Raw genomic sequence first — 72,089 nt, forward strand, 5'->3', positions numbered from 1 at the left:
AAGAGGCCCGGGGGTTGGGGGGGGGGGAGCTTCCACGGGACAGAAGCTTGCAAAGGAAGCCTGGATCCTGCTGACCTGGAACTTAGAGCAGGAGAGAAAGCAAGCCTATGTTGTAGGGAGGAAAAATGACTTGAAATAAGATGAGTGGCTGTGGTCCTCTTTTCTCTCTGAGTTCACAGGCCATATTGTCTGCAGATAAGGGTGGGCAGCGTTTGTAATCCCAGCCTGGAGAGGCAGAGGTAGGCAAATATGCAGGGCTCACTGGCCAGATTTCCCAAGCCAGGAGAGTCCCTGTCTCAAAAAGCAAGGTGGTCATCATTCTAAGGATGTCTGAGACTGCCCTCTGGCCTCTGCATGTTTATGCACACATGCATATGCCCACATGTGTGTGCCACACATACACCCATGCACACACGATCCACTGAGGACTAGCATTTGTAATTGATACATCATGCAAAGGTTAAAACCAAACTACTCTCCATCCATCGTCCTTCTCCCAGACACTCGAGTTTCCTCTTAATGGCTTTGGGGATAGAACAGTCAACTAGATTGCTGCTCTGGCACAAGAACAAGGCATCTAGGTCATGCCCAGGCCACCTTCCAGATTTGGTGTGTGATTGATGATGTCCAACCCCCATTTTATCGCCACTCATGGTTCCAAGGCGTCAACCAGTTCTTATTGTACACATAATGAGAAGTTGGATAGCAGAGCTGAGGGTAGAGGGCAGATGGAGAGTGAACCCCAGCTTTTATGTCTCTCAGCTATGGATACTCTAGGATATCTCTTCTATGTTGTCTCCCATAGCTTTCTATGAGACTGAACCCCAGCTGTTCCTGGTGAGTACCTTTCAGCTGCTTGCATGTCTCCACTCCCCAGTCATATTTCAGGGGACCACCATAGGCGTGTGCTGGAACTGTGAGATCAAAGAGACTGGGGGGGATGTGTGTGTTGGAATTGTCAGATTAAAGTATCAGAGACTGGGGGGTCTAAACAATGTGTTTACTGTCTCACAATCTTGGAAGTTGTAGGGTCGGGGGCATACTGGTGTTGGGATTTTGGTTCTCTTATCTTAATCTTTTAAGATTTATTTATCTTTATTTTATGTGCATGACTATTTTGCCTGCTTGTGTGAATGCACACTGTGTAGGTGCCTGGTGCCCGTGGAGACCAGAAGAGGATGCTAGATACCCTGGAACTAGAAGTACAGATGGCCTACTGAGACATCCCCTTCCCCCATACTTGACCACACTCCCATAGAACATCTCCTCCCTTCTCTCTTTATCTTTTTATAAACACATCACATGCACATATAAATGTTTTAGACTCTTACTTGACAGTGATATTCTTAGTGTTGAAAGACCCTTGACTTTGGCACCCTGAAGGGATCTTACCCCCTCCGTGGGAGATTGACAGGCATGTAAGCTTGTATCTGCCGAAGAATCTCAGCTTGCCCCCCCACCCCCAAATCAGGGTGACCTGGCAGAGCATGAGCAAGCAGAATCAAGAACCAGGGAAGATTTTAGGATTGTAAGTAGTAAGGGGTTTTAGCTCTTTTAAATGTTAATTTGATTAAAGAGATGAATCACACATTCAAAATTTCTCCAGAGATTGCACATGGGAGAGGGTTTACATTTAGACATTTAGTGTCTCCGTCTAATTGCCCTGGCATTGTTGGGTTGTCTCTATATAATCAGTTGGTTGTATCTGCATCTAAATGTAAGCTTGTGGAGGTAGGTCTTTAATCACGTTCAGATGGGTCATTAATGGGAGGCCTGGGCGGATGAAGCTAGCATCCTTGTAAAAGGAATAATGGACTCTCTCTCTCTCTCTCTCTCTCTCTCTCTCTCTCTCTCTCACACACACACACACACACACACACACACACACTGATGGTGAACATGTGTGTGCCTGGGTACAACTGGAAACTGGAAACAGAATAAGAAGTGGATTTGCATCTTGGAGCGAAGCAGAACTTGGGGGCTCATGGATGTTGCTTTTCCCATGGGAGCAATGGAAAGCTTGCCTACCACAGTCACCAAGGGGACCAGGGATGGAGCTGGCACTGAGGTGATGATGTCATGGTCATTTAGATCGCCTTCATGGAGGTATCAATGACGTTTATGTTCAAATCCTATACATTAAGAGAGGCACAAGGCAGATGGCCTTTTATCTCTCCTGTGGTGACTGGGGAGGGAACTACTCACATTTTGGCTTCTCTAGCCATTCTCATCCAAGGGACTTGCTTGCTTTCTGGAATGCTCTCTCCCCGTCAGAATCCCACACCCATGCTTGGCCGACTGTCCATTGGTTCTCCCTGCAGCTTTAATTCCCACTGTGATGGCTTCCCAGCTAAGTCCTCCATCACCCACTAAGTTCCTTGGTACCAAAGCAGATGGGCGTCCCAACCTAACAAGCTCATGAGCTCTTGTTTTCCCCAAATTCCCCTAGAGTGAGTCCCACAAGATAGTGGAACCCAACTAACCTTCTCTCTCTTCCTCCCCCCTTTCTCCCTCTCCCCCTCTCCCTCCTTCCAGCTCATGCTGTGATTTTCTGCTCTGACACAGCCCCGTGCTGCTGCCATCTGACACACCTACTAGGGATTCAAAAGCAAGAAACTGCCCAGTCTTGTCCTGGAGACCCCAGGATGGTGAGCGGACTAATCCTTTCTCTTTGTGAGTTTATGGCTTTGGGTATTTCACAATAGGAAGAGCTGATTCGTGGGTCCTGGCAAGTCAGCTCAGTTGGTAAAGTGCTTGCTTGCTTTGCAAATGTGAAGACTGGAGTTCAACAGCCAGAACTAATGGTGCACACTTGTGATCCTGGAGTTAGGGAGGCAGAGACAGGTGGATCCCTGAGGCTTGCTAGCCCATCAGCCTAGGATAATTGGGGACTTTCAGGTGAGAGAGCCTGTCTGAAAAATGAGGTAGAAAACCCATGAGGGATGACACTCAAGGAAGCTGTCTCGTCTGACCTGCACACACGCACACACGGGCACACACACACAAAGGCAGGAATACACAGCGGTGAGTGCATGAGGTGGGGGTGGGGGTAGAGAGAGAGGATGGACTCAGACTCTTGGATCTCCAGGGATAAGCTGTTGGATTGACTGATCACCATGTCACTTGCCATTGGGCTCTAGACATGAAGAGAAGTTTAAGGAATGAGCAGGTGTCACACAGGAAGCTTCAAGCCTCTGGCATCAAGGTCAGAGGTCAGCATAGAAGTCAGATCCTATTTTTCAGATCTGAAGATTAGAATTAAAACAACAGCAGAGCTGCTTAAGTGAGCTGGGAGGCATGGCCACGGCACAGCGACGCATGGTGGTCCATTTTTACTGGAGGCTCCACTACCTTGTGAGATCAAGGGACTTAGGAAAAGTATATTCTCCTCTCCCCTGACAATCAACTCAGGGGTTGTCACAAAATTCCCAAGAGCAACAATCAGCTCAGGGGGTGTCACACAATTCTCAAGAGTGAATCTTACTTTAATTAAGATCAGAGTGCTGAGGCTGAGGAGGTAGCTCAGCGGGCATAGTGTTTGCTTTGCAAGCAGGCAGACCCGAGTTCAATTCCCAGAACCTGTGTAAAAAAAACAAAACAAAACCCAAAAAACCAAAAAACTGGATGTGGTATCATAAGCTAGTAACCCCAATGCTGGAGAAGTGGAGGCAGGAAGATGTCTGGGGCTCCCTAGTCAGCCAGCCTGGCCTAAGGGTGAGTTCCAGGCCCAAGGAGAGATCTTATCTCAAAAAACAAAAAAACAAACAAAACAAAACAAAACAAAACAAAACAAATACCACAAAAGCATGAATAGCTCGAAAGGAATACCAGGTTTGTCCTCTCTGGCCTCCATGTGCATGTTCATACACATGTGCACACATGAACAAATTGTGGATGTTATTGATTTTAAAGATGGGAAAGGAGTGGTTCCTCAGTTTGGGCACACTGGCTCCTCCAGGGTGTTGCTTCCTATAAAACTATTACCAAAGCCAGGCCCACCGCAGGCATCAGAGTGCCTCTGGGTCTCTACCATGTACTTTGAAGTTTTGCCAAGAAGTTCTGCTACTACGAGATCTGGGAAGATTCAAGAAAGGAAAGAATGCAAAGTTCTGCACTGTCGTTAATAAAGGAGTCACGCTGGCTGCTTCCTCCTGCTTTAGAACTTTCCATTTATGGGGTGTGGGTTGAGCAAGGTTTTGTGATCTCTTAGGTGAGGGCCTCTGCTGAACATGAAAACAACAGAAATTCAAAGGACTCTGGGAACTGGGGATTCAAGTTCTCAGTGCAAAGCATGGGAGACATCCTGTTCTAAAAGGAGCCAGAGAAAGGCACCGCTGTCATCAGAAGTCTGCTGATGGGAGCAAAACAGACAGCTCACGTGGATGACGGAGAAGCACCTTCCTAATGCCCCCGCCTCCCGTGGGAGGCTCGGGAGGGATGAGTCACTGGGGATCCGCTTATGGGATGGAGAAACACACTGTCCCTATGAATAGCATCTTACCTGCTTTTCACTCCAGCCAACGATACCAGTTACCCCCAACGTGTACCCTGCATGGTGAGCAGAAGGTCCAGGAGTCACCAATCTCACACCACCCTTTTTTGCTCTTGTTTCAAAGGACCCCGGAGCCTCTGGTTAGAACAACTTCCATTGGCAAATGGGATGGGATGCTCGGAATTGAGTTTATCACTAGAGCCAAGGTCCTTTCTCCATCTCTCCGTAAGTCTTGTGTCTTATCTTCCAAGAGAGCCCCCTGGCCCTCAGAGGTAGCCCGCTGGCTTGAACTTAATTAGGCAGCGTTTGAAGATGCTGTCTCCTCTCTGGCAGTCAGCCACCTTATCTCCTGGTACAGAAATCCCAGGGGAGAGCTGTTCCCGCCAAGCAAGGCCCCCTTCTTGGGAGGGGCGAGATTTACTCTTGATTTGCAAAATGAGGCGATGCAAAATAAACACTTCCTTTCTGTCTATGACCTAGGAAGCTTAAGCCACCAGTGAGAAACCCAAGAAAAGCCAAACATCAAGAAATAGAAAAGGTTTTGTATTTGAGTGGGAGAGAGGGGCCCAGAGGGACAACCGGTTCCCTGGGCAGTTGAATGTTTACATGTGCATCAGTGAGGCAGGCTACACAGGGCCTTGCATCTTTCGTTGGGAAATGGCTGGAAAGAAAAAGACTTTTAAGGAAGGGCCTTTGACAGGTATGATGTGTGCCCTAGGTGGTTGGTCTCAGGGCATCTGGATGGGCTCTACAGTCCGTAGTTGCCAGCAGGTCTTTATTAGCAACACAGCCATTGCTGTGTCTATAAGAAGTGCTCCCCCTGGGCTGGGGACTCGGTAGATAAAGTAAGTGTGAGAACCTGAGTGACATCTCTAGAATCCACATGAAAAGGTAGGTGTGGGAGGGAACTCCTGCTAATAATTCCTGTGATGCTGACATGAGTGTCAGAGGCAGGTGAACTACCATAGCTCGCTGGCCAGTAGGGCTAGCCTACTTGGTGAAGTTACAGGCCATCGACAGGCCATGTCTAGAACAAAAAGTGAAAAGGATATGAGGAAAGGCACTTGAAATTGTGCATGCACACAGACACCCACACACACACATGCATGTGTACACAGACAGAGAAACACAGACAGAGACACAGGCATACAGATGAAGATACACAGGCATACACAGACACATACAGAAACACACATATACACACACATACACACAGATATACACATAGACACAAACATAGACATATACACACATGCACACACATACATACACATAGACAAAGAGGCACACAGAGACATATACAGACACACACACACAGACTCAGACATATACAGACACACATACACACATAGGCACACACAGAGACATATATACACATGCACACACATGCATACACAGAAACATACACACAGAGACACACATAGATACACACAGATACAGACATATACAAACACACACATATACACAGGCAGACAGAGACGTATACATACAGACAGGTACACAGACACAGACAGACAGACAGACAGACAGACACAGAAACACACAGACAGACAGACATAGACACACACAGACACACACAGACACACAGACACAGACACACACACACACACACACAGACACACACACACACACACACACACACACACACACACACAGTGCACCCCCCTGCTCCATGTTCAGTGCTGATACTTAAGAAGCCAGATCAACAGGGAGCTATGTTTGTCTTAGCAAGAAAGTTTGGGCCCCAAGAACAATGGTCAGGCAGGGTCTTCTTTCCGCTGAGGTACAAAACAGATGTTACCTTCAAGTGACTTGAGTTCACTTGACTGTGTGAGAGGAGAGCCCACGGGTCCTCAAGCACTTCTGTCCCTATTCGATGTGACTCACTTTATCCAGCAATTCACCACATGGAGTGGAGGCCCCAGGCTGCGGCTGGGCACTCAGCCCAGCTGGCTGGGGAGGTCAGCTGCAGCACCTCCCTGGCCCTCAGGATGCCCAAGTGTCCCCACCAAGAGAGTAACCTCCAGGACATGGTGAGCTCTTCTGCAGTCCCAGCTTCCACGACCAAAAAGTCCTTCCTCCTGTTTGATCCTTTCAACTGGGTGAACTGAACTGAGCAGGGGCAGGTAGTGCCAGAACCTCAGCCCAACTCCTGCTGCCTCTGAATCAATTACATAAAGATGTCCCTTCTGGGGGACAAAACCTGGCCTGGCTGGACTTCAGCTCCTACCTGTCCATCACCTGGGCTCTCTTTAGCAGGGTACAACCTGCCCGGCCTTACCCCACAACCCTGGATGCTAGCTCCATTTCTTTTAGGTAAAGAAAATAAAACTCGGGGCTGACGGACTTGTGCGAGGCCACCTAGGTCTTGGCTATGGGTCCAACATTTCCTACCAAGTGTCTGTGGGTCTGATTTTCTGCTTTCATATTAATAGCTATTAGGGGCGGGGAGATGGTGCAGTGGATGAAAGTTTGCTGCTTAAGCATGGGGACTGAGTTTAGATCCCTAGTACCCATCTTAATCACTGGCCCAGCAGTGCTTGTTCAGAGCCCCGGTGCTGGAGCCTGGTGGATTGCCAGTCAGTCTAGCCAATGGGTAATGCCAAGTTTGTGAAGGGAACTTGTCTCAAAAGTAAGATGGAGGGCTGGGAAGATGGCTCCATGTCTTAAAGCATCCACACCACAAGAGTGAGCACCAGAGCTCAAATACCCAGAACCATGTAAATACCAGGTGGATGTAGCATCCCACATGTAAGGCTAGCACAGAAGGAAGCAAAAGGGGCTACTGGGACAAGCTGGCTAGATTGACTAGCCATACACTTGAGCTCAGGACCAATTGAGAGACCCTGCCTCAGTACATAAAGTGGGCTGTATTGGAGGGAGAGTTCTGATGTCAATCTCAGGTCCACAGGCACACAAACATGTGTGCATGCACCAGCGCACATGCGCCCAGACGCATGTCTACATGTGCATGGTGTCTACTTCATACACATAAGAACAGAATAAATAAAAATAAAAATCTTAAAAGGCATAACAAATAATGTGGAGAGTGACAGAGGAAGACACTGGGTATTGTCCTCTGGCCACCACATGTATGCGCACATGCTACATACATACCCAGGCATTACCCCCACCACCACCACACACACACAACTGCACTCCACAGGAACATATGATTTTCTCCTCTTATTCATGCCCTCTGAAAAATGAAGGCAGTGTTCACATGTGAACCAGCCTAGGGGTATCAGGATCAGGACTCACTATGTGAAATCCCTTAACATAGAATCCTAATCCCCAGGCTGGAGAGATGGCTCAGTGGTTAAGAGCACTGACTGCTCTCCCAGAGGATCCGGGTTCAATTCCCAGCACCCACATGGCAGTACACAACTGTTTGTAACTCCAGTTCCAGGGGACCTGATACCCTCATACAGACATACAAGCAGTCAAAACAGCAATGCATATAAAATAAAAATAAATTATTAAAAAAAATAGCAAGGCCTGCCTTTCCAAACCATGTCCTTGGGTCGACTACTCTTATACTTGAGGGACAGGGAGAATGCTCCAGAAACACCTGGGAGACACCTCTGGTGGTGCCAATGAGAGTGTTCCCAGACTGAGGTGGGAGGACTCACCGTAACTGTGGGGAGCACTATCCTCATTCTCTTGAGTCTCCAGACTAAACAAGTCAGAGGGATCAAGCTGCGCTGCAGCTTTCAGCCCTCTTGCTACATACCCGACCTGCTCAGCACATTCCTGATTATGCTTGCAAGGCGACCAGTTAGCTGTCTCATGCTGCCGCTGCTACCATATAGACTGATGATGCCCTGCCATAATAGACTGGACTGTCAAAAGGTGAGCCAAAGAAACCTTTCCTCCAGTAAGCTGTTTCTGATGGTTATTTTGTTACAAGAAGGATAGATAGTAACTAATCCAGGTAACATGGAGTGGAGGGACAGAGCCCCCTTCAGGAGACAGCATCACATTACAGTCTAACAGACTTCGTGCCCCAGGGACTTTGCACTGGATTTTCTTCTACCTAGAATATTTTGCTCAGGTACCACATGGCCACTCAAACATGTTCCTGGTCAGCCCACCTTTCTTATCCTCTGACTATAGTTGTCTTTTTCATGATTCCTGTCTCCAGGTGTGCATCTCGTGGGTTCCTTTAATGGCTGTCTCCTGTCCCTAGAGAGAAGTGGCTGTCATCCATCAAAGCCTGCGGGGCTTGGGGAGCAATGGTGCTCAACCCACAGGAAACCCCAGGGCCAACATCTGTGTTGAGCACCCCCACAAGTATCTGTGTGCAGCTTGCAGGCCACTGAGAGCACTCAGCACAGAGAAGTGGGGTACACTGTGGGCTCCCTATCTTCCCACCCCAAGGAAACAAAGAGATACTCCCAATGGTTTCCCTAGGAATGTAAAGAGAGAGTCAGACAAGCAAAGCTGCTGACTTGTTCAGGGGAGCCCCAATCAGGCTGCCTCCTTTCAGGGGACATGAGAAAATAGGAACATGTCATCCCATCTCTGGAGCTGACAGCAGCTCCTCCTCCTCCCCCTCCTCCTCTTCCCTCTTCCTCCTTCTCTTTCCTACCATCACTTCAAAGGCTGCCCCCTTTGACTCTTTTTAAATAGCCAGGGTGGAAACTCGCAGGGGGAAGGTGCCACACTTCTCTTTGAAACCTGGCTGGGCAACCTGCCACCCACCCGGAACCTCTCAGCACATGATGTGATATCTCCTCCCAGCTTCTCATGTCCTGACCTGCCGGCCACAGGGACTGACTGCAGCTCCAGCAGGGGACAGATTCAGAGAGGTGGAGGCAGGGACAGAAGAGGGATGTGGCTGACGGGGCTCCCACCTTCTCTTTCTTTTAAGGAAATTACAGCAAATTGATCTTGTTGGAAAAATTGCGCAATTATCCCCGCCACACGCTGCCTCTGACTGCCAGGGGTGAGGCTGGGAAGAACGAGACAAAGATGCAGGCCTCGCTTCTAATTCTCCCGGCCCGTGCATAAAGCGCCATTCTTTGTGATCCTTGGAAATTGCTCGCCGGCCCCCACAAGGACTTTAAAGGGAAGCCCGGAGTCTCCCATATGCACAGTTCCCTGGCTTTGTTCTGAAAATGAGCCTCATCAGCTTCAATACCCTCAAGTTTGTGAGTTAAGGGGTAGCGAGAGTCCTGCCGCAAGCTGGAACCCAGATATAGGTTGCATGGGCTGCAGACGGTGTGGGAGTCTGGTCTCCTCCGCACACTACGGGTAGCTCTCTGTTCATCCACTGGCAGGTTATATCTGGAGCTTGCAGTTCCACGCAAGATCTCTTCAGGGGACCCGTAGGTATTGGTAGAGCAGCCTTCCAGGGGAATAGAGAGAGGCAGATGGAATGAGCTTATCAAATTCCCCCAGGGGACCAAGGTCTTCACTGGGGATCATTGGAAATGGAAGATAGTGTGCAGAGAGACAGGACACAAGGATCATGGTTCTAAACTTAATGGTAATTGGTAGAAGGAGTTCGTGGAGCTACTGGAGACTAGTGACGTCAGGCACCTTGGTGGGAAAGACTCTGGAATCAGATCTGAGCTTTATCCCTGCATCCCACTATCCAACTGCCTCCTAGCCTTGGCAAGTGATTTAGTGGGCTTGGGTTTTCCTTGCTGTAAAATGGGTATATCCGAGAACCCACCTCTCCAAGAGTTAGGAGTTAAGCAAGAAAACACACAGGGGTGCCTGTCACAAATATCCACTTAGAGGCTAAGGCCACTGTCACTGTCATCCTCATCATTGTAACCATCATTGTTTAATTAACCCCTACAACTTGGATGCTTGTGTGACTCCAGATGGAGTATCCATTCTTCTCTCTCTCTCTCTCTCTCTCTCTCTCTCTCTCTCTCTCTCTCTCTCTCTCTGTGTGTGTGTGTGTGTGTGTGTGAGTATGACTGAGAGAGCATAAACAGACACACACAGACACACACCCCTTAGGTTCCTTATTCACCAAGGAGGTTGTGATAGTATTTGGTTCAGACCAAATGAGAGAATCCACATTAAGAACAGGACTTTGTATGCAGCACACAGTCACGTGTAGATGTATCTACACATCTACATACACACAGCACGAAGATGAGTCACTGTGGCAACAAGGCTCTGTCCCTATCCCTGTCTCACCCTGAAACAGACACTGCAGACTTGACAGGCTAAGAAAGGCGTTTAGGCAGGTGGGAGCATCTGGTTCTATACATCCTCCAAAGACGCAGCCTTAGCATCAGCCCCATGCAGAAAGCAGGGTATCCCGGCTGGAGTTCTGAACCCACAGTGCAGTGGCCGTGAGCAAAGTGGCAAAGAACAGAGGACGGCACGGGGTGGTCCGTAATTGCCTTTCCACAATCTTAGGAATCCTTCCACCACTTGGCGACAGGATTCCTGCATCCATCTAGCACAGCCCGGCAGTAGAGCAGGGTGATGAGTCAGAGGATGGAGGCGCCTGGGGTACGACCTTGATACAATGTTCTACGCAGGACAGCCTAAATCACGACAATGATGCTAGGAGGTGCCTTAACAGGTAGACAGCTTGTCACATAAGCATGGCACCCTGATGTTGGATCCCCAGAACCACAAAGCAGGAAACAATGGCATTCACCCGTAATCCCAGCCCTGAGGTGAAGGGGCAGAGACAGAAGAATTACAGAGGCACACTGTCCAGCCAGTCTAGCCAGCAGGTGAGTTCCAGGTTCTATCTCCCAAAATAATGAGAAAGACCGAGAAAGATACTCAATGTTGACCTCTGACTTCTATTCACATACACATGCACACGCACACACACACACACACACACACACACACACACACACCCATAACAAGTTTGGCTTCCCACAGTTCTAGAGATTGGGAAACTGAGACAGGCTGAAGCATGGGGAGGCTATAGGGAGGACACGCCTCCTTCCACACAGGGTCACGCCTCCTTCCACACAGGGCTACACTTCCTCCCACACAGAACCACGCCTCCTCCCACACAGGGCCACGCCTCCTTCCACACAGGGCCACACCTCCTCCCACACAGAACCACGCCTCCTCCCACACAGAGACACGCCTCCTCCCACACAGGGCCGCCATCATCCCACACAGGGCCGCCTCCACTGTGTCCTGATGCATCTTGGGAAAGCACGAGCAAGCTGCCTGGTGTCTCATTCCATCATAACCTGTAACATCATAACCCAGCCAGTTCAGGCTAGGTTCTGGTGGAGACACTGAGGCCATAACTCCCTTCCCCATCCCCAACCCCCGAACTCCAACCCCCAACACCCGGTCCATGACTGAGCCCCTACCTCACTCCTGAACTGGTGCTTGCAAACATGAGCCTCTCCCACCTGACCAGAGGGTTTCAGATTCTGTTCTGTGAAATTAACTAGGAGTTTTTCCACAGTGTGGTTTTGCACAGAGTTTTCCTCAGCTTCAGGGAAAAGTGAAGGGGAATTCATCTTTCATGTCAGAACAGCTGGCGTCACAGATACAAGGCACAGGGCGGGCAGTGATGACCTGGGAGCCCCTCTGGCCTTTCTTTCTTTTGACGATGAGTGAAGAACTTTTAACAGGACAAGCTGGAGGCTTCGGACAAAGAGAAAGGATCTAGGAGAGGCTCGGGGAAGGGGCCAAAGAGACCAGCCCAGTCGATGGGTTCTCTACAGGCATGAACATCCGGGATCCCTGCCTGGTATCTGTCCTCATGAGTTCTGCTATGTGTCTGTGGCTCTCGGGATATAATGACACACTGGCCAGGCTGTGCACTTAACAGCCATGGACAGGGGTGTTTATATCAGAATCTGTGTAAGTAAACAATTGTATGTTGTGGTGGGCCAATTTGGCCTTGCAGGGACAGGATGAGCTGGGGAAAAGAGTGTTTGGTGCAGAGTATCTGGAGGAAGCATCAGACCGGGGCCTGATACTTGCTGTGGACTTTAGATGAAGGCGCCTAATTTCTCTCCGACACAGTATTCTTACCGGGCAAGGAAGCCGATTTTTCTGTGCTCAGCAGGGAGACGGATCAAAAACAAGGAAGTGTGTAGAGGACAGTGATGAAGGGAGTATCACGTGATCCTTGGCTCAGCACCCCCTTTCATCTTCCCCCAAACCTACGCGTGTCTGCTCAGTCTCACTCTCTGGAATTGAAAGGCAAGGCCAACAGGGCTAAGCACCTCTCCATAGGTTACTGTGATACAGGGGACTCTCAGTTATACCAGACTCAACTAGGGCCAGCTAAAGCATATAAAACCTGTCACTTCAGGTGACAGGAGGTCCAGGATTGGCTTCAGGAACAGCTGTATCCAGGAGCTCCACTTGTGTGCCCCTAGGTTCCTTTGACTTTCCTCTCTATGTCTGGCTGTTCGTTTTGCTGAATGGCTTAGACTCAGTTAGGGTTTTTCTGTGTCGACCAGGCACCTGTGGTCTTTAGCATTGGCCTCTCAGAAGTAGAGTGTGCCCCTCCCTAGCTGTGATGTCTGTCCCAGCCTCCGTCACACTCCACTCCTGGAGTTGAGTCGCTGAGGAAGTTCTGTCCAAACCATACAGATCCCAAATGACAGAAAATTGGGATTCTAGCCTTATCAGACCACTGAATGTGGCTACAGAGAGAATACGTGTGACAAAGAGAATTAGGACCCAGTCAAACCTGGCACACAGTAGGTGCTAAATACAATACCCCAGAGACCTGGCACACAGAAGGTACTAAATACAATACCCCAGAGACCTGGCACACAGTAGGTACTAAATACAATACCCCAGAGACCTGGCACACAGTACGTACTCAGTAAATAGCACCTTAGAGACATTTTCTGAGGCATCTTGTATAACTAAAGCCTCCAAATCTGATTTCCCTAAAGAATTTTTGTTTTGTTTTTTGTTTTTTTAAACAGGCAGTGGTGGCACACACCTTTAATCCCAGCACTCAGAGGCAAAGGCAGGCAGATCTCTGTGAGTTCAAGGCCAGCCTGTTCTACAGAGTGAGTTCCTGAACAGCCGGGGCTACACAGAGAAACCCTGCCTAGAAACAAACAAACCAACCAACATACAAACAAAACAACAGCAACAACAAAAAAGAGTAGTTTTCCCCAAATAGCTTTTATATTTGGGTGGAGTTGGCCAAGTCCTTGCTTTGCAAGACTTTGCCCCAGGCTGGCCTAACGTATGAAGCCTATCTCGCTGAGCTGTAAAAGGAAGGGAGGTGCTCAAATACACTCCCAACACGAGCTGGATCTCTGTCCTCGCTGTGGTGGAGCTTTGACGCTGTGGTAATGGATACAGTTGCTCGTGGAGAGTCTTGGAAGCACATTCCGAGCAGGACACGGACTACGAAGCTCACTCGCCAGAGCTCAAACACAAAATGAGTTATTTAAAAATGACAGGTGTTGATTTGTGATGGGGTGGGGGCAGGGAAGGGATTGATTCTCATGTCAAAATATCTCAGAGCCATTACTAAGCTGATGGACCCTGGGAGGATCAAGGACAGATCTTCCAGAAATTGCTTTGGAAAATATTGGCCTGTGTTTTCACAGACCATTTGACAGCCCATGTCCAAGGCACGCATCTGTTATTCTACCATACACACCATCCCGTGGACAATCAGTTACTCCACCATACACACCATCCCGTGGACTGAGACATGGCCGTGGCCTGCATGATAAAACTTTCCTGGCCCAGACTGAGGATGCAGGTTCAGTTTTGGTTGGTTATGTGGATATTAGAGAGTGCTGTATGTCCGTGGTGTGGGAGGTGGGACACTATCATGTCCATGTCAGCATTTTGAAAAGTGAACTTTACCAAATTTGATCCCAAGAATCAGGGATTTGGTTTCTTGCCCAGAGGCATGATGAACATTTTGTGTAATTTGTTTGTTTGTTTGTTTGTTTTGAGACAGGGTCTCTCTGTATAGCCCTGGCTGTCCTGGAACTCACTTTGTAGACAAGGCTGGCCTCAAACTCAGAAATTTACCTGCTCTGCCCTCCAAGTGCTGGGATTAAAGGTGGGCGCCACCACAGCCTGGCCTGTGTAGTTCTGAGTACAAACATTATTCAATTATTAGCTCAATGGTATGTAACAAGGATTTTTGAGACTGATTGAAGTCATTGAGGGAAGGCTGGGGACCTTGCCTTCCTCAACTGGTGGCACCATGGAATCAGTTTGACATGGCCCTGATCTGGTAACTGCCACAGAGGACAGTTACCTAATGCTGGGGGAGGAGGGTTCATGAGAGCCAAGAATGCTGCTTGTATTCTCCCAGAGTGTCTTTCTCATGTCCCTCTTGGATTGAGACCTCACAGACACAGTTGGCAAGGTAGATTGCAGCATCCTACTCCCACCGTGAAAAAAACCACATCTGGCAGGCCATCAATAACCCTGTGTGGATGGGGATCACATCCACGTGATCTGAGAGCATCCACAGAAGCGCTCACAGAAGCTCTGCTCTCCATGGCACAGGGCAACAGTGATTTATAACCCATGGAAGTTGGTTATAAGCTATTTATGTCCTTTTAATTGATGTGGTTACTCTAGGCACAACCTAAGACACATTGTCAAGGATCAAGGACATGTCCCTTCCCAGAGAGTCTTTGCCTTTATTCTGCTAAGACCAGGGAGACTCAAGCACTCGGCGTGGGGGTGGTGGTAGGGGCTTGGGTTGAACTCAGGCCTTAGGCTTTTAGGATCTGGAGCGAGGGGAGTGGATCTGAGAGGATCCAGTGACATCACCAGCAGTGGGTAGGGCAGAAGATGGAGAGAACACGACTTCAGAGGGACAACACCAAAAGCCTCCTGTGACTTCTGCCTTTGAGATGTCACCTGGCCTCAGTGTGCTTGTCTTTAAACTAGAAATTGAGGGAGTGGAGATGTAGCTCAGCTGATATTTTGCGTAGAGCCTCAGTATCACACGAACCAGGTATGGCGGTGCATGACAGTCACCCCCATTACTGTGGGGTTGGGGCTGATGGAGAACTTCCAACTCTCCTCCCACCAAATCATCCTGTAGGGCTCCTGCAGGAGGGAAAACTCCAGCATCAGCTGCATTCACTGAGTACCTGTTGGCCATTCCAGGTCAGGTGGTAGTGGGAGTGGGAGACTTGATTCAGACGTCATGGGGATGGGGCTGAGACTATGGTTCATTTTCTAGAGAGCTGTTACTGCGTGGAAGACTAGGCATTGGATCTCCTTCATGGTATAAAAGTGGATGTGGTGGTGCATGCTTATAATTCCAGGAATCAGGAGGTGAAGTTCAAAGTCTTTCTCTGTCTGATATATTGAGAGTTCAAGAACAGCTTGGGCTACATGAGACTCTGAAAAAAAAAGTAAAAAGTAAATTTTAAAAAATATATATATATGTCTTGGGTTGGAGAGATGGCTCAGTGGTTAAGAGCACTGATTGCTCTTCCAAAGGTCCTGAGTTCAAATCCCAGCAACCACATGGTGGCTCACAACCATCTGTAATGGGATCTGACGCCCTCTTCTGGTGTGTCTGAAGATAGCTACAGTGTGCTTATACATAAAAATCACAATAAAATAAAAAATTATGTCTTAGGAAGGCAGTTCCTGGTGTGGATGTGGTCTCTCTCTCTCTCTCTCTCTCTCTCTCTCTCTCTCTCACACACACACACACACACACACACACACACACACACACACACATACACACACACACACACTTCCATCTGCTTAGCACGTCTGTGCATGCCTGCTCCTCATGTGCTGGCTAACTCATGATAACCAAACCCAAACCAAAATCTTAGGGATGACCGTACAGCAGACTCCATGATTCATATCAGGAGAAAGGCCTGCCTTTGGAACCTGGAGAAGCATTTGGCCTGTCCCACTTAACATCTCAGATGAGAAGCTGCTGGGGGAGCATCCAATTAGAGGACAGGAGCTGGATCTGATGACACCGTTTTTCCTCTAGCCAGGAGCATCCAAGAACCTCAGAGTGAACTCAGAACTTTGCTGTCTAGAGGAAAATTCCTCATCTGATGCTCATATGGGCTGACAGGTTTCCTGATCTCCAAAGAGATCCTTCTCCTTGCACCCAGGGCAGAATTCCCTCCCACCAGAACAATGTGCCAAAGGCGGAGGCAGTTCATGGTTGCCTCCTGATGTAATAATGTAATAATGTAATAATGTAATGATGTAATAATGGCTGCAGCAGTCACCGTCCCCCAGGTGCTCAGTCTGGACCAGGTACGGTCTGCTGTGCACTTTACATGGTCACTCCTTGATGTGGACCCACATCGCTCTATGTCTTGCTGCAGAAACCCCAAGGCTCCAAGAAGATACAAACTAGCCAGTCTTAAGAACTGGACATTGTAGACGCCAAATCTGAGCTCAGATCTACCTGACTTTGAGCTCTTAGCATCACATTGATGCTGGTTTCAGAAAGACCTTCACAAAGTTTTGTTATACATCTACTCATTTCCATTGGTCCTACAGTTTCCTTGGGCAGGTAGTCTATAGACAGAGCCTGGTTCTATTGGTTAATGTGCACCTGTCATGTCCTGGGATGGGTGGAGCCTAGAGAATGAATCATCCATGGTGTTTTGCAACTTCCATGAGGATCATGAGATTTTTCAATGGTCTGGGAGACAGTACCACTTTCCTTATCGCTGTGATTCACCTCAGGGAGAAATGGCTTTTTCTGACTCCCTGTTTGAGCAGGAAATGCATGGAGGCAGGAGCATGAGGTAGCCAGTCATATTGCACCCATAGTAAAGAGGGAAGACCGCTGGTCCTGAGCTAACTTCCCCCTGTTTTATAGTTGAGGCCCCCAGCCAATGGGCTGCTGCTGCCTATGTTCAGGGTAAATCTTTTTTACTCTGATTAGTCCAATCTAGAAACTCCCTAAAAGTCATGCTCAGAGGTCTGTCTCCTCAGTGATTTTAAATACTGTGAGGTTGATAATGGTTTTAGCCATCACAAGGACTGGGGTTGCTCCCCACTGGGGCTCTCTGTCTCATTTGTGCCCAGAGTATCCATGCGACTCTTGGTTCTACATCAGCCAGCTGGAGGGGGTCACTAGATCAGGCTCTTATCCATTTAAACCAACTGGTTCCATTGATTGCATGGTATAAGATAGGCACAACTGTGGACGGAGCCACAGCTGGTTTCCTTGAGGATGTCTTATTCACCTTGGTAAGGAGGCAGAATCAAGGCAAGCCTTTCTCTCCCCAGTTAACAGCCAAGACAATACCAAGAATGACGATGCCTTTGCCTCTGATAACAGTGAGATTCACGAGGTGGCCAAGTGCTATGGATTCAGGCTTTAAAGGTTGTAAATAGCCTAATTAATGCCGAGTGCTGACACCTCAATGCAATGACCATACCTGGGCTGTCTAGAATCCCTGGGATTTTGTATGTGTGTATTTACATAAGGTACAATTAAATTTTCAAGCAATCATTATTTTACCTTCTTGCCAAGGCAAATGTGTTTTAATTCTCTCCTGAAATCTCGCTTTGGGAGAAACCAGGCTGTTATTTCACGCTGTATCAAGAAATCACTCTCTAGTGACACTCAATAATATTTCATGTCACAGCAGCATCCATCTGTGCCAAGCCCCCACTCTGTGGACATGTCTGGAATGAGAATACAGAACGGTGACATTCCTGTGGGACCTGACCCAGGATGGCACAGGATCTGGAGGAGGGCGGAGATGCTAAGTCCTAATGCCACACTGCTGCAGAGTGACACTTGCCAGACCCAGGGCTGAGGGGGATCCACAGTTGGGCTCTGCTCCTTAGGATGTCTCATGCTTCCATGACACTATGTCTCCTCTGTATACTCTTAACTTGTCCCTTTCCTATTCTGTCCCTTAGCTCTTCTTTCTGTCACTTGCTTGCGGTGTTTCCTCTTTCACCTGTCCACAGCCCTGGGCATCTGTTCTTTTTCCTTCTCAGTTGTATTCAGACAAAGCCACATGGCAGTGCTGTATTGAGGACTCTTGGAAGCAGACCTAAGGCATAGTATAAACATTCCCTAGCAAAATAAGAAGGGAAGGGAAGTTCCTGGAAGGTACTCTGGTCTATGCCCTCACTTGCTGAGCTCTGTGAGGGAAACTGAAGACCAAGAAAAAGCATAATCCTGGAGTTGTCCGGCTAAGAGGCAAGAAAATTAGGATATTGCCTGCTGACTTCTGAGTGCCAGGATAGTTCCAGTCCTAAGTACATCTGGTCTACCTTCTCGCATTGAGCCCCAGCCCTACCCTAACAGCGGTACAACCTGAGCATTGTGTGTATGCTACAAATTATCTACTTAGTTTTGTAGATTCTTTCCTCTCCCAAGCATAAGAAGAATGTTCTTGTCCAGTCACAACTAGTGCCTCAGCAACTACTCCTCTGGCCGCCAGCAACTCAATAGGCACCAGGAGTGTCCTCTGATATATTTGGGGGTCATAGAAGTGATAAGAACAAGAGGCACCTGGGGGCTGGCAAGACAATGCAATAGGTAAAGGTGCTTGCTAGCAAGCCTGGTGGACTGAGTTCAATCCCCAGTACTCTCTAGGAAAAAAGAGGAAACAGACTCACTTGAGTTGCTCTCTGATCTCCACGATAGACAAACAAACGCACACACAAACAAACATGATTTTAAAAGGAAACACAGGCAACTTGTAGGTGTTGCTAAACTTTTCCACAGCCCTAATACCAGATTATTTGTACTGTAGATAGGATAGATCTCCTGTTTGCCTTCATTCTCTCCAGTCCTCCATGTTGTCATTGTCACCCTTTGTTATTTTAGTCCCGAGCACTGTCTTCAGCTTTGCACATTCTTCTGTTAGACTGGCTTCCCATCCTCCATCTAACATCTGGCTTGAAGGTCCCAGCTAGGGCCCAGGGGGTGAAAGATCCTTGTCTTACTACACATCTCCCCTATTACTAATGAGGCTAAACATTTTAAATAGAGTTGTAGGTGATGAATGTCCTATTTCTGCATCTTACCTTGTCTTGCTCTGGTTGCTTGTCTTTTCTCTCGGGGTGTTTTAAATATTTTGGATATTGTCTGCTCACTTCCAAGTGCCAGAATAGCTCCAGTCCTAGGTACATCTGGTCTACCTTCTCCCATTGAACCCCAGGAGGGTGTGTCTGTATGTACATGTGTATGAGGGTGCGTGCAATGGTGCATTTGTATGTTATTGTGAGACTCGTGTGTAAGAGAGCATGAGTGTGCTTGCTATAGAGGCCAGAGGATAAGCTGGGGTATCATCCTGAACATTCCACCTGTCTGGTTTTGAGACAGGGCTACCCGCTGGCCTGGAGCTCACCAAGTAGTCTAGACTGGCTGCCTGGTGATGGGGTTACAAGCATGCACCACCATTGCCAGGCTTTTCATATGTATTCTGTGGATCCAGCTCAGCCTTCTTACTTACACAGCCAGCCCCTTCTGGAGCCCGTGAACTGGTTTCACCCTTCACGTTTCTCCTGGTGACTTTCATTTGCTAGACGACTCAAATCGTAATGCAATCCGACTTACCATATTTCCTTTCACATTTAAGTTTTAAAGAAATTCTCTTCCAAGGAGATAAGAAGGTATTCTCCTTCCTGAAAGATTGTAACTTCTTTATATTTAGTTGTTTTTTATTAAAAAAAAAACTTGGGATGGAGCCTATGTTTTGAAGGTGAAAAGGAAATGAACATAGATTCTGAATAGAAAAATGTCAGGCTAGGCTAGGACTAATTGTAAATATATCACATTTCTCAGCAGTTTAAAAAAATCAAAGCCTTTAGAGTATGTGTGTGTATATGTGAATATGTGTGTATATGTGTGCATATATGTATGCATATATGTATGTATATGTGTGTATGTGTGTATATATGTGTTTGTATGTCTATTTTTTGATATGCATGGTGGGTATGTGTGCTTGTATATATGTGTATATTTGTGTGTATGAGTATAGGTGTGTGTATGTGTGCATGTGCACACATATGTGTGTTAAAACCTGAGTACCCTGTCTTAGCTAACTGAGCTATTTGTGTGTTTCTGACTCCATATCACAGCACTTTATTTCTGCACCTAGGCTGATCTTAAGCTGGTTGTTTAGGAGAGGACGACTTTAAACTTGCCTCCTTCTCGCAAGTACTGGAACAACAGATGTGCATCACCATGTCAGCGAACACCAAGCTTATGATACAGCTTCCTGGTAAGGAAGGAGAGCCCCCTCCCACATGTTTCTTTCAGTGCTGTTATTTTGTTTTAGTTTTTTGAGACAAGGTCTCTCAGGATAGCCCAGGCTGGCCTTAAACTTGTAGAGATTCACCTGCCTCTGCCATCTTAGTGCTGAGGTTAAAGTTGTGCACCCCCACTTCCAGCCTGTATTTTTCTTTTCATTTCGCCTCTCACTTTTGCACATAAGATTTCCATAAAAAAAAATCAGTTGCAATCACGATTGGAATTAAGTGAAGATTTTTGCCAGATTTGGCATCATTTTCTTTTTATAATATTGACTTTGCAGTAATGAGCAGGCCACGTGAGCTGTACACTCCTTTCTCTGGATCTTTCTTTCTTCTTTATGTCTCTCAATAAAGTTTCTGAAATTTCTCCATAAACGTTTTATTCCCAGGTACCTTTAACGTTTTACTGCGAGTCTCCACTGCATGGTATCTTTTCAAAACTGCATTTTCTAATTGCATTGGCTGATATGTGCAATTGATTTTTGTAGATTTGAGCTTATGCTCAGCAAAATGGCTAACCTCACAATTCAGTGTTACGATGTTGCATGCAGATTCCTGACTTTTCCAAATCAATGACTTGCTTTTTTCCCCCTTCCAAATATATCAATATTTAGGTGATTTATTTTGGGGTGTTTTCCCTTGGGGCTGGAGAGATGGCTCAGCAGTTAAGAGCACTTGCTGTCCTTGCTGAGGGTCCAAATTCAGCTCCCATCATCCATGTGGCAGCTCACAACCATCCATAACTGCAGTTCCAGAGGATCAGATGCCCTCTTCTGATCCTTGTGGGCACCAGGCTCATATATGATGCACAGACATACGGGCAGGCTCAATGCTCATGCACAAATAAATCCCCCCAAAAGAATTCTGCCTTTTAAATGGTGAGATTGTTTTAGATTGTTTTTGCAATTTTCTTTACATACTAATATTGATTTACAGATACACTGAGATTTTGTTAATCTAATTTTTCAACTCAAGGTTTGGTATAAAATTTCTTTCTACCCTTTCTCTTTCAGATGACTTACTATAGATAGGTTTCTTTATTACATGCCTGTTGTTTCAATTTACTAAGTCAAATTACTACAAATGGGGGGTAAAAAACGTCGGAGCAGTTGGAGCAAGAGAGATGATTCAGCCAATCAAGAGGACCAGGGTTTAATTTCAGAATCCATGTCAAAAAAAAAAAATCCAGGCTTGACAGTGTGGGTTTGTGATCCCATTGTTGGGGAAGAAAAGACATGTGGATTCCTGGGGCTTTCTGGACTGTCAGCTTTGCCTACTTGGTAGTTCCAAGCCAATAAGAGATCCCATCTTCAAAAGAAAAGTCAATAGTGCCTAAGGAATGATAACTGAGATTGCACACACACACACACACACACACACACACACACACACACACAGAGAGAGAGAGAGAGAGAGAGAGAGAGAGGGAGAGAGAGAGAGAAACAGAGACAGAGAGACAGATGGGGAGAGACAGACATACACAGAGAAACACACAGACACACGGTGACACACACACAGAGGCACACACAGACAGATACACAAACACAACACACAGATGCACAGACACTCAAAGATACACGTACAAACACACACACACACACACACACACACACACACACACACACACACACACACACGAGAAATATACTTTGCCTCCATTCTGAGAATCTAAAATCAGAAATCAAGTTCCTTGGCCAGAATGCAGCATCAGCAGAACTGTTTGGAAGCCTGGGAGAGAACCTGACCCTTCTGAGTCTGGGTTTCCGGCTGCCAGCATCCCTTCGTTAGTTCTGCATCACTCCACCCTCTACAGCCAGATCTTTCCAGCCTCTCTGGGTTCAATGTTTACATCCTGTCCTTTGTGCATTGTTGTACGAAAGTGCTGTCCCCTCCTTCTCACAGGGACACCACCTGCATAAAGCAGGCCTGTCCTCCCATCATGTCTAGAACTTTAAATTCATCTTGCCAATGAACATCGGAGCTTGAGATCTCTGAGTGGCCATGACTCAGCCTCCTGTACATACTTGTCACCCCAAACTGATGGCTGGAAGGGTCCCTCCATCAAAACTCCCTCTGTCCTCTAGTTCATTCTTATTAAAAATAAATCGAGCCCTCTTATTTCATTTCTAATGTCACATCTTTCATTTTTATACCTGGCTGATCTGCTGTCCAAATTATCAAATTATCATCACAACTTGGACTTAATTCCTATTTTATAGGGAAATTCTGTCGCATTATTTTTAGAGTCTTCTCTGTTTTGCCTCATAAAACATTGGTTGTAGTCTGTCTTGTAATGACCTATTTTATGACTTTAATTATTTTAAATAAATCATGCCATCTTTGAGCTAGTTCTTGGGGGAGAAGGGTCAGATTATTTTTTTCTCTTAACTCTTGACTCATAGAATAATCAACATTTTCCTTGTGTATTTATAGTTGGGGAGCAGGGCTCACTCCTAGCAGAGCCTGTGCATTCTGTATGACCTGGGCTGAGAATGAATGTCTCTAGCAATCTGGTATTTCTTCTTGATTCTCCATAGATAGCATTGCTTGGTTTCCTTCTCAACATATGGAACGTGGGTGGTATAGATTTGAACCCTCAACCACTGTAAGAGTGAGTTCTTGTCATTGCCCTTCATAGGTTCATTTTCTCTATTTAAAAAAAGTCTTATTTTTATTTTATGTGTATGAGTGTTTTATCTGCCTGTATGTGTACATGTCATGTATACGCAGTACTCATGGAGCCAGAAGGGGGCATCGGATCTCTTGGCCCTGGCATTACAAGTGGTTGTGAGTTGACACATGGGAGCTGGGAACTGAACCTGAGTCCTCTACAAGAACATCATGTGCTCTTAACTACTGAGCTGTCTGTCTCTCCTTTCAATCTTCTTCCTTTTGAGAGGACCTAGATCAAGCAACTCAATATCTCATTTTTCTAAATGACCTAGTATTGTATGCTGACAAAAAGTGCCTTGGGGTGGGGGGGTGGGGGAACATTGGTTGGTGTGGCTTAGAATTTCAGGTTACTGCTTCTCATAGCAGAAAACTTCAGAAACTTGAAGCAGATCGGCACATCACATCTTCATCAAGGGCAGAGAAAAGTGAATACATGCTTGCTTGCTTGCTATGTTCAGCTCAGTTTCTCTATTCTCATACAGTTCAGGACTACCGTGCCTAAGGAATTGTGCTGCCCACAGTGGGCTTGGGGGTCTTCCCACAACAATAAACTTAATAATCCCCCCACAGGCATGCTATAAGCCAATCTAGATAATCCTCCATTGAGTCTCTCTTAATGGTGATTCTAGAGTCTGTGTGACAGTTGTAGCTAACCTGAATGTGTATGTAGTTTCCTCTCCATCTTTTATGGTGGTGGGTAGTGTTAGCATTTCCAGCATCCTGACATCACATGGAACTTTTATTTCTTATCCCTTTCTCTAGAACCCAAGACCTTAATTACTCTAACCTTTCGTGTGATAAAATCACTAGCCACTGGGTCACCAAGAAAGCTTCTTGCCTCTTCCTTGGTATTCAGCTCTTAGCATCACTTTCATGTTCTCAGACTCTGGTGTGGGCACTAAAGACAATGCTTGCTATGTTTTCAAACATTCATTTTCACTGTTTGAGGAATCATACACAAACATGTGTTTTGACCAGCCTTTCCCCTCGAACTCCCATTTCCCTACCACTCTTCCATCTTAACTCCATGGGGCTTTTTAAGTCAAGCCCACGAGTCTGAGTCTGCTTAGGGCTGTCTGCACATGCCTGAACAAGTCTGGAGATGTGGGTTATAGGGAAGTGGGTCATTCTGTAGAAGGTCAGAGGCCATGATGCAAATAGAAACGAAGACATTAAAGAGGCTGCTCATGGAGACTGTGAGAGGAAGTGTTCTATTAGGACCTTAGACTCAGAAACAAGATGGTGTTAGATGCCAATAAAAAAATAATAAATCTGCCTACATTAGAGATCTCGGTAGACCAAAACATTGACCCTTCTCCAAGTAAAGGGTAGCTAACTACTTTATCTGATAGCTTTCAGATTAAAACCATAGCCTCTTCTGGGGTTTTCTTGAACTGTCCAGCTTGGACTAGAATACTTCCATCTGCTATCCCATATATATGTGATAATATTATGAGCTGAAGAGGTGGAGATGGGAGGATTCCCAGGGGCCAGTCTGGCAACACTGGAAAGTTTATGGCTAATGAGAGAAACTGTCTCAAAAACAACAACAATAACAACAACAACAACAACAACAACAAGAATGGATGGTGTCCTGAGAAATGACAACAGATGTTGACTCTGGTTCATGCATTCATGCACACGTACACATCTCCAATCTCTCTCCTTGGTGCTTGGGAGGCTGAGGCAAGATGATTGCTGATATTTTCAAGTCTGCCTATAGTGAGAGCCTAAGGCTTTGCTCAAGAAACCAACCAATAGGCCAATCAATCAAAAGAAAAAGAACAAGTAATTTTCTATGTTCTCTCTCTCTCTCTCTCTCTCTCTCTCTCTCTCTCTCTCTCTCTCTCCTACCTCCCTACACATACACATGCTTAGTTATTTCAACATACACACACCTTATTGCTTCTGTACTGTACAAACAACAGACACCTTAGGGAGCGGAGAACCCTGCCTCTGAACTAGCCAGCCTATGCTGCCCAGATTGCCTCTAGACCACCACTTTCCCAGCACAACAGGAAGGCTTACAGGGCCACTGGACTCAGAGAGAATTTTAAGTATGAAAACTTCATAACCAGAACAGACAAGCTTTCCTAAAATCTTCCTGTGACTCTCAGCTTGGAGGCTTCATACATCATCCATTTTCTCTCCTGCTAGGCACAAAACTGATGTCTAATATCACATCCGAACTTTAACAGGCTCGTGCCTAATGCAAAGTGCTCCCATGGCCCTCCAGGGTTTCAATCAGGGGAAAGGCAGAATCTACATTTCACATCACCATTTGTTGTTATGACAACACCCGGCCTGGGGCTCTGATGAGATGTCTATGCAAAGTTCTGAGCATTTTGTCCTCTCTGTATTCAGGAGGTGGGTTTATGCACACAACCAGCAAATTCCACATCTACCACACACACAGTGTTTCTTAGCTGTCTTAATGCAGCAGAAAAGCACAAAGCATTTGGCTCTTGGTGAGGTTTTACCATATCCGTTTCACAGAGATCTGACTTTTGGGTGGTGTCTTAGTTAGGGTTTTATTGCTGTGAGCAGATACAATGACCAAGGCAACTTTTGTAAGGATATTTAATTGTTTCTGGCTTACAGGTTCAGAGGTTCAGTCCATTATCATCAAGGTGGGAGCATGGCAGCATCCAAGCAGGCACAGTGCAGGAGGAACTGAGAATTCTACATCTTCATGTGAAGGCTGCTAGCAGAATACTGACTTCCAGGCAGCTAGGATGAGGGTTTTAAAGCTCACACCCACAGTGACACACCTACTCCAACAAGAACACATCTACTCCAACAGGACCACACCTTCTAATAGTGCCACTCCCTTGGGGGAGTACATACAAACCATCACAAGAAGGATGTACCAACTATCCATCAACTCAGCATTCTTTATTATTCTATCAGTGGACACACCGATGGCAGTCCATGCTTTTGTTCATCTGTATCTTTTGATGGCTGTTTGGGTGGTTGTCATTTCCTGTCATGGTTTTGAGAACTTTCAGTTTCTTTTTCCCTTCATGAAACAACATAGCTCATAAATAGGGCATCTTCTCCTTTCTCTTTTTCATAGACACTGAAATTGTTTTCCTTCCCAGATTAAACCACAGCACTGGGAACATCTCCATACACGCTACATTTCCCTATAAGCACGGGGCAGAAGTCTGGAGTCTGAGATCCACAGTGGAGTTACTAGCTCTTAGCACATGAGCCCCTTCTTTGGGTTTGCATAGAGTTGAACATTCTTTTATTTTTTAAAAAGATTTATTTATTTTATTTATACGAATATGCTGTGGCTGTCTTCAGACACACCAGAAGAGGTTGTGAGCCACCATGTGGTTGCTGGGATTTGAACTCAGGACCTCTGGAAGAACAGAGGGTGCTCTTAACCGCTGAGCCATCTCTCCAGCTCCGAGTTGGACATTCTAAATGGAGACACACTCCAAGCATTTCCACTAAGGTCAGGAACAAGGCAAGAATGTCCACTCTCTCCATACCTGTTCAACTCACTGTTTGAAGTCTTTAGCCATCACAAAAAGGCAAGAGAGAAAGATAAAGGGATTTGAACGGAGGAGGGAGACGTCAAAGATTCCGTGTTTTCATGTGAAGTGATTCTGTTCACCCCAGACTCCAGCAGAGAAATCCTGCAGCCAATGAACACAGGCAGCAAGGTTCTAGCACAGACAATTCATACACACAAAATCAGCAGCTTTTAAAAAATTTTTTCCTGCTTTTTAAAATATATTTTCTGTCCTATAGAAGGCTATAGATTTTTTTTTTAACTTTCCATCTTGTACCCACATACTGTTTTGAATTCTCTTTTAAATTCTGAGAGTTTACATATATCTCTCCTTGGGTTTTAATATAGAGGGTTCTAGTTTTCACAGTGTCATTTCCTCCTCTCCCTCTCAGGCCTGCTTTCGTCTTGTTTACTGTATTGACTATGACAGCAAGCATCGTGCTAAATAATAGATGGGCTGGCAGGAGCCCCGTTTTGATTGTCTCTGGAATGCAACCGTATTTACCATCAAGCATCTTTCTTATGTTCAGTTCTGGGAGCATTTTGATCTGTCTCCAGTTAATAAGAGGCATTCTTTCTCCCCCCGCACCTCCACTCTGTCTTAAGTTATGAATGATTATCGAAGTGTACTGACTACTCTCTCAGGAGCGCTGGAAGGAATCATGCCCATTTTCTTTTGATCAGTTGGCATGTTGAGTCCTGGCCTTTACAGGATGAAGCTCATTAGTCACAAGGCATTGACATCAGCATGCTGCTGGATTCCCCTTATGGAAGCACTGATTTAAGATTTCTCCATGTCCCAGAAGTGAAAATGGCTTGTAATGATAAGGTCCTGCCAGGAACCTTCAAAATTGCTTCCCATTTTTTTGTGTTTCTCTTGGAAAAAAAATTGCATAAGAAAAATAAAGGACCTGCCTATTGGAGCTTTGATAAAAGCCATGCTTGGGGGGCCAGCAAGAGGGCTAAATGGGTAAAAGTGCCTGCCGCCAAGCCTGATGGCATGTGTTCGATTCCCTAGACCCATGTGGTGAAGGGAGAGAACCAACACCTACATGCTTCCCTCTGATCTACAACAGAGAACCTTGTAAGTGTGCACACATGCACACGTGCGCGCGCGCACGCGCACACACACACACACACACACACACACACACACACACACACACACACATGAGCCAGTGAGCACACACACAAAGAAAATTAAAAAAAAAAAACAAAAACAAGTAAGACATGGAGGATGTCTTTGACAATAATTTGGGCTCAATCTTCTCTACCTCAAAACTCCTTTCCATTTCTGCTTTGAAAATGTCCCAGGAACTCAAGTCTCACTCAAACGCTCTAGTCACTTTGAACTTACAATGATCCCCTTTTCCTGGACCCGCCGCCACCTTGGGACCTTTCATTACACTTACTCTCCCAGGTAGCCTAGGACCGATGCACTTGGACAAGACTACAGCATCTGTGTTTGACTGTTCAAGGTGCAAACAGACACCTCTGGGTTCCAGCACTAGGCCGGCCTATCTTTTATAGATATCTAGTATTCACTCACCACGCGAATGCCTCACCAACAGGAGAGCTGCACTCATCAAATTCCAAATACACACACACCCAAGGCAGACAGAAATAGCATGGAGGAGGAAAAAATAGCCTCTTATTTTTAACCGGTTTCTGATGTTAATTCTTGGGAGATAGCCACATCTGGCAGGAGCTGCAAGAGATGCTGTTACATGTGTTCCAATCAGGGGAGGCAGGGCAGTGCGGCAGAGGCCCAGTCTGGGAGACAGCAGCTAGGCAAAATTTATGGGGGACTAAATGGACCAAATAAGCCACCTCCATGATTACAGCAGAGGTTCATTGTTCTGAGCGGAAACAATTAGCAAACAGGTTTCAGTAAAGGGTGTAGCTTTGTGTCCACTGCTCAGTGGAGAGTAGTGGGTAAGTGACATATGGGAGTCTGAGAGCAAGGTGCTGAGCCCAGCCCTGCACCTGCCTCTGTGACCTCAGGCTAACACAGCTATAGAATACAGACAGTGTGACACAAAGCTTCCTTGACTAGATTAAGCTGGATAAAGGATTCTTTAAGAATGGGTCCAGCCCCTTGCCTCAATGATCTGCGGGAACTCTTAAGGACAAGCAGGACCTGTCAATAAGGTGTGTCACCTAAGTAACTTTAGATCCTATGGGGTGGACAATAGGAGTCATCACGATGTTCTTTTAAGAGGAAGAGACAGTGTGTTCTGATCCAATCCCTGATTCCAGCCACCTTCCTTCCTCTCTCCTCCCACCACCTTGCAAGTGAAAACATAGAAAGAAGGTAGCTGTGCTGAGCTAGTTATAATACAAGCTTGACACGAGCCAGAGCCATCAGAGAGGAGGGAAGTTCAGATGAGAGAATGTCTTCATAACGCAGGGCTGTAGGTCAGCCCATAGGTCATCTTCTTAATTGGTGACTGATATAGGAGGACCCAGCCCACTGTGGGTGGGGCCACACCTAGGCTGGTGGCCCTGGGTTCTATACGGAAGAAGGCAGAGCAAGCTATGAGGAGCAAGCTAGCAAACAGCACGCCTCCATGGCCTCTGCATGAGCACCTGCCTCAGGTTCCTGCCCTCTTTGGGTTTCTTTGACAAAGAACAATGATGTAAAGTATAAGCCAAATAAACACTCCTCACCAAGTTGTTTGTTCGTGGTGTCTCTGCACAGAAACAGTTACCCTGTCACTAGGACAGCAGCTGTGCACAAGGCAGGCTGTGGGTCCCTCTACAAATCCTATCATGACCAGTCTGTTCTCAGACTCCCAACAGCCTCCAGAACGGTGGAGACAGAATGTCTGTTGCTGCTGGTGAGATGGCTCAGCGAGTAAAGGTCCTTGTTGCCAGGCCTCACAACTTGAGTTTGATCCCCAGAAGCCCCATGGTAGAATGAGATTATCCCACGCATTATCTTCCAGCCCCCAACATGCCCACCCAAAATAATAAAGTTCGGTTTAAAATGGAGAAGTGTTTGGTGCAGAAGCTTCCCTGTGTGTGGTATTTGTGACAGGAGCTGGGATGACTAGGACACATGAGGAGGGAAAAATACCTTGACCTTCACAGGGGGAACATTGTCAAAGGATACAGGGACCCATCATGGGAAAGGGTGATGGGAACCCATGACAGCTGTCACTCTGCTCTGATATTAACAGGTAGGCTTCCCAAGTCCCTCAACCTGGAAGTCACTGGCATAGAAGTAGACAGGGCTGTCCACAGACCCTTCATTGATAACTTCAGATGCTGATCTGGTTTGGAGTCAAAGGGAATTCACAGAGCTGAGAAAATGCAATCTGTCTGCAACAGAGGCCATGAACGATCTCAGATGGGGCTTCAAGAAGGATGCTGAGATGGGCCATTTCCGGTAGTGAGTTAGTTCCTCAGAAGAGTTATTAACAAGACAGGCTAACAGTCAGCCAGCCAGTCAGACAGACAGACAGCTTGTCTAACAGCTTGATGGGGATTGGGCTCTAGCACCAGATAGCATCGCAGGGGCTCTGGGGGGCGGGGGAGAGAGAGATCAGGGCCCACTAGGCAGACACAGGGTTTGTTTGCATAGCTTTTTGGTGATAGGGAAAGCTTTGCAGCACAGAACAGTATCGGATCCTCTGATCCCCACTTAGGAAGTACCTCACGTGGGAAGCAAGGAAGCAGCAGATGAAGAGCTGGGTACATGACCACCAGTATCTGCTTTGGTGCAAACTCAATTCCCAGGTAAGGGCCCCTGGCACAGCCTGTGAGCTGGGACTCTGTCTGTGTCTGTGTCTGTGTCTGTGTCTGTGTCTGTGTCTGTGTCTGTGTCTGTGTCTGTGTCTGTGTCTGTGTCCGTGTCTGTCTGCAGGAGGGGTTTGCAGGTGTGGCCTTGGCAGCAGCTGGATTCTCACATCACGCTCTTACAGGCTTATGCCGAGGCACTTAAGCCAGGATAATTTTCAATCTTACTCCCTTGAGCAGATCCAGGCTGCATAGCTTTAATGGAAGGGCATAGTTCCCCTGCCTTTATCATGGGCGTTTATGACCAGAGTTTTCTTCCACACTTGTAAGGGTATGTTGGAAGGGTGAGATGAGGATAATGCTGGCCTGTTTCTCAATTTTAGATTATTTTTCAGAAACTCAAGTACACAGACACAGAAATCATCCTCAGTAATTTCAAGTTGGCAGCGCCAAGCTAATTATCTGCAATTTCATCTGTCAAAATAGTTTGGAAAACTCTCATGTGCTAATGGGATGAGGCTGCTAGGAGGACCCTGCCAACACCACGGGATTCTCACACAGTGGAAGTGGGGTTAGACGTTGGCCTTGGGGAAAGGGCATCTCATTGGCTCCTGGAGATGTTCATTGTCTAAGCCATAAGGGCATGGCAGAGACTTTGCCCTATCTGAGCCCCAGCTGGCTAGAAACCATTAGGTGAATCTCTGGAAGCATCGTGGTATGTTTAGCAAGGACCCAAATTAGGTGGAGACAGGCCTAACACTGTTTAAATAGAGCTGTTAACAAGTATCCCCATCAACCTTTTTCCAGGAGGGCTGTGAGGATCCTACAAGATAATATTAATATGCCTCCAGATTATAAAAATAATAGGAGTACCAACCAAACAGCAGCATTTATTATAAGACAGTGCGGACTTGTATTTTGACAGGCTCTCCTGTTTCTTTCCATAGCTGGGCAGGTGGCTGCTCCTACCCCATCCCAGATTCCTCTGTTGCTTATTTATTATAATCTTGAAATAGTCTTGGCCAGATGAATACTGACAAGCAAATTGTCTTCCAAAGTTGCAGATAAAAGAGGGTTTCCACGATGTAAGAGCATGTGCCCTTTGGGATGTGTGTGTGTGTGTGTGTGTGTGTGTGTGTGTGTGTGTGTGTGTATTCATATGGGTGTGTGCATGAATGTGTGAAAAGTGAAAGCCATAGGTCTTCCTTGACCATTCTCTTTTGAGACAGCCTTCCATCATTTTGCCTTCATCAGCTGGTGAGTGAGCCTCAAGGATCCTCTTGTCTCTACATCGTCAACGTTAAGCTTACAGACTTGAGACATCACAACTGTCATTTGACGTGGGGTTCTCAACTCAGGTCTTCAGGACAGCAGGGCAAGCACATTACAGACTGAGCCATCTCCCCAGCCCAGGGTACCTGTTCTTAACATCCCTCCAGGCTCTCACATCTTGTAAACATGAAGTCAGCAACATCTTTGCATTGATGTGATCTCTGAGCTCATTCCTGTCCTATGCCCCTGCATAGGGAGGGCCTTACCATATGAAACCAGCATCTCTTGTACCCCACCCATCTGGTGTATGCATGTATGTGGTGGGTGCATCAAAAATTTGAAGCAGTTGCTTAGTAATGATAAATGCCAGCTGGGGTTGCCTTGAATCAGGGTGAACCACTGCTTATAAGGTTCACCCTGATTCAGACACCAAATGGAAGCTGTAGGATCTTGGAAAGCTTTGGAAAAACATCTGCCCATTGATGCTAGAACTCAGAGAGTGGGGAGGGTGTCACGTGTCACTCCTGCATCTGCATGGCTAGCCCTATGTCACCTGTAAAAGGTCACATTGCTACATCATTTTGAAACTGAGTTTTCCCATAATTCAGCTGTGCTAGACTAGTAATTCTCAGTGGGCCAACCTTGGACCCCAGAGGCTTTCAGCAATATCTATAGACATCATTTAAGGAAAAGCTGCAGAGAAGATGTCATCACGTCTTTCATGATCCTAAAGGAACCTGTCCAGTCCTCACACACTGCTCTAACAGATGGCCACAGAGTGTATGGTTTATAAAGAGCAGAAAGGTACTGCTTACACATCCCAAGGGTAAAAGAACCAAAGTTGAGAGGCTGGCAAGTTCCTTTGTCTAGTGAGGATCCAGTGTGGAACATACAACCCCACATCTCTAGAGGGGAAAAACATAACGTCTTCATGGCATGGCATGGCAAGCTTGCCAGAGCCTTCATGAAATGGTCTTTTATAGGGGCCTGACTCCTAGGCACCAGAAAGGAGCCTACACCCCCTCTCAAAGGCCAGCTAATTTGGTAGCACCTGAGGTTTGGATGGGACACATGCAGATGAATAGAATCATGGCCACTGGGGGATGGGCTCCACAGTGTGCTGGAGCAATAGAAAAGTGTATGGCAATATTGTCTCTACCCCTGCTAATGAATGTCTGGAGTTGATGTGAGGCAGGGCTGGAGCCTCGAAGTCCAGGAGAGGTGACTCCTTGGGTCTTGCCTCTACTCTCTCTCTCTCTCTCTCTCTCTCTCTCTCTCTCTCTCTCTCTCTCTCTTCTCAAGTGATAGGAAGACAAATGAGGATCTGACTGAATAGCGCACCAGGACAAAGAAAAGAGCAAATGGCCTGGCTCAGCCATCTGAGCGTATTTCCATTGATGATTTGGAGGATAGAATTCTGAGGGTTCCTCCTTTTCAAATTTTAAGGTTATCACTGTGAAGGGGACCAGTATATTCACTGACATATCAGAGGTGGATAGGAGAGGAGGGGCAGGCTGCCATGACAAAGGGACTGTTAGCTGAGAGAGCAGGCTGGGGACAGTCCCAGGAGTTGAGGTGAGATATCTGTGTCTCAGGGGTTCTACTGCCATGAAGAGACACCATGACCATGGCAGTTCTTACAAGGAAAACAGTTCATTGGGGCTGGCTGATAGTTCACAGGTTTAGTTCATTTATGTCAGGCAGGGAACCATGGTGGCAAACAGGCAGACATGTCACTGAAGAAGTAGCTGAGAGTTCTACAGGAAGATAGGCAGACAGCAGGAAGAGCCTGGCTTGAGCATGTGAGATCCTAAAGCCCACCCCCAGTGACATGTTTCCTCCATCAGGCCACACCCACTCCAACAAGCCCACACCTCTTAATAGTACAATTCCTATGGGCCTGTGGAAGCCATTTTCATTCAAACTACCACATCTGTGAGTGACATAAATCAGAACTTACTAACATTTATTTATCTATAGCAGACACTATTCTGGCAACTGGATAAAATAAATTTAAATTTATTTGGCATATTTTAGAATACATCTATTTTTTAAAAACAATGTTCCTTAGGTCTGTTTCCTTTTTCTTTCAAGGAAAAAAAATCATTTGATTATAGGTGCCTTCAAATTAATGTTGTTAGTGAGAATTAAGTAATAGAAGTTTATTTGCATTAGCGATAATTCTGTACACGAAACACGTGGTCTTGATGAGGAGAAATTGCATAACTGTCTCCATCGTTGGTTTGTTCAGTTATTATTTTATTATTATATATTATTATTATTAGCTATTATTCAGTGTTATCATCAGAACCCCCAAACAGGGTGCAATGGCTAATTTTTCTGTTGCTGTGAGAATATGTCCTAACAAGGGCAATTCAGAGGAGAAAGGTTTTATTTGGGCTCACAGTTCTAGGGTGCAGTCCACCATAGTGGGGGAAGCATGTTGGCAGCAGTGTAAGGCAGCTGGTCACACAGCACCCACAGCCTAGAAACAGGGAGGCCAATGCTTTTCTCCTTTAAAGTGGTCCAGGACTCCAGTCCATGGAACAGGTGCTACCTTCCCACCTCAATTAGCCAATCCAGATAATCACTCAGAGGCATTCTATGAGGCTTGTCTCCCAGGTGAGCCATCACAGTGCCCCTATCCTGTCCATTGCTGAAGCACCAGTGGCTATCATCTGTAAGAGACTCATTGGATATTCACTAAATGGATGGATGGATGCATGAGGCAGTGACAGGGGACATTTGATAGCATCTGAAGACATTCTTAGTCTTCTCATTCTGGAAAGGGGAAGCTGCTAGCACCAGGATGGTAGAGGCCAGGGATACCACTGAAGAACCTGATATGTACGGCATTCCCCCTTGCCACAGAGATCAACCCAGCCCCACAGGTGAGTATCACTGTGGAAGGGGTCTGCAAGGGCTGGTCTCCACTATGGGGAGTTACTGCTTAGCTTTGAGTTAGTCACTGTTGCCATGGGGAGCATCTCTCTTGAGCTAGAGGGCAATAGGTCGATTGCTCTCATCCTTCATGGTCTTTCAAGATGGCTCCTTGTGCCTGCCCCCCTCTGATTGCTTCAAGGCACTCCCCCAACACCTTTTAGTTCTTGAACAGACAGTGCTCAAATGACACAGATGGCAGGTTCCAAGGACATATATAGTAGGTCTCTTCCTGCCTGTGCTATTTCTTGAGGCCACACAGCTTCCTGCAATCTCAGGATGCACTCTATTTAAACTCCTCCACAAAATGCTCTGGCTTCTCTCATTGGGAAGGAACTCGAGAGTGGGACTTGCTACTTCTCTTCAGTGGTTATGCAAGAAGCCATTCCTTTCTAGCACAACAGATGACAGGCACGTCTGGTTCCCAGGAAGGCCCCTCACACTCGATGAGTGCTGTTTGGGGCTATGCAAACAAATCCTGAAGCCTGGGGGAATCTGCTCTGCATTGTAGTGGTGACATCACACCAGGCTTAAACGTTGCATCCTGCATGTTTTTGTTCACCTAGCACTTTGTAGGTGTCTCGTCTGTGCTGGGTCGTTGAACCAGTTCATGTGGTTTTGAATGGTCATGGGGTTTACCCAAGACTACACAGCTAGATGCCCAACGGACATCACTTTAGCTTTTGGGTCTGAGCAGGGAATCCAGATTCCCCCCCCCCCCCCCGCTATAGTGGATATAGATATCAACATTCAGGTGCTAACTGCATGCAGTGTCTTTTATTGTGTTTTGATGAAACAGGGTCTCCTATATTTCTGGCTGGCCACAAATTTCCTATATAGCCAATGATGACATTAAACTGCTAATCCCCCTGCCTCCACCTCTCCAAGGCTGGGATTATAACTGTGTGCCACTATGACCAGTCTTTAAGGTGCTGGGGATTGAACCCAGGACTTTGCACATGATAGACAAACATTGTACTAACTGAGCCACATCCCCAGACTGAGTTATATACTTTAAATATATACAGTGGTGTGTGTGTGTGTGTGTGTGTGTGTGTGTGTGTGTGTGCGCGCGCGCATGCGCACAGGTGACAGCCAGAGGACAGCTGACCGCTCTTCAGGGGCTGTCCCTCTTATATTTAAGATAAGGTCTCTCAATGAATCTGGAGCTCATCTGTTAAGCTATGCTTGTTGGACACCAGCCCCAGTGTTCTACCTTCCTAGTGCTGGGATTATAATATGTGCCACCATGCCTGGCTCTTTTTTATTTTGGGTTTGAGGATTGGCCCTATGAGACCACCTCCCCCACCCTAACTGCACACTTTTGATGATGGTGAAGACAGGGAAACTCCCATAGGACACAAGAACCCCTGTGTCCTCACTCCCAGGATTCATGTTGCTGCCCTGCTTTCTGCTCCATCTCCTGTTCACATCTAGCTCTCTGCGTGAATGCATGCCCCAGAGTGTCACCTGACCAGGGTGCCATGTAGCATTTCCAAGGGGCTCTTGCTTTTGCATACAATCCAAAGGCCGTGTGTAGAACACTTATGACCAGAGTCACCTCTCCATGTTGCTTACTGTGTCATGGTGAAGACCAGCCCATGACCAGTTCTGAGTTATTCCTCATTGTGCAAAGCAGATACTCTCAGCCTAGTCCTTGCTCTGAATGAAAATCCACTCTGTAAAGTAACAGTGTCCTCCATTCCAAAGCAGGGTGGATCTGCATCTTGTTTGTGCAAATAAGCCATGGCCATCTGTCTAGTGCAAACCAGGAGGCACAGATTAATTTTTCTTCAAAATGGGGAAAGAATGAAGCAACAATAATATAACCAAGCCTGCTTGTGCAAATAAAACACTGCCACCTACGACTTCTCAGATTAAAGTGAGAACACGGGACTGGTGAGATGGCTCAGCGGTTAAGAGCACTGACTGATCTTCTGGAGGTCCTGAGTTCAAATTCCAGTAACCACATGGTGACTCACAACCACCCATAATGAGATCTGAATATAGCTACAGTGTACTTACATATAATAAATAAATAAATCTTTAAATAAATAAAGTGGGAACACACAGACAACAGGTGGATGTATCCAACCTACCATAAAAACCAGACTTGACTAAGCACAGGAACAGCCAACGATACACTGCCCCCTACACACACACACACACACACACACACACACACACACACACACAGAACATCCAGAAAGCAGGATGTTGCTTAGCTCATCCTGGGAAGCAGGCAAGTTCAAGCCATTGGCTAGACCCAGAAGCATTTGGAGAGGAGGTAGGGCTCAAGTCTCAGACACCACCACTGTTAGGGAAACAGGGCTTAGATTTGTTAGCCAAGCCACTTGACTTGACTATCACCATCTCCAGTGGTAAGAACCCAGGTCTTATATCCATTGTACTAAATTACAAGCTCCCATTTCTACCAATGACAGCTTAATCCCAGCTTTGTGCTCACTGGTGTGGCTCACAGTTTGGAGGAACAGGATGAAGAAGCTTTTGGAAAGTACCTTGGGAGGGAGGGCTCTCCACTTTAATGTCAGATCTTGTTTCATGATGTGAGCTCCTGCTCTGGTCTACAGGCTGCCCAAGAGGGTAGCTTATATCACCTGGCAAATATGTTCCATTAGCACTCCTTGCGACATGAGTTTGAAATCAAATCACACACCTAACACATGAGGACACAGGCTGAATCTATGCTGAAATGAGACATGTGGAAAGAGATGGACCAATGTTATGATCTGATAGGCTGGGGCCACACATTTTCAAAGAATGAACAGTCCAGTCTCACTGTAGGCAATCTTTAAACACAAGAGCCTCTCTTGGGCACGGCTGGAGATGGACTGTCAGCCTGCCTCAGGCAACAATCTCTGTTGCAAGTCTGTCAGTAGCAGCCTCTAGACTTTCCCAAAGCAAGAAAAAGAAGAAGAAGAAGAAGAAGAAGAAGAAGAAGAAGAAGAAGAAGAAGAAGAAGAAGAAGAAGAAGAAGAAAGAAAGAAAGAAAGAAAGAAAGAAAGAAAGAAAGAAAGAAAGAAAGAAAGAAAGAAAGAAGAAAGTTGTTATGAATTCAGCATCATTTTCAATTTGCCTTTTATTGGTCATGATAACATCACAGGCACTTGAGAAAAAGAGTAAATGAAACCCAAAATTAAGAACCAGGTTGATGGTGTGACTCAGTGGTACACCGTGTATTTAGCATGCACCGGATCCTGGATTCAAAATAAAAGAACACTTACACCAGGTCTGTCACCTTCAGAATCATGTGGCTTCTGCTTGGGTTACTAGATGGCCCTTGTCTGCACATCGACTCTCCAGGGCAAGGGGATGCCCAGACATCTACTTAGACTTTATTCCCAAGTATATCTATGTAGACGTTTCTGGATGGGAATAACATTTGAATCAGTGCAATCTGTAAAGCAGCTATGCTGTCCAAAGGGGATGAGCCTCATGCAATGCATTGAGGGCTCCCATTGGATGAAAGGGAAGAAGGGAGGCTGGGGAGATGTCTCAGTGGGTAGAGTGCTTGACACATAAGCCCGAGAACCTGCGTGTGCATCCCTAATATTCGCATACAGCTAGGTACTGCAGCCTGCACCTGTAACCCCATCACATATATATATATATGATTTGTTTATTTTATGTATGTGAGTACACTGTCACTGTCCTCAGACACATCAGAAGAAGGCATTGGGATCCCATTACAGATGGTTGTGAGCCACCATGTGGTTGCTGGGAATTGAACTCAGGACCTCTGAAAAAATAGTCAGTGCTCTTAACTACTGAGCCATCTCTCCAGCCCAGACATGTGGTTCATACTTTATCATTCATATGCTCGTCTGTTTCAGCTGCCTCTCCCCTAGTGCACTCATCTTCCTAAGGGAACAGGTCCTTACTCTTCTTGCTCAGCCCTCAGTGTCTGGCCAATAACACATGCTTCCTACTAAATAAGTGAACAGCCATCAGTTTCCCTGATGCTTGTGGCACAACGGACAATAAACCCAGGGCGAGAGCCCACCCAACGCACTCACCTTGCTTTGGGAGAATGACACAGGACTGTCTAAGAAAATAAGTGTTAGCTGTGTACATGGCATGTAGCCTTGGAGCCTCAGGGATAGTTTACCTCCTCTTCCACACATTCATACCTGTGTGGACATTTGTCACAACTGGGGACAGGTGTCACTGGCATCCAATGAGTTGAGCCACGATGCTGCTAAATGGCCCATAATTCCCAGGAAAGCTCTCACATCCCAGAATACCTTGCCCCAGTGAGGATGGGAAGAAGCCCTGTCTGAAAGTCACTATTTTTACTGTATCTGGATGAGCAATTTCCAAAGATGCCAAGACAATGGAACTAACAATCCATCCATTCACTGTATTGCGATTAAAGGAACATTTAGATACATTTATGTGTGTGTGCTTGTATGGGTATACACTCTGTGTGTACACAGTGTGTGCATTGTATGTGTGTATGCTGTGTGCACATATGTCCACTGTGTGTGTGCATGTGTGCACACTATGCGCGTGAAAGTGTGTGCACTATGTGTGTGCACTATATGTATGCTATGTGTGTGTGCACACCTCTGTGTGTGTGTGTATGTGTGTGTGTGTGTGTGTGTGTGTGTGTGTGTGTGTGTGTGTGTGTGTGTTGAGGCCAGAGGACAGGCTTGGCTGGCATTCTTCCATTCCTACCTGATGTTCATCTCGTGTTGTGTTTTAGCTTTTGTTTTGAGGCAGCATATCTCACCTTTGCCTTGAGTTTATCAACTCAATTCAGCTAGGCTGGCTGGCCAGGGCACCTTGGAGATCCATCTGATTTTGCTTCCCCAGCACCAGGGTTATAAGCCTGAGCAGATGTTGCTGCTGCTGTTGCTGCTGCTACTACTACTAGTAGTACTAGTACTACTACTACTACTTCTCTCTCTCTCTCTCTCTCTCTCTCTCTCTCACACACACACACACACACACAGAATTTGGGGATTAGACTTGGATCTTTGTGCTTATACTTTGTGCTTTACTGACTACACCATCTCCTCAGCCTGTACATAAAAAGTCTTTTGTTGACTTCTGATTGGTGAGACCTCCATTAATATTTAACTGTACTAGAACTTATGAGGAAGTCTCATAACAGCCTTGATGGTCCCGATAAAACACACAACAGATACTTAACCATCTCAGAGACAATGTTGTCATTTGCTTTTCCCAAAGTAACAATGTGGAGAGGTCCTCTGTACTGCATTTTCAGATCCCCCAAATCTACTAAAATAAAAAAAAATTGATGCTAATAAGGTCGATAAATGAGACGATGGTTATTGTCATTGCTAAGTGATTTTTTTTTTGGGTGAGGGAGAGCAGTTCTCTGCCAGTTTCCTTTAAACAGTTGGCTCCTCTCATGCATTTAAAATCTAACTTCGTTTACAAAAGCCTTCATTTCTGTGTATTTCAGGCCCACTGCCTTCGAGAAACACCACTTGCATCTTTCATGAGGCACATGCCTCCCTCCCAGAGAAATCCTCCTGTACTTTGCTGTGTGCGTCCGTGAGTGCGTGTGCATGTGCGTATGTACGCATGCGCGCGCGCACACGCATGTGCGCACGTGCACACGTGCTTCTCTTTTTCAGAATGTGATCCTATTTGGAGGTCAAGAACCATGTCTCCTGGGTGTCTGAGTCTTCCCAGCACATAATATATTTTCAGGAAGTCAGTTCTTACTGATGCTGATGAGACTGACAGAGGCAGAGGGGCTCTTCACCTTCTCCTGGGCGTCATAAACTATAAAGTAGCACCATAAACCATTTCCTTCCGGGATGTGGAATTCTCAGGCGCTGAGGTGATTTGGGGGTACTGACAAAACTTGCAAACTCTCCAATTTATTGTCTGTTACTATCCCACCAAAATATTCGCCCAGCATAAGCCCTCACCCAAATCTAACTTAACCCAAATTTATCTCAGCTGTAGTGGGGTGAGCTGATCTACAGTTAAGAGCAAGCCTTCTGTCATGCCAGGCACTTAAGGACGATGGGATTAAGATGCAGTTGGTGTCTTAGGATCCAGTGAGAGCAGAGGCTGTGAAGGCGTTCATCTTCACAGGCAGTTCGAAATTTGGAACACAACTTGATCTTGGGACAGACAGTCCATTTTTCCTTCTCCCCTATTCTTTCTATGTTGATATTTAGTTATTTAGATATTCATTCATTCATTCATTCATTCATTCATTCATTTATCAGGATATTTATTTCTATTTTATATTTATGAGAGTGTTTGCTTGCATGTATATATGTGTACCACATGCACGCCCTGGGTCACTGGAGGCCAATGAAGGGTGCTAGGTGCTAGGTGCTCTGGAACTGGAGTTACAGGTGGTTTCGAGCTTCCATGTGAGTACTGAGAACAGAACCAAGTCCTCTGTGAGAGCACGTAACCCTGGAGCCATCTCTCTGGTCTCCTTATTTTATTAATTTATTACTAATTTTTATTGTGTGTGATATGTGCATAGGTGTGCATGTGTGCGTTATTGTGGAGGTTGGCTTTAGCTGGCTTCTTCTTTTGCTCTCCACCTTATATTTTGAGACAGGGGCTGGATGTGTTTCAGCTAGACTAAGCTGTTCAGTGAGCCCCAGGGCTTCTCTGTCCCTTCCCTCATCCTGGTATTGGGGACATGTCACCAAGCCCAGCTTTTATGTGGGTTCTGCTTCTCAGGCTTGTACATTAACCACTTTATCCTCTGAACTGTGTCTCGAGTCCTTGTTAGCTTCTGTAGTTAGGGTTACTATCGCTGTGATGAAGCACCAGGACCAGACGCCAGTTGGGGGTGGGGTTCTTTGGCTTATACTTCTAAACCACTGTTCACTGTTGAAGGAAGTCAGACACAGTAGGAACCTGGAGGCAGGAGCTGATGCAGAGGCCATGGAAGAGGCCTCTGCTCAGTGGCTTGCTCCTGGCTTCCTCTCCATGGCTTGCTCAGCCTGCTTTCTTTTCTTTTTTTTAAAGTAAAGCAGATTTTTTTATTCTAGCTATTTTTTTAAAATTAGGTATTTTCCTCATTTACATTTCCAATGCTATCCCAAAAGTCCCCCATACCCTCCCCCCCATTCCCCTACCCACCCACTCCCACTTTTTGGCCCTGGCGTTCCCCTGTACTGGGGCATATAAAGTTTGCAAGTCCAATGGGCCTCTCTTTCCAGTTCTTATAGAAGCCACGACTACCAACCCAGGGATGGCACCACCCACAGTGGGCTGGACCTCCCATAGCAATCACTAATTAAGAAAGTGCCTTTCAGCAGGATCTTACGGAGGCATTTTCTCAACTGACTTTCCCTCCTTTGATAACTCAAGTTTGTCAAGTTGACATGAGACTAGCCAGCACACCTAAATCCTCCCTTCCCTTTATTGTTCGTTCTCCATGTGGAGTGGCCACTCACAGTTCTGGAAAGAGCATCATAAGGACCCTTCCAGGGTAGTGGAGTGGATTCCTCTCTGCAGGTTTCTCATGTTGGGAGTCTGACTTTCAAACAGCAAGCCATGCATTCCCTTAAGATAAATACTGTCACACGGGCACTCGGGTAGTGCTGAAGTTAATGACTCGGGCACTGAGGAGGAAATTAAAGAAGCAACACTCACTTTTCTACAGTTCTGCCACCTGGACAGCAGTGGCAGATCAGCCAGCCCCAGCCAGTGCTTACACAGAGCCTTTGCTCAGAGGAAGCAGCCAGCCTGGGGATGTTACACCTTGGGTTTACGTATGTGTGACTTGGACTTCTGGGGCTGTGCTGCAGAGAAACACTGGAGGGGGCAGGGCGGGGGGAGTCGGTGAAATATATTCCACCTCCAGGAAGCGGTGGGAAGCAAATGTAAGTCAGACAATGTATTGCATTCCCCGGAAAGCCCTGCTCCATAGGAACCACTGAAATATGAACCCATAGGGGGTGATGGGGGTGAGATGGGGACCAGAAATACATTGTGCATCACGTGTGTGTGTGTGTGTGTGTGTGTGTGCGCGCGCGCGCGCGCGCGCACGCGTGCACACACATACATACATACATCTACATAAGTGAAGATGCTTACAGAGGCCAGAGGTGTGGGACCTCTTGTCACCAGAGTTATGGATGGTTGCTAGGAACTGAACTCAGGATCTCCGAAAGAGCATCAAGTGTTCCTAGCCACTGAGCCATCTCTCCAGGGCCCTCAGTCCCCCCTTAAAAGGAGCTCTCCGGGAGCAGATGGGCTTGTGAACTCATGGAACTTCTTGTTATACTAAAATATCTCATTTACAGGGCAGGAGGGGAGAGATCAGTAAGCAGAGTGTTTGTGAGCAAGAATGAGGATTTGAACTTGGTCCCTCGAGTCCTTGTGAAAAGGCCAGACTCAGCACCACATACCTGTAATGCCAGCACTGGGGAGGTGGAGGCAGGGCTCGCTGGTCAGCCAGCATAGCCTCATGGAGACGCTCTGAGCAATTTGGGAAAATACACCTCAAATGAAGAGTGGTCTACACTTGAGAAACCACACCCAAAGACTGTCCTCTGACCTCCTCTGCATAGGCATGTGATGTGCTAGGTTGTTGGTGCTTGCTACAGCTCCCATAGCTGGTAGGATGGTGGTTGATATTGGTTGTAAAATTGACACGAGCTATAAGACCAGCTTTGTGGCATGACTGTGAGGGGATTTCTCGATGAGGTTAGCTGGGGTGAGTGCTTACTGCTGGCGGCACCATTCCCTAGGCGGGGGTCCTGGACTGAATGGAAAGGAGAAAGCCAGCTGAGCACCAGCATCCATCGCTTCACTTCCTGACTGCAGATGCCATGTAACCTGCCGCCTCACACTTCTATTACTGTGCCTTCCCCACCATGATGGACTGTGCTCTCCAATATGTGAGTCTAAAGAAGCCCCACCCCTTAAGTTGCTTCCACTGGGTATCAGACAAGGAACGGGAGAAGTAACTAAGACAGAACATCACTTGTCTCGGGATCTCCGAATCTGTAATTGAGGAGCACAAAGCAAAGAGACAAGACCTTGCCTTAAGCCTGGGTGCTCACTACACCAGTGTCTCTTGCTTTCATCATACTTTTCCATGGCCTGGTTAACCCTGGAAGGTGGACCAGGGTTGAAGGTCAAACAGACTCAGACTGAAGGACCACCACAGAACTGAGAGGAGGAGGAGGCACTTATAGACCAGATCAAATAAGGAGGGAACCCCAGCATGGTATTCCCCATCCCCAACACACACTAGTGTCATGCTGTACAATTGGACATCAGAGGCTTTTCACCAAATCCCTGCAGGGTCCAGCTTCTATTGGTTTGCATGGATGCCAAGGACAAATGGTATTGCTTCTGATTCGGCCTGGGTCTCTTCTCTTCTCTTCTCTTCTCTTCTCTTCTCTTCTCTTCTCTTCTCTTCTCTTCTCTTCTCTTCTCTCCTCTCCTCTCCTCTCCTCTCCTCTCCTCTCTTCTCTTTTCTTTTCTTTGTTTCTTTTAAACCTTTAAAACAATGTAGTTGTGTGTGTGTATACATATATATATATATATATATATATGTATGCTTGTGTATGTATGTGTGTGTGTGCACGTGTGTGTGTTGCATGAATATTCATGTCCATGTGGAAACAGTTGCCCAGCTCCTCAATTATTCTCCATCTCATTTTTTAAAGACTTATTTGCTTTATTTTGTGAGTCTTTGCCTGTAGATATGTATATGTACCATGTACAAGTAAGACCTACAAAGGTCAGAAGAGGGCATTGCATCTCCTGAAACTTAAGTTAGGGATGGTTGTGAGCCATCATGTGGATGCTTCTAACCACTGAGCCATCTGTCCTACCCCTCCCTCCATCTACCCATCCATCCTATCCATCCATCCATCCATCCATCCATCCATCTATTGACGGGCTCTTTCACTAAACCTGGAACTCACTGATTCAGCAAGGCTGACTGGCCACTGAGCCCCTGGGATCTCTGCCTCTCTAGCGCTATGTCAACAGGTATGTGCCACAATACCTGGCTTTCCCATGAGTTTTGGGGATCTGGACTGACTTTCCCATTGAGCCACCTCCCTGGCTCCAGCCCAGGTCTTCTTGCTGTGAAACCCAGAGAGAAATGACATAGGACCAGCAGGCTGAATGTTTCCAGGTCAGCAAGCATGTGTGTGCCTTGGCAGTGATCCACGTTTCCTGAATTCAGAGGAAAGAGTGAGCATCTAAGGTCCAGCAGGCCCTGCGCGGCCCCAGCAAGATTTGAACTGCCAACGCTGCATGGACAGACAGACAGACGCCTCAGGGGAGCTGAGCAACTGCTTATTTTCCATCTGCGTGGTCAGGGGGCAGTGCAAGAATCATATACAAAATAAACCGCACTTAATTGCCAAACCACTTCCAGATTTCACGAATATGTTCTTACCCAACTTTCCACTGTAAAGGATTATGTTTAGACCTTTCGGTGTTTTTTTTTTTTTTTTTTTTTTTTTTTTAAACGGGAACAGCTGTGCTGGACTGGCAGGCGGCTCGACCGAACAGATGTGTATTTCTGGAGGAGTCGATTTGCCTTTTTATTATTATGTCATTGCATTTGGTTTATTGCTGAGCAATTTACATTTTAAGCCACGACTCACTTATGAACTAATAGTAATAACCACGGCCTCCAGGTAGGGCTATATCTCAGCAGAAAGATCTGCTAGACGATGCAGAAAGCTGAGTCATTATTACTAGCGATACAGCATAAGAGGAATATCCTCCTTTTAAGGCTTAACCGCTGCCCGAGCCAATTCTGCAGCTTGTTGGAGGAAATCTTCGTTTAAATTACTCAAGAACGTATATTCTGTGTGTATGTGTGCACACACACATCATGTCCACATGTGTGACAGGCACTTGCGTACATGACAAGGTGAGAGGCCAACCTAAGAGTCGTTCCTCAGATGGTGTCCCTCTCCTTGCCTTTTGTTAGTTTTTTTGTTTGTTTGTTTTTTGTTTTGTTCTTGTTTCCTTGTTTGTTTGTTCAGTTGGCTTTGTCTTTTTGTTTGAGACAGGATCTCACTATGTAGACCAGGCTCGCCTCGAAATCACAGAGATCTGCCTCTCCTGTCTCCCATTAAAGATATGTGCCATCCTACATCCAGCTTACCTTATTTTTGAAGACAGCTTCTCTTACTGGCCTGGAGCTCACCAACTCAGTTAAGCTGGCTGGTCAGGGGCCACAGGAATCTTCATGCCTCTGCCCCCCCCCCCGCCCCCCTGCTCTGGGATTGCAAGGATGTGCCACCACACCAAGCTTTTTCTTGGGAGCTGGAATCAAACTCAGGTCCACGAGTGCCCAGTAAGGGTTTTACCAGCAGGGACATCTCGGTAGCCCCTAGGAAGATATGTTTAAATCCAGTGTTTCTTAATCTAGTTTCCATTAGAGCCTGTCTCAGACCCACAAAAGTTAGGAGATATATACCTGCCAGGTGGTAAAAGACACAGAAGTTCACTTTGGAATCAAACAAGCCCAGTATGAATCTAGACCTGCTGTTTTCTAGCTGCGGGAAACTGAACCAATGATCTTTTCTCTGAGTTGCCTCATCCACAAAATGGAGAAATGATTTTTACCTTATTCAAAATTAGAGTAAAAAAAAAAACCTGGCAGCATAGAAATAAGAAAATGGTGGTTACCAAATATGTGGATGAGGTGGGGAAGTGAGCTGGGAGTGGGGAAATGGGAACAACTGGCTAATGTGCGTGCTTGCATGTGTGTGTGTGTGTGTGTGTGTGTGTCTTTTCCTGGAAAGTCGTGAACAAGCATCATTTTGCTCCAGACAAGGAACTAATTTCAGACTAAAGAAATGATCCCCCTGGTCTAATTTAGTGGACTTGTGAGTTTATTGGGGTAGCTTACAGGATCATGGGTGGTGGATTTATTTATAGGAACATGGGTGACTCAAAGTCCCCTGAGTCACTGAAAAGCCCACCACAGCATGGGTAAGGACTCAGGAAAGCTACATTCGTAGAGCAAGATATTCAGCTTGCAGCAATTCAGCCCATGAGTATCCCCCCACCTCTAGTGATGGCGTAAGGTTTTTAAACCTTGGGGGAGGTGTTCTTGGGAAGTGTGTAACTTTCTGAGGTCTTTGAGCCAGAGCAGTTCCCCTGTCCTTTCAGAAGAGATTGTTTCAACTTGGAGCAGATAGCAATACAATAGAAGTCCCACCGAGACAGTTACAAGCAACAGGCAACATGGGTCATTATTGTATTGCGCAGTAGGGTTATCACAGTTAGCAATGAAGAACCCGATTTCCAAATAGAAAGGAGAGTTACCTAAAGCCATGCTTAAGAGATCTGAAAGATACCTGAGTACCTTGATGTGATTGGGACAGTCCAGATACATGTATCAAATAATCACATTGTATCCAGTGCCACATTCATTATGATTACCAATTATTATTTACCAATTAAAAAGCCCCAGTGTTAAAGTGTGGGGAGGGGATGAAGCTGGACCAGGCAGGTAAGTGTTTAAACAGTTGGGATGTGTTGGATGTGGAACAACGTAGAAATTCTGCCACTTGGGCTATGGCAGTCAGATCACCCAATTACTCCTACCTGCTGCATTCATACACTAACATAGTCCCCATCCATTGGTGTGGACTAGAGCTGTGGCTTGGTCCCGATTAACGGATTATAGTTAAAGCACTGGAGTGATACCTGTGTGGTTATATTATAGAAGACCACAGAGTCATCTTGCAATAAGTTGGTCCAAACCGACAGGAATAGGGGTCCTGAACAACAAGGTGTCAAATGGGAAGACCTGAGGATTTATCAATAAAGAAAACGAGAAATAAAGAAGACGACGCAATAGCTGAGATCCAGAGGTCTTGCATAAGTGTATGGACTTATGCCAATTGAGTTTAATAAGCACAGCACATCTTGTATATTATTTGCAAGGGGAAATGGCCAAGGTCAGCAGAGAGCTAAGTCAATGTTGGCAAAGAGAACATGAAACACCTCAGACACAGCTGCCTTGGGGAGAATCCAGGGGAAAGAGTCGGATCCCCAGATACAACAGCTTTGACTCCTTTAAGGCACTAATCCCAGACCCAGGCTAGCTAGACCTTGCCAAGTCTGCCCCTGGACAAGGACACAATGCTAATATTCCTTTTGTCCTTTCACTGGGGTCTCGGAGAAAGCCTTGGGTTGACCTGACTTCCAGCAACCAATTCCTCCAAAGTTCCAGGGAAGAAGCCGCTCCCACTGAACCTTCTACAAACTGAGAGACCGGTAAGAACCTCACTGATTGTAGAGCAGTTACAATGTTGCAGATCCAGAGTCTAATGACAATTGTTTGCATCCTCGGCCTCCTCCACAGCCATCCCTCACCCATCCCACGCCTACTTCCTGGCTTGACCTAACATTCCTGTGACTGTCAAAAACAAACAAAACAACAAAACAAAAGCAAAAAAAAAAAAAAAAAAAAACCAAAAAATCAAAAACCCCGAAACCCACTTAGAGACCTCCCAGCTTCCACCAACCACCACGCCAACAATGGCATCAGGCAGCATCTGACGCCTATACCTGAGTGTCCCCGATTGGCTGTAACAGCCTAACTGATGTTCCTACCTATTTGTTTTCAAATGTCTTGATGTGTGAGCCGCTTTGTACTGTTACTTAAACAAACAAACAAACAAAACGTCATGAAACTGCTGTCTTGATGGAAAGTGGAATTTGGGAAGACCTAACCCCTGTGTTCCCAGGCCAATTGTCCGTCACCTTTAGCTTTAGAATAAATCATTTATTCTCCCCTCTGAAGGAAAGCTCTGTTGCTTTGGGGAGACCCCTACTTTGTTGGGCCTTGAAAACACAATTGTCTCATTGTGCATGGCTTAGGAAGAAGCCTGCATGGTGGGCTCAGAGGTTAGCCTGCACTCAACAGCTGCAACTGAGCATGACCCTGGAAGTTGAAGCCTGAACACCTGCACCCCTCCCCCAAATCCTGCGAGAGCATCTGGCTGAAATGAGACACACAGAATGATAAATATGAGCCACCATGAGACAGAAAATTGTACTGTAAGATTCGGCAGCACTCGTTAATGGCACATTGGCATTGGGGCAGCCTCTGACTGGGGCCATGGACTCTCTGGCTAGGGAGCCTTTTCTTTCTGCCATGTTTGGCTTTGCTGATCTTGCCCCACTGTAAAGGTCTGAAGCTGACAGCGTCTTCCTCTGGGAAATCTTTTTTCTTGTGCTAAAGTTCATGCTTCCAATGGTGAGCCACCATCTTTGCAATTTCAGAGTATTTGCAAGACGACCACCTTCTAGGCATGAACTGCATTCAATATGGTCCACAAGTCCTAAGCATGGTTTGATCAGTTTTGACCAGAAACTAGTTTTGATAAGTGCATACACAGAGTACCACTGTTTTGAGATTCAGGACTTTAGATGACTTGTGACAGTTGGCAAACTTTCTGAAGGTGGGATGGGACAGGCCATGTTTGGTGTCATTCATCAGCATATTTTTGAGACTCGCCTTGGTTCTGTACATTAGTGAGTTTTTTTTTAATTTCCTTTTCCATAATACTCCAGTGTATGGATATACTGTAGCTTACTCATCCAGTCTCTTGTTGGAGAACAGCTGGGCTGTTAAATGTTTGCTGCTGTTGTCAATCAAGTAGCTATCATCGTTCTTGAATAGTAACTTTCACACACACACACGCACGATCTTTATTCCTTTTTGAAAGTTTTACCCAGAGGACGGTAGGATTAATATACATTTACCATTTTAAGGTTGGTCCTACTTTAAACCCTATTTTATTTCTAGCCAGGTAACCTAGTTGTTGAACTGAACGCTTTTCTCAATGGCCATCTTTTCAAAACAACACTGTATTGCAGTTATTCATTTACTGTGGGCCATGCATGGTACATATGTGAGGGTCAGAAAACAACGTATAGAAGTCACTTCTTTCTTTCTACTGTGTGGGTTCCAGGGATTACACTCAGAACTCAAGTGGTCTGGCTTGGTTACAAGCCACTTGCCTGCTGAGCCATCTTGCTGGCCCCATCATTAGTCTGAAGCTTTGGGTATCTGAACAGCTATGCGTAGTCTCTCAGTTGAACACATGGCCTTGGATTTTTGTTGATCTTTCATGGTGCTGGAGATGAACCCAGAGCTTTACACATCCTTGACAAGGCCTGGACTCTTAAGCCTTATTCCCAGCCCAGGACAACATTCATATTGATCATCTTCATCCATGCATCTCCTATTGGTATTGATTATTTATAGATGTTCTCTTATGAGCTGATTATTAATGCCAGCCAAGTAATTTGGTCATTTTTTTTCTTGAGTTGTTATTCTATTGTTGAGTTATAGAAGGTCTTTTCATGTTCTAGTTGGTTGTACATATTGTGTAGGTTTTTCTCTTAAATTGTGGCTATGTGTGTGTGTGTGTGTATCTGTGCATGTGTATATGTATGTATATGGTACATATGTATATGTTTAAGATTTGTATGCATATTAATGAGATATGTATAATGAATATGATTTGAGACAGGATCACATGTGGCCTAGGCTGGCTTCAAATTTGCTATGTAGCTGAGGATGACCTTGAATTTATGATCCTCCTGCCTCACTTCCCCAGTGCTGGGATTTCAGGCATGTTATACCCACACCTAGCTAAAGTGTTGGGGTGGATCCCAGGGCCCCATCTATGATACACCAGTTGATCTACATGCCAACTCCCTTTCATTTTCTTAATGGTGAACTAAAAAATTTTAATATTAAGCTTAACCTATCAATTATTTTATCTTATTTTTCCTGCTTCCTTTCATCTAAGAAGCCTTCGCCTAACCTGAGGACTGGAAGATACATCCTGCATTTTCTTTTAAAGCTTCTGTGGCCTGTGGCTTTCACATTTGGTGTACAGTCCTTCCAAAATGAGGTTTTGTGGGAGACAGGGACAAAGGTCTGATTATCCTTCTAATATCCATAGGTTCTATGACTTGTCAAAAATTCTTTATATTCCTCCTTGGACTGCTTAGAACTCCTGTCTTCCATATTTCTGGACCCTCCTGTTCCCTCACAACAGTACACCCACAGTTATTACAACCTCAAAGCACATTTTTAAGTCAGAGAAAGAAACTGGTCCAATCTTGTTCTATTAAATGTTATTTTTGCAATCTATATCACTGGCATTTTCAATGACATTTTGAAATCAGCTGATTTATATCCTGGTAAAGAGATGGCTAGGCTTTTTGCTTAGGGTAAAATCTATAGGATCGATTTGAATTGATGCAAGCCCTGAATGAGACCATGTGTCCAGCCCAGGCTCTGGGACGGGACGCCGCTGCACTCTGACTCAATTCTCTGATTTCTGTCATCAACTTTCTTAAGCTTTTCGATGAAAGATCTTCACATCGATTTAAAATGCCCCCCTCCTGGGTTGGGTGCCATTGTAAGTGGTACCCTTTGCATGGTTTCCAGTTACTCACATACAGAAACAGAAGTTTCTACACTGCTTTGGTGGTTGTGCGACTGATAGTTCACCTTCTTGTCTAACACAGGCTTAGGTAGAACCTTTGCAGTCATTCTCGAACTGTGGGTTGCAACCCCTTTGGGGTCAAATGACCCTTTCACAAAGGCCACCTAAGACCATCAGAAAACACAGATGTTTGCATGATGATTCACAACAGTAGCAAAATTATGAAGCAGCCATGAAAACAATTTTATATTTGGGGGAAGTCACCACACCATGAGGAACTGTATTAGAGGGTCGCAGCATTAGGAAGGTTGAGAACCACTGCTTTAGAATTCTATGATTATTTTCATTGATGTGTCAGCCTTACTTCTCTTTCAATTGTCATATCTTTATTTTATTCCCCTTACCCCAGTGTTTGTGTGTGTGTGTGTGTGTGTGTGTGCACGTGCGCGCAAGTGCACGCATGCACATCCATGCAGAGGCCACCAGAAGAAGGTGTTGGGTATCCCTCTCTATCCCTTTCCATCCTATTTTCTTGAAACAGTCTCTTACTGAATCTAAAACCCGGCTGGGAGTCAACAAGCCCCAGCTACTCAGCTTTCTACTTAGGTGCTGAGGATTTGAACTCAGATCCTGGTGCTCGCCTGGCCAGTGCGCTACTCACTGGACCGTCTTCCTAGTCCTTCTCCTGTCTTCCTGCACTGGATGGGATTCTGGGTCATAACACAAACAGATGTGCCTGCAGGATCACAGAGAGAGCACATGATGTTTCAGCTGACACATGACAGCCACTGAGTTTTCACACACTGACAAACTGAGAAAAAGCCTTTCTATTATCATTTTTTAAAAAACAAAAATCAGGAATTAGTACTGTTCGCCAAATGCTTTTCTCCATCTGGCTGAATAACCATGTCACATTTTCCTTTGGCCTATCAACATGGCAGATTTTACTTAATAAAAGATTGTCACTAAGTTTTAAGTACACTTTGAATGTCTGGGACAAATTCCACACAGTCATGATGGACTACCTTTTGGCTTTAGTTTTTATTCATGTTTTGTTTTAAAAACAGGTTGTCATACAGCTTAGGTTGGCTTCAAACTCACTTATAAGTGAGTCTGGCTTTGAGCTAACTATGTAGCCAAGGGTGGCCTTGAACCCTGATCCTTCTGCTGCCATCTCCCAAGTACAGGAATTACGGTTATGCACCAGAACATTTTTTAGAGAACAGACAACAGAAACCTTTCTGGCCATGCACACCCATGAGACCCTGTTTAGCTATGATGACACACACATGTCCTGATGACAACTGTGCACGTGCATCACAAGGCTAGGAGTGGGTTCTCTTAGGCTACTTTTGTTTTTCTCAATGACCAAGAATACAGTAACAGTTGCTGAAGGCATTATAGGTTGGACAGTTAGGTGAATAAACCAGTCTGGTCAGAATGTGTGAAAAATGGTGGGTAAACATTGATGCATAAGCACTGAGGAGCTTGGAGCAAGGGACAGAGGCCAGTTCTGCTGTATCACAAATCCCAAACCACGAGGTCTTTTGTAGCTTGACTTGGGGAATCCTTACTCTAATCTACTCTGGGGCTCTTTTGATATTTCTTCAGTCATCTGGGGCCAAAGGAAGTTCAAGGGTTTAATATTCTTTTCTCTACTAATGTTCAACACCCCCTCTCTTCCCAAAGTGGAAAATATTCTGCTGCCTCATTACATATTATCATTTGCATCCACAGATTCCAGATATTCAGGGACCATGGGCATCCATGGACCACAGGCATCCACAGACCACAGGCATCCACAGGACACAGACATCCATGGACCATGGGCATCTACAGACTACAGACATTCACAGACCATGAGCATCCACAGACTACAGACATCCATGCACCACAGAATCCACAAATCACAGACATCAATAGACCATGGGCATTCACAGACCTATACACATCCCTTCTGTAGCCAAAGCGGTGGCAGGTAGGATGCACAACTACAAGCTTGTGGGATGCACTCAGATGTCTGAGGCCTGGTGAACAGCTGCAGCCTCAACCTAGAAAGACAAACCTGCAAAATGTTAGAAATCTCCACATGAGCGTAAGAAACCTCACGGCTCCACACCAGCAATCATGCAATTGAGTGTTCACGTGTTGCTTATTTTTAATTGCATTTATTTATTTATTTATTTATTTATTTATTTGTTTGTTTGTTTGTTTGAATAGGATGCACACTTGTGTGCTATGAAACACGTTTGGAGGTCAAAGGACAATTTGGTAAAAGTTCGTTCTCCTTGTACCACATGGGCTCTGAGGATTGAACTCGGATCATCAGGCTGGGTGGCAAAGCACCCTTAACCTGCTGAGCTACCTTGCCAGCTCTGGAGTTTTATTACACCAGAAAATAATGTCTCTATATAAAATAATATCTGTATAAAATGTTATAAAATATATAAAATATATATATGTAGGAATATCTATATATTAATATATTTCTACTTTTCACTTCAAAGAACCCACGGATAAAGAGGGCTGAGAAATCAGATCCAACTTGAAACAAGTTCCTTGCAGTTAATTCTAAAACCTTTGAAAGATCTAGTGATTCCTGACTGATGTCTCTGAGTCTCTGGAGTATCTAACATGGGATCCAGGACTCAGGCACTGGGAAGGGTCTAGAACGGGATGAAAGAGTATCAGAAGGTTAAGGGTCTCTTGCTAGCTTGTTCAGGGTGCTCTTCATTCGGGGACCATCCTGCAGCCTCCCTGAGCCAGTGTCCTGTTATGTTTTCTTACTTTTAATAATCGGGACTTAGTTCTAATTACCATTTTATTTATTTGTTATGACTATTAATTATTCATTTGATTGAGACAGGAGTTTACTATGTAGCCAATGCTGCCCTTGAACTCTCAGCACCCTTCTTGCCTCTGCCTCCTTGTACACTTGCCACACTGAGCCACTCTTCACTGCGTTAGAGGTAAAATATTGTAATTTTCCAAAGTGAAGATAATCTTTCCACTCCCTGGTGCTTTCTGTCCGCTGGTGAGATGACACACGGCTGGGGTTGGTGTCCTAGGAACACCGGATGAGAACAGAGATGGACCTGCTAGGAAGCATGGAGATGCTGCTGGGATCTTGGCAATGCAGGACACAGAAGCCACTCCAAGGGGGCCAGCATGTTTGTCCTTTCTAAACAGATCCTAAGTATTTCCTAAATTGAACTGTCAGAGCTGTCCTCCATCCCAGTTAAGCACGGCAGTCCTCGTAGTGGGCACATGTCACCATGCAACAGTCACCAGGGAACCAACAGGGGACAGGTACAGCTCAGCAGTTAAGAGCACTGTCTGTTCTTCCTAAAGACTGTGTTTGATTCCCAGCACCCACATGGCAGCTCACAACCATCTGTGACTGCTGTTCCAGGGGGATCCAATAGGTTTTAGAAGGACTTGGAGAATGTAAACGCTTTTCTCAAAATCATGGCTAGTGACTATAGGCAACTCTACCTGGAGTCACAGAGCACAGCAAAACCTTGCCCTTGGCAGGAGCTGCCATCTTACCAGTGGTATAATGGGATGGTAGACATGAGCTACCACATCTGGCTTTATGTGGGTTCTGGGGATTCAGACTCAGGTCCCCAAACTTGCACACTCTACCCACTGAGCCATCTCCCTATGGTCATTAAAAATAGTATTATATATGTTTTTCAATTTTCATTGCAAAAGAATAAGGTGGAGAGTGATTGTTAGCCTCTATCCACACATGTGCACGTGCATGTGGAAGCACGGTTAGCCTCTATGCACACACACACACACACACACACACACCAAAAGTTATAGTAGATAAATCCAGACAGATGGACTTTAGTTCTGGCTCTGCCACCTCCCAAGGGAAAGAAGAAACTTCTAGAGTCATGAAGCCGTTGTGGTTTCGGTTCTCGACTTTTACAGAACAAAATGGCGACCCCATATCGTCCATGAAAATGTTGTAATGTGTTTTTAATTGAGTGAGCTTGCTGAAGGAGATGGGAGCAAAGAGGCCGCCTGCCACTGTTAAGTGCCTCAAAATGGGTCTTAAAATCAATTAAAACTAAAACTAATTAGCAGAGGAATTAATTGAAAGGGAGACGTTAAAAAAAAAAAGAAAGAAAAATTTCATTTGTTTCCAAATAAGATCCAGTGTGTGGTTCTCATCGTAATCAATGAAAACAGAGCACATTTCTCAAAGGTGTGGCTGTCAAAGCCTAAACAATGCTCCATGCGGAAACAGCTCCTTAACCAGCCTGAGGTTTCAAAAGCATTTCACAGAGAAATGTATATGTAGCCCTGGGGGACAGAAGCCTGGGGTCACCTTAGAAAACCAGGCAGGGAGCCTATAGCAGTGTCTTCAGTGGGCAACTTCTCTGCGGTAGTTTGTAGCCAAGCGAGAATTCTCAATTGCTCTCGAAATCCATTTCAAATGCCCATCATCTTCATTTATTAATGCCAATTCTCCATAAATTTCCTCCAAAGTGGCCCAAGAATTATGAAGTGGGTTGAATCTTTCTGTTTTTTATTTATTTTTTTCTTAACCTGGCTCCCATGTTCTGGGAGCCTTAGACCCAAAGACTGGGCTGGGTGAGAGGTAGACTGTAGCAGATGCATACCAAGGCATATAATAAACAAGAGCTAATGAAAAGTCCATCCAGCGAGGACAGCCTCATCACCTCCCCTCTGGTGGCCTCTCCCCCTACTCCTGACCCACTCCTCTCCTTGTTCCCAGGGAATCTGCTTCTTTCCCCAGCTTGATTTTTTGCGTTCTCCTACCTTTGTTGTGCGTGCATGTGTGTAAGTACATGTGTGTGTGTTCACGAGTGAGCATATTAGTATGTGTGTGCAGGAACACATATATACACGTGTGCATGTTCCTGGAAGCAAGAGGGCAACCTCGTTTCATTCCTCAGGAGCAGTCTACCTTGCTTTAGAGACAGGGTCTCTTGCTGGGACCTGCAGCTGACTGGCCGGTGACCCTGGGGGACATTCCTGTCTCTGCTTTCCCAGTACTGAGACAGAAACTCATGTACTTGGCTTTTCACATGTGTGGTGGTTTGAATACGCTTGGCCCAGGGAGTGGCACCATTAGGAGGTATGGCCTTGTTGGAGTAGGTGTGGCCTTGTTGGAAGAAGTGAGTCACTGTGGGCATGGTCTTTAAGACTGTCTTCTCTTGTTTTCCTTTGGAACAAGATGTTGAACTCTCAGCTCCTCCTGCATCATGCCTGCCTGGATGCTGCCGTGCTCCTGCTGTGATGATAATGGACTGAACCTCTGAACCTGTAAGCCAGCCCCGATTAAATGTTGTCCTTATAAGAGTTGCCTTGGTCATGGCGTCTGTTCACAGTGGTAAAACCCTAAGACCACATGGGTTTAGAGGATTCAACGAGAGACCTCATGTTGGCATGGCAAGCATTTTACTGACACAACCAACTCTCCAGGCCTCCTCTCACCTTCCCTGTTGTTGCTGATGTTATGGGTGGTTTTTTTTTGGGGGGGGAGCTTTTCTCCACACCAAGGTTGTATATGAATCATGTTTTCATTCACTTATTAAGGGTCTGTTTGTTCAAGCTCTCGCAGGCTTGAGAATCTGCTAGTGCACAGAATAGAAAAGAACCATCTGCACCCTCCCAGTGCTCCGTACTGAGAAGGAAGCTATGCCAGGTGTTAGAAGTGAGCCCAGTATGCAGAAGGCAGGAAGTGGTGGGTGAGAAGGAGCGGAAGGTGGGGCTGGGAGAGGAGTGGCAGCTGCAGAAGTGGCTAGGTCAAGTGTCCATGTGAAAATCTGGGAGGGAGGGGTCTGCTGGAGAAGGAACGTTGAGTAGAGTTGCCTCAGCTGAGGGTTCAACTGTGTGGAAGACAGAGTGTATGGATAACTGAGGGGTGAGGTATTCGGGAAGGAGCTGTCCATATCCAGGTGCAGACAGGGGCATCCCTGTGTGTTTTGAGAGTAGCAGAGATGTGTATGCAGCTGTAGAGGAAGAAGGAAGGAAATGGAGACATGGAGACAGAAAGGCTATGTGGCCTCAGGTGGACATGAAAACAGCAAGGCCATGTGGCCCAGGGACTCTGGGTTGAGAGTCACTGTGGACCTCAGAACAACAAACAGCATGATGTCATATAAGATGCAAGAAAGCTACTCTGCTAGTGCTCTAACAGGGTCATGTGTAGGTAGAGATCATGAATGATGATTAAAACACCCGCCCTCCATGATATGCCCACCATTAGTCTCCACTTTACAGATGAGTACGTGAAAGCCTACCTTTAAGAAGGAACGAGAGCATGGCTTTCATTCAGGAATAAAAGTAGCATCTGATAGTTTCCCTGGTGTGTGTGTGCATGAGTGTGTGTGTGTGTGTTGTGTGTAGAGGTGTATGTAAGTGTACATGTGTGGGTGTGCATGTGCACATGGAAACTAGAGGTCAACCTTGGGTGTCACTTCTCAGACATTGTCCACCTTATATTTGAGACAAGGTCTCTCTCTGGTAAATGGGCTCACAGATTAGATCAAGCTGCCTGGCAGGTAACAGGTTGCCTCCATCTTCCTAGTGCTGCATTGCACATGCCTTGATGCCTGACTGTTCATATGGGTTCTGGGATGGACTCCTGTTCTCATGGGTGGGTTCGAGCTTTTACCTATTGAGCCTGCTCCCAGCCTCTCCCTGCCTCTCCAGATCTCTTCTAGTCTCTTCTAGCCTCTGGCGGCCCCAGACATTTTACTTTTATTTTGAAACAAGTGAAAGCTATCAAATGCTCAAAGAGGGGGCAAAAAGGAAACATTTTCTTTCACAGATCGGCAACTTCAGAATAAACCACAGAACTGGCTTCTCCCGCCATGACTCAGAGAGTCCCGAGAGACTCTGCAGGAGGCAGCGAAACCTTCATGGCTAGAGGTAAAAAGCAGGTGCCTTGTGCTCTGTCATCTACAAATTATATAAAACCAGATCAGACCACCCACAGCAGTGTCTCTGAAGTAATGCAGACTTGGCACTGAGACTCACACATTTTTTTTCTATATAGGAGATAAAGACTCTGAGGCTCAGAAAGGCTTGGAAGAATCGTCTGAGGTCACTCCATGTCTGTTGATGTCAGGGTCTGAACCCACATTATCTGACTCCCACTGGTACCCCAGCCTCTCACTCCACCAGCTTAAGAGAAGTAGAAACTTAAACATTTTCCACGATCTGGAGATTAACCAAACTTGGTTGTGTAACCTTCTAGAAAGAAATATATAGCTCTGTATCCCAGTTCACAAATAGTTTCTAAATATCTTCTAGATGCAAAGTATTGCTATAGGGCACAAGGGACCCAAGAATAAATGAGACACGGCTTCCAGTGAGCCAGCAACTGAAAGCATGTGTCTAGTGGAAGGCAAAATTCCCCAGTCAACCACAGTGAAGGAATTCTACAGGGAAGGGCGTGGGATGGCTGTGCAGATTAGCAGCATGAGCCGGGTACGTGTCTCGGGAGTGTTCCCATTTCATACCAGGTGGAGCTTTGTTAATTATGACAAGAAGTTAAGGTCAGAGGAAAACTCATAAGAAGAGGGTAAAACCCACACTTTCTGACAAAAGTTGTTTTTCTTATGTTGATTCATTTTATGGGTGGACTTGACTAGGCCACGGGATGCCCAGATATTTGGTCCAACATTATTTCATGGGTTCCTATGATGTTCTGGCTGGCTCGCCTTCTGGTCTCTGCACATTCCGGGACTGTTACGCACCAGGCAGAATGGAAGAAATGCAGCTTGTCTGGGTGGGGTGGGTTCTTGGGATCTCAGTTGACTTGAGTACTGGGGCGAAAGATTCTTCTCCGGGGACTTCCAGTGAAACAGCAATCCTTTATTGGGGGAAATAAGGGCCATATAAGCCTTGGGGACTGGGTAGGGGTTGGAGGATAAGTGTACACTATTGGCTGGGGCCGAGTACTGGGAATGCTTCATTTGCATAAAGGAGAATTCCAGGTGCTAGCTGGGCACGTCCTTACAGGGAGAGAGGAAGTTAAGCCTGCGATTTGGACACCAAACTACATGACTACCTTAACTGTGGTGGGGCTGGGGGTTGCAAAGCTATATACACTGGAGCATGCGGGAACCAGAACAGGGAGGGACCAATCTTTAGTCCTGCTGGTCTCAAGACGAGAATTTTTCAGGGTTTGGACATGTCTCGATATCACCTTTGCTCCAGACCTGTTCTTCCGGTTGTGCGGACCTCACTTGCCCCACAATGAGGTTAAAGTTAATCAATTTCTCCTTGGTGTGATACACATCTGAAAGAAACTTCTTAGGGATTGTGGTGGTTAGAATGAAAATTGTCCCCTATGGGCCTGGGTACTTGCGCACTTGGTCTCCAATTGGTGGCACTGTTTAGGGAGATTTAGGAACTTGGGCCTTGTGGGAGGAAGTACGTCACTGGGGGCAGGCTTTCGAGTGTTATAACCACACCCACTTCGAGCTCTCAGCTCCCTGCTCCTGTTTGTTCTCTTACCACCACTTACTGCCGTTCCTCCCTGCCATGATGGACTCTCATCCTTCTGGAGCTGTAGGCCCAAACAAACCCTTCATTCCACAAGTTGCTTTTGGTCATGGTGTTTTACCATAGCAAGGAAAATTAACAAATACAAGGACAAGTGATCACTTTTGCCATTGTGTTGGTGGATGGCATGGCGCAACAGAACAACTCAGGATATCAAGGTTAAAGCACATGTTAGGGTTTAAATGGTGAGGTTTGGATATTCTTACTGGATCTGGGGCTCACACATTAGCTCAGACTGGCTGTCCAGTTGGCCCCAAGATAACCCTGTTGCTGGAGTTAGAGGCACACACACCAAGAGAGAATCTCTGTAAAGCTTTGATTTCAATTTCTCTGATGGTTGGGGGTGAGGGGGGAGAGGAGGGGATGGGTTGAACATTATTTTTTTTTTATCTCTTGGCCATTTGCAGTTCATCTTTTGTGAACTGCCTCCTTTTTATTGCTGAGGAGCCTGCCCTAGAAGCAGCCCATCTGGTCATCTGGTTTTTCTTCCTCTGTTATCAACCAGAGAAGTCAATGTACAACCTCAGACAAGCTCCATACTGCCCTCAGAACTTGGATAAAATCCCTTCTACAAGCAAAGAACAGGGGGAAATGGGCTCTGGGCACACAGTCAAGAGTGACAGCCATAGACTGTGATTAGCATAAAATCCTCAGCTGGAAGGGCAAAACCGTGATCCAGGAGAAGAATTTTAGGCTGTATTCTTGTAGCTAGACTCAACTTCAAATCTCGACAATCATACATTGCATGGTTTCAAATATAAACTATCCAGCAGGGTCTGGAGGTGGCTCAGTGGCCATTGGGCCTTGTTGTGAAAGTAAAAGGACCTGAGCTCAAATCCCTTGCACCCACATACAAAAGCTGGGGATGGCCACCTTAGCGTGTAGTCCCCAGCTCTGGAGAACAGAGACAAGCAGATCTCTGGAGCTGGACTAGGTGAGTGAGTGAGAGAGAGGGAGAGAGAGAGAGAGAGAGAGAGAGAGAGAATATGACCCAGTTATACCCTTCCTGATTATTTATCCAAAGAATTCTAAGGGTTAGTTACTCTGTCTTTAAGAATATGGTACAGAACAATAATGGAAGACACCTGGAATCCTCCTCTGACTTCCACGTGTGTTGTCCAAGGGCATCCCCATACACACACTCTCTCTGGTGCACACATGCATGCATCCACATCCTATGAACTCTACTATCTGAAAGCACTCAACCATGGCCACTTCTCCCTCGATGTGGCTGCTGCTCCAGGGAGAGAGACATGCCGGTGTCCTTCATCTGGTCTCTGTGGGGACCCTCCAACAATGTCTCCCCCCCTTGTCTACTTTTCCTCAACTGTCTTTATTGATCCTTACTTCCTGTACTGACTCTCTTGGTGACAGTGAGCAGGACTTAGGGACTCACTCCTAACAAACCCCACAAGAACTGACAATCTCCTTGTCTGTCTCGCCTTACTGTATCTCTTCTTCTTCTTCTTCTTCTTCTTCTTCTTCTTCTTCTTCTTCTTCTTCTTCTTCTTCTTCTTCTTCTTCTTCTTCTTCTTCTTCTTCCTTCTTCTTCTTCTTCTTCTTCTTCTTCTTCTTCTTCTTCTTCTTCTTCTTCTTCTTCTTCTTCTTCTTCTTCTTCTTCCTTCTTCTTCTTCTTCTTCTTCTTCTTCTTCTTCTTCTTCTTCTTCTTCTTCTTCTTCTTCTTCTCTCTCTCTCTCTCTCTCTCTCTCTCTCTCTCTCTCTCTCTCTCTCTCCCCCTCCCTCCTTCCCTCCCTCCCTCCCATTCTCCCTCTGTGTCTCATCATTCACTCTGGAAGAAATCACCTACACAGCCATGAGGAGACCATCAAGAAAACCCAAACCCACAGGGCTAGAAGCTGAAACTTGGCCGTGGCTGCAGTGAGCACGAACTTAGAGAAGGCTTTCTGGTGCGGTCTGGACTTCTTACCTTCTGCTTCCTGCTTGCTGCCCTGCCCACCCTTCCTGAGCTCCCAATCCTCCACGGCTTCTGACTTCCCATAAGATGAAAACCAAAGACCTGCATAGCTCACTGTGTCCCATAAGATCTGGTTCCAACTGCTCCTCCGCCCCGTGCCTCACCTTGCGTTACCTGTGCTCTCTCACTCCATGCCCAGGGGCTGCCACAGTCTATCACCAAGACCTGTGGCTTTCCATTTCGGGGAGGTCTCCTTCCCAGGCACCCACAACTACCTTCTCTTACTGTTCAAGTCTCTGCTTGAAACATACTCCCTTGCTGCTGTACCCATGCCCACATATCGTGGTCCTCCGTCCTGTTCTTACCAGCCTGGGCACATGCTGTTCTGCTTTCTTCTTTTCTGGGACACTCATCCCCTCATCAAAGGATCCCACACTTTACTATGCATCATCACTGTTGCTTTTCCTCTCTTTCTACACAAGCTAACAACTCCACATGAGTCTCTGTCCCTGAGGACCTTCGTGGGATGGGGTGTGGAGACAGAAGGTCGTCCACTGATGGCTCTACTTCTGGTAAGTTAATTCATGTGGTTGTGTCATAGTCTATAACAAAAATGGTATCTTGCTTTGATTTTGAGTAGAGGTCTCCCTGTTCTGCTCAAGTGTTCCTCATTTCCTAGGCACAGGAATCCTCCTGCCTCAGATTCTCAAGTGTTTAGACTATAGGTATACAACACCATGCTTGGAAACAAAACCACTTAAGAAGTAGAAAAAAAGTGCATAATTTTTATGGTTAATGAATTTGCAGTTCAATTTTAAAAATCAAACTTTATTAATTATATGTGATGGTTGATCTTAACTGTCAACTTGACACAATCCAGAATCATCTGGAAAGAGAGTCTCAATGACAGACTGTCTAGATTGGGTTGGCCTACAGGGGAAGCCCTGCCCATTGTGGATGGTGGGTGGGCCTATGGGGAAGCCCCGCCCACTGTGGATGCTACCACTTCCTGGGCAAGCAATCATAAACTGTAGAGAAGTGGGGGAAGGGAGCCAAATGCTGGCATGCTCATATTCATTCATTGTCCTCTGCTCTTGATTGTAGATGGGATGTGACCAGCTGCATCAAGTTCCTGCCATCTTGACAATCCCACAGTAATGGACAGTGACCTAAAACCGTGAGGCCAGTAAACCTTCCTCCTTGATGTTGCTTTTGTCAGGGTATTTTGTCACAGCAACAGGACAGCCTCTCAGTGCCACCTCCCTGGAATGGTCACTGTCCTCGATGTAAGCCTGTGAGCAAGCCAGCAGCCTCTAATTGTATCTGCCCAACCCGTGTGTGTCTTGCTATCTGTGGCTAGCTGTCAGTTGTAAAGTCTTTGTTGTTTAGCTTCAAGTGGGTGGTTTTTTTAAAGTGACAAGTGTCTGCTGAGATGTTGCACCCGCCTGTCCTGCAGAGTGTGAGCATCCCACTGCCTGGTCAGAGCATCCCACCACCTACCTGGTCAGAGCATCCCACCACCTGGTCAGAGCAGCCCACCACCTGGTCAGAGCATCCCACCACCTGGTCAGAGCAGCCCACCACCTGGTCGGAGCAGCCCATGTGTGGAGCTAGGAGCACTGTAAAACCCAGTACAAGCGCAGCTGCTGCAAGTGCGGCTTCAGTGTCCTGTGTCCTTTGCAGAACTTACAAAGGAGAAAGGCTTTCAGTTATGAAGACCCAGTGTTTGCCAAGGAAGACTACACAGATACAGAATTGAGTTTGGCTGCTCAGTCATGGTGTGTCACCTCCAGGAGTGACATCAGGGACTGTGGATGTATTAGGGTTGGGTGGTGAAGGCCTACATTATCAAGAGCCTTGAGGAAGCGGCTGAACTGAACCCTAAAGTTGAGACTTCAACTCCCTTGATGAGTGTTTGGTGCTGCGGACTGGTCATCTACACCTGGTCCCCATACAGAAAACCGTTGACCACAGCCCTGACTGCTGTATCTGCTACACAGCCATTTTACCTGAAGCTTGGTGAACATCATAGAAGGGGGAGTAGAGAGATTGTAAGGGCCAGAGGACCAGAGTGTCTGCTGTGAGATAGTGTCTTCTAGTTACGGCAAGGAAATTGTAGTCATGAAATCTTAAACAATATGGTTACCTAAACAAGACCTGCACAGTGATTATACCTATTGCATGCCAGTGTAGATGGGGGGAAAATCTCACAAGGTTCCATCTCTTCATGAGGAACTGTAGGAACTAAAGATTAATAAAATAGGGGGAATTAGAATTCCCCAGGGCCAAGCACCCTAATAGGTTATCTAATCCAATGTGATCAGCCCTAAACATGTATACATGTATACATATTTATTTGTGTATATGTGTGTATGTGTGTATATATGTATGTATGTATGTATATATTTGTATATGTGTACGTGTGTATATATATGTATGTATATATGTATGTATGTGTATATATGTATATATGTGTGTGCATGTATATATGTATATGTGCATATGTATATATGTGTGTATGTATGTAAATATGTATATGTGTGTATGTATGTGCACATGTATGTATATATGATCATATATGTACATATGAGTAATAGCAAATGAATTCAGACTGTATTTATATATACAGAAGTGTGTGTGTATGTATGTATGTGTGTGTCATAATAATTAAAGTATATATGTGAGAAAGAGCCATGGGAGAGAGAAAGGGGTGGAAATGATACAAATAGATTACTCATATATGAAATTCTCAATATTAATCACATTTCAAAAGGTAGAAATAAGAAGGCTTACAGAATGGGGCATAAGGAAAGGAAACTGAACAAATGGTGGACCCGTGGGTGAAGCGCTGATCAACAAGTGTAATGTCTTGAGTTCCCCAGGACCCACATTGTGGGAACTGAGGACTCGTTCCTACATGGTGTCCTCTGACCTTAGTATGTGCACTGTGGTATGCATGAGCTTGTATACACACACACATACACACATACACACACACACACACACACACATCACAAATGAATCAATAAATAAATGTATTAAAATATTTCATGTTACTACAAAATGTAAGCTGACTGTTTAAAGACTCACACGGTTTAGGAGGTGGCAGGGGTAGGTGGCTCAGTGGGTACAGGCTTGTGGCACAAGCTTGACAACCTGAGTTTGATCCTGGAACCCACATAAAGACCGGAGAGGGGAAATGAGTCAGAAGTTGTCCTCCAACCTTTATGTGCATGCTATGGCTTGTGCAACATACACACAAACCCAAAAACAAAACAAACAAACAAACAAACAAACAAACCAAGTTATAAGAGCTTAAAAGTAGGTACAGTGACTACTATAGTAAACTAAAATTAATTCATCTTTGAAGTATCAGGGCGCAGTCCAGGAATGAAGTCATGTGTGGAGAATCCAGAATGAAATCGTGTTTGTGAGAACACTCCAAGAATACACGACAAGAGTTCTGTGGCCTCGGTTTCTTCAAAACACAAAATTGTTCTTGGAGTGTGTTTTTGTGCTCTTCCCAGGTGTGCCAGATAGCTGTGAGTTTACTTCAGATTAATCATTATGCCGTTGTTATAGAATTAAATGTTTAAACGAGCCTCCGTATGCCTCTACGGAGAAAGCATGTTTTTGCCGCGTGCAGCTTGTCCTTGGGATTCTACGCAGCTTGGACTCACGAGAGCTTTACTTAACCCTTAACCTCCCTTAACCCACCACATATAAATTCTCTGAGGATCTGAATAGAGCACGAGACTTTAGTCAGCCTCATTTATTGGTTCCATTCTCCCGGGTCCCACTGCCTCTAGAGCGGTGACATTGAAAAGGGCTTTTCTTTGTTTCTTTCTTTGCTTGCTTGTTTTCTTTTCTTTTCAAATTGAGCAAGTGCAGCCTAGGTTGCGAGGGTGTGTGAGGTCCACCGAGCCACACAACCATGACACTTGCTCAACACCTACTTACTGGCGTCAGGAATACCCTCTAGTCTTACACAACCCATATATATAAGCATCCAATGTAGAAGGAAGACCTTCTTTCTTTTATGCACTATTTTTGGCCTTCTGTTGTCTGATTAGGTACACAAACACTATTGTATTCCAGTGCCTGAAGGGTTCAATATGTCGGCATGTAGAACCAGTATGTAGCCTGGAGGAACACACCTTCCCACAGAGCCAAGGGGAGCAGCTGGCCCTCCATCAACTAGATTGGTGTACTCTGATGTTCCCACAATGTAATTCTCACAAAGTATCCATCTCTTACTTGATATATTTTGTAAAACATAGAGCTGGTAAAATTTCCAAATGGCTTCTTCAGTGTTGTGGGAAACAGGGAGACACATAAAGGATTGCTTGAGGGTGCATATCTCCAACAACAAGAAAAGATTCAATTATCTGTCATGAATGTATAGAGCTGGTGGGGGTGCTCATGATTCATGAAGGCAGATTTGAGAGATAAACCAAGATTTTAGTGTGCACTTGAACTTTTAGGTGACAATGAGAGCCCAACTGATTGATCTAACTATCTGGAATTCTTGGACTGAAGAGCGATGGCTCAGCAGTTAAGAGCACTGACTACTCTTCCAGAGGTCCTGAGTTCAATTCCCAACAACCACATAACCACATGATAGCTCACACTCGTCTGTAATGGGATCTGACACCCTCTTCTGGTGTGTCTGAAGACAGATCCAGTGTACTCGTATACATAAAAATAAATAAATAATATGAAATTCTCAGCAGAAAGCCTGACTTGGAATAGGAAGACAGAAGTTCCTAATGAAGATGTGTGTATGTGTGTGTGTGTGTGTGTGTGTGTGTGTGTGTGTGTGTGAGAGAGAGAGAGAGAGAGGGGGGGGGGAGGGAGAGAGCGAGCAAGAGAGAGAGAGAGAGAGAGAGGGGGGGGGAGAGGGAGAGAGAGCAAGAGCAAGAGAGAGAGAGAGAGAGAGAGAGAGAGAGAGAGAGAGCATGTGCCTGTGTGCATGAGTGTATGGGTGTATGAGTTTGAGTAGAAGACAGAGATTAATGAATGTCTTCCCCAGTCAGCCTCCACCTTGTCTTTTGAGACAGGATCTCTCACTGGACTTGGATTCAGCTACGCTGGCACATCAGAGAGTTGCAGGGATCCGCTGCTCACACACATGTACCCATAGTGCTAGATAGACAGCATGCACTACCATACCAAGCTTTTATGTTTGTGCTGAGGATCTGACCTCAGATCTTTGTTTGTGCAACCTGTAGAGCTGACTCCCAGACGAGATGTTTTAATCACTTATTTAAATTGACATGTGATGTCATGGGTTCCGTGATAGCATCTTCACACATTGTTCTTTCCCAGCCCTCTCTGCCCTGCCCTGCTGCTCTGTCCCCTCCCGTTGGTGTTTTCTGACTCCTCCCCTCATGTCACATGCTTCTCCTGACAGGACTTGCTATTTCCGTTGAGAGCCTTTCCCCTCCTTGTGGTCCATTTCTACTTTACATGGATGGGTTTGAAAGTCAAGAGACAGTTTCATTGACCTAGGCACAGATTGACCCCCTCACCAGCTCCAGGAACCCCAGGAATAAAAAGCAAAGAGAATGCAAAGAAACCATCCAACATGGTGGAGGAAGAATGGATGGTGTGGTCAGAGATTGAGAGAAAACATCCCAAGCTACATGCTGAGCATTCTGTGAACTCTTTGGTAATGGATCAACCGAGTCAGGTGTTGCTCAGAGGCTAAGGGAAGATGAATGTGAGATTGAGTAACTGACCTGTGGTATTTACTCAGAAACACTGCAATAAGTTTTGAAGAACATAGAGCTGGTCAGACTTTCGGATGGAGTCTAAAGCGAACTTGGTGCTCACACGGTGCTCAGGAAGCAGCAATTTTAGGTCACATTGAACATAGAAGAGTATCAGTATCTGCAGATCTGCCCCAGGGGAGTCAGCCTGGCATCCATTCTCACAGTCATGATGCTTAGCTCTCAACCCCTAGGGAAGACATGGGGGAGAGTGGAGAGGGAGGGAGAGAGAAGGAGAGGTAGGAAGAAGGAAAGAAAGGAGGCGAGGGAGAGAAAGGAAGAGAGTGAGGAGAAAGAGAGTGATAGAGAGATGGGGGAGGGAAAGGGAGAGAGGTTGGGTCAGGGTGTGCAGAGAGCAAGACAACACAAGAGCATGTCCACATGTTCTTGTCAAGGTACTGGAGTCATAGACTTGGATCAGGGAGAGCCATAAAGCAGAAGAATTTGTCTCTAAGCTATCTTTTTTTCCCTCCATCCAATTATTTTTCTTCTTTCTAGAGAATTCTCTGTGTAGACATTACTTGATAATAACAGCCACCTTTTCCTGGCATTTGTAATTTTAGGGTCACCAAAGTAATTATGTGGACTCCTGGGCTACATTCATAACTTTTTATGTGCCCTGATGAAAATTACACATTTTCAATAAGGCTTCACAGAGAGCTTCAGTGTCTGGTATCAAGTCACGGCAGAATAAGTGGGACTTGTTTGGTTTAAAAAAAAAAGTCCTTTGAAACGTGGAGCCCTTGAGAGGTTAGGGAATAATAAGCATGAGATATTTGAGACTGACATTTCTAAGTACTTTCCTAATGAGGAAAAACTTAGCAAAAATTTAGTAGAATGGTACTTCATATACTCTTGAAGCCAGGTGTGATGTGAACTTCAACCATCAAAGCCACACAACCAAGAATCACTTGGGAAAAAGAGTCTGGATGAGTGAGATTATATGTATTGTCTACACAGTGTTGGTCTGTGGGTATTAATGTGGGGCAATTCAGTCCACCTTGGGAAGCACCATTCCCTAGGAAGGGGGACCTAACCTGTATGAGAGCAGAGAAATGAGCCAGTGAGCAAGCATCCATAAATTCTCTGCTCTGAGGATGTTATGTGACTGGCTGAAGCTCCTGCCTTTACTTCCCCACATTAATGAATTGTACCCTGGAACTGTGAGCTGAAATAAACTCCCTTTCTTTTCTAAGTTGCTTTTTGTATTGGGGTACCTTATCCTACAACAGAAGTTAAATTAGAAATTGGGTAAGTTCATATACCGTACTTGGACCAAAAAAGTGTACAGGCTGCTATTTCCTACATTTGGCAAGGTGTTAAAAGTATGAGAGAATTCAGAAAAGAAGAGAGCTGTTTTCAAATAGGAAAGAGTTATGATGAAGAAAGGGGGATAGGAAAAGCCTATGCAAGTAGATATCAGGTTAGAATCAGCAGCCACCATGTCTCAGTCTTAAACACCCACAGAATTAATACAACTTTACTACATCAAGGACCATTTAAACCCCAACCCATGAAAAGGGTAGAATTAAAAAGTACTACGACCTCATCATCCCATTGGGAAAGATGCTTTTAATGGATTAAGGTGTCTCAAGTAAAGACCCAGCCAACCTGTGGTCCTCAAATCTCATCAAATGTACCAAGTGTCCTGGGGGGAAAAGACCATCGGTGTGTGATTCTCCCCTGACCCTTGAAAGGTTGAGGCACAGTAGATCAAGCTCAAAGAATAAATAGAGGTAACAAGAATGTACAGACATCCTGGAAGAGGGAAGACCTAGCTGGGAATGAGTTGAGGGTGTGGCTCATGGCAAGGAGATTGGCTCAGAATGCTAATAAATTGGGAGCAGGGTAAAGAGACATCCCCCAGGGCTCAGTGAGAATATGAGTTTCTAGACTCCAGTGGACCTTGGAGCCCCAATTCTGACTGTGCAGTGTGGGCTGAGAATGATGCTTGAGCCCCTCCATATTGTAAGATGATAAAGACTAGCAAAAACGAAGCCGCCTTTTAACATGCCCTTCCACACCAAAGAAGGCCAGACGGGCACTGGACAATTTGGAGAAAGACAAAAGATTTCAAACCCCCCCTGATACTGAGAAATCTCTGTCTTCTCCCATAGGACAGGATTCCCACCTCACCCCAAACACCGCATCTCTTGGCCTAGGACACAGGGCCTCATTCAATGAACAATTTGAGGCTGGAGTGGCTCTTCTTTTTCTGATGATCTGAGACTCAGGCACAAAGCTGACCACGTTCAATTGTTAGTGTTCTGAGGCAGGTGATTGCCAGCGCCTGCTAGGACAGAGAGGAGCCCAGTGTCCTCTGTTTGTCCATAACTCCAATGAGTTTTAAGTGCACCTCATACTGAGAATGTACCTTCCTAATCTATTTTTGTGTCCCACAGAAGGCTGACTCCTCACCTGAGATACAGAGAAAAGAAATAAATAATGAAGGCTATGGAAGAACAAGATGGAAGGGGAAGGTCTTCCCAAAGGATGCAGTCAGCGTCCCCTCATGAAGAATTCTGTCTCTAGGGAAGGAAACTGCTGCTTTCCTTGACCCTGTTCTTCCTGGGTAGGCTGGATGCGGGAGGGACAGCTCTTTTTAAATCTTTTTAAACCAGGCTTGATGCAGAGAGCACCCTCATGTCTTTGTTTGGGCTTTGAGTTGATGTCCTGCATAGAGGAAAGGTCTCAAGGGGAGGGTCTGTTATATTTGTAAGGAGAAAGAAGAGGGGATGAGAAGGTGACTCAGTTGACAAAGTGCTTGCCTCGTGAGCATGGGGACCTGGATTTGATGCTCAGGGCGCATGCTTTAAAAGCTAGCCTTGGTGATGTGTGCTTGTAATCTTAGGACTAGGGATCCAATACTCTCTATGGCTTCAGTGGGAACTTATACACATGTGCACATAGTCCACCCCCACCCTAAATAACACATATGTAAAAATAAAATACCTTTAATAACCAGGAAGGGAAGAAGAAAGAGAGGGATGGAGACAGGGAGGAAAGAGGGGGAGCTGTTTGGGGAGCAGTAGATTCTAGCTATCAAGGCTATTCCCCAGCATCTACAGGCTCTTCCCTCTGCACTCTGCCTGCCAGCTGTGGCCATGGTCTCTGGTCATGTGGCTTTGGTCTTGTAAAATGCAATGGAAGTATGCTTGTATGCCTAAGGGGAGGTCATCCACAGCTAGTATGGATTTATTCCTTCCCTAAATAAGAAGACCAGCCGATATCCATCTCTTTGTCCCATGACCCAATGGTGGGACAGCGTAAATGACAACCGTGCACTACTGTTAGTCTCTAGATGTGGAGATTGCAGCACCTTGGCACAACCTCATATACCCATTTTCTGTTATGGGACCTTTCCTCACGGTAAAACATCAGAAACACCCAACTTAGATGTCATCTTTCCAAAACATCTGCCATTGGGAAATTGAGTCACACAGAGTGACAGCAAGGGGATTCAGATGGTTCCAGAAGACCATTCAGAGATTGTTGGTGGAAGGGAAAAAAGCCAGGAGTCTAACATTATGGAAGTTTGAAGGTATCCTAATTCAGGTTTCAAACATGGGTGATACTATGTCAAAGACCTCACCATTTTCTGTAGATGAATGGGATTATTTAGAGAAGTTCACACCCTTGTGACATGTTTTGTTTTTAAAGATTTGTTTTTACTTTTTGTATATGAGTGTTTGCCTACATATATGTATGTGTACCACATGCATACAGTACCCACAGAGGCTAGAGAGGGTATCAGATCCCCTGAAACTGGAGTTACAGGTGGTTATAAGCCATCATATCAGTGCTGGAAATAAACCCAGGTCCTCTGGAAGAGCAGTAAATGGCTCTTAATGCCAAGCCATCTCCCCAGCGCCCCATGTTTAGTTTGAAGATCACGGTTTTTCCAACACCTCTAACTTTGATTTTTCAATGCCTACTTTTAATGATGGTTCTTAAATGCTTTAACCGCCCTTCTAGCCCACCACCCACCAGAGGTAGTGGAAAAGAAAGGATACAGGGGAAGTGGACCTGTTTAGAAATGGCTCTTAGGAACAAATTCTATCTGTGTTGTCAGGCAATCCAAAGTTCAGTCCACAGAAGTCAGCAGAGGCAGCTCAGATCCACTCACAAACACTTCACAGGTAGACCAGCAGTCCAGTTTGGTAGAGCTGGGATAGCAAACACGAATCAGCAGCAGTGGCACGACCTGGCAGAGACAGTCAGGCCTTGGCCTCGACTCAAGTCAGCAGGAAGAACCAGGGTCAACAAGAACACCAGGGAAAGTTCTAGGCTGTTCCTCTCACAGTGAAACAAAGATCAGCATAGATGAGAGACCAACAAGTATTTAGCTATGCAAGAAAGCCAAGTTCAGCCTCTTCACCAACCATCAAGTCCTTTCTATACTCTCTCCAACATCATGTGTCCTCCACAGGTCTTGCCTCAGCATGTGTATCTGTCTCAGCTGACATCACTCTGCCAATCAGCCTGAGTCTTCAGAAGCTGCCAAACGTCTTGGCACACCACCAGAAGCTTTGTAGTGCATTTCTCTCTGTAGAGTCCTGACAAATTCAGCTCAACTATTCAATGTAAGGTG

At 45.8% G+C, this 72,089-nt stretch overlaps 3 long non-coding RNA genes across 4 annotated transcripts; 2 read left to right on the forward strand and 1 right to left on the reverse strand.

Annotated features, from left to right (window-relative positions):
• The first annotated feature begins 1,938 nt into the window (after positions 1-1,938).
• Gm42342 lies at positions 1,939-4,895 on the forward strand. The gene is made up of 3 exons (XR_003955304.1): positions 1,939-2,106; positions 2,536-2,648; positions 4,617-4,895. It is a non-coding gene; the product is annotated as a predicted gene, 42342 (long non-coding RNA).
• Positions 4,896-12,061: 7,166 nt separating this feature from the next.
• Positions 12,062-32,074, forward strand: Gm42340. Of its 2 annotated transcripts, none has more exons than XR_003955301.1 (4): positions 12,062-12,307; positions 20,521-20,643; positions 30,521-30,611; positions 31,866-32,074. It is a non-coding gene; the product is annotated as a predicted gene, 42340 (long non-coding RNA). The 2 variants fall into 2 exon arrangements; XR_003955302.1 differs by lacking the exon at positions 12,062-12,307 and adding an exon at positions 16,661-16,696.
• Gm42341 lies at positions 13,588-17,753 on the reverse strand. Its single transcript, XR_003955303.1, has 3 exons — positions 16,267-17,753; positions 14,468-15,804; positions 13,588-13,847 (listed from the first exon to the last, which is right to left on the reverse strand). It is a non-coding gene; the product is annotated as a predicted gene, 42341 (long non-coding RNA).
• Positions 32,075-72,089: the final 40,015 nt, after the last annotated feature.

Source organism: Mus musculus, chromosome 4 (genome assembly GCF_000001635.26).
Source record: "Mus musculus strain C57BL/6J chromosome 4, GRCm38.p6 C57BL/6J".
Taxonomy (NCBI): Eukaryota; Metazoa; Chordata; class Mammalia; order Rodentia; family Muridae; genus Mus; species Mus musculus.